This window comes from Oncorhynchus kisutch, linkage group LG5, assembly GCF_002021735.2.
Source record: "Oncorhynchus kisutch isolate 150728-3 linkage group LG5, Okis_V2, whole genome shotgun sequence".
Classification (NCBI taxonomy): domain Eukaryota; kingdom Metazoa; phylum Chordata; class Actinopteri; order Salmoniformes; family Salmonidae; genus Oncorhynchus; species Oncorhynchus kisutch.
The window spans coordinates 76,269,102-76,321,010 of record NC_034178.2 but is presented as its reverse complement, the minus strand read 5'-3'; the positions used below and the strand labels follow the sequence as shown (position 1 = coordinate 76,321,010).

Genomic DNA, 51,909 nt, shown 5'->3' with positions numbered 1-51,909 from the left:
GGTTCTTCAGTGCTGCAGACATTTTTTTTTTGTACCTTTCCCCAGATCTGTTCCGCAACACAATTCAGTCTAGGAGCACTACAGACAATTCCTTTGAACTCATGGCTTGGTTTTTGCTCTGACATGCACTGTCAACTGTGGGACCTTATATAGACAGGTGTGTGCCTTTCCAAATAATGTCCAATCAATTGAATTGACCACAGGTGGAGTCCAATCAAGTTGTAGAAACATCTCAAGGATGATCAATGGAAACAGGATGCACCTGAGCTCAATTTCGAGTCTCATAGGAAAGGGTCTGAATACTTATGTAAATAAGGTATTTCTGTTTTTAATCTTTGCAAACATTTCTAAAAACCTGTTTTTAGTTTGACATTATGGGGTATTGTGGATAGGTTGATGAAAATAAATATATATATATATTTTAGGATAAGGCTGTAACGTAACAAAATGTGGGAAAAAGTCAAGGGGTCTTGAATAGTTAATGAATTTTTTCCAGTTTCCCCTTTTCCCATTTTGTATCACAAAGTGTAATGTCTCTTTACTATAGTTCAGTTGGAGGCGGTAATGCAACATAATTATATGCCAACTGCCGTTAAACTCCACCGAAGAGGAATTGCATTAGAATTCTACGTCAGGCAGAAATGAGTGTTTTGGATCAGGCAAGTTTCCTCTCGTGACCTCTACAAGACAGCATGCTGAGTAAAATGATACTTCACTGGTTGTCTGTGCTGTTGGTCCTTTTGCAGGTAGGAATGTGAGACTAGATATCGACAGGAAAGTATAATTGCATGAACTTTTCAAAGCGCTGGTAGTGCGTTCAGATTTGTCACATGAAGCATTTACACAAGTTGAAAATAGATGCATGTTTGCAGAGCACGCTTCCTACCTGCAAAAAGACCAACCGCACAAAACAACCGATACATAAAAAATATATATTTTCTGGAACATTCTGGCTTCATAGCTTGTGAGTGGAAGTTTTTCCAAGCACATTGTATGGCATTAATCTTAGACTGTGAACCAGAGCTATCGCAGTCTGATTGTCAGGCAGATCAGGGCTCTGTGGTGACAAAGAAATGAAGGCGCACAATATATTTTTTGTTGTTGTTGGATGTATTAAAGCCGCAGTACGCAGTTGGGTGATTTCATTTTTCTCTAGAGGCACTGGTGCTACCAAATTTAATATTCTTAAGTTGCACAGCAAAATATTTAGGAGTGTATGCCCTCAGAAGGGTAGCGCTGTAGATCCCTGTAGACTGTGATGTCATAATAGCGCTGATCAGTTCCACCCAGTGGAGGTAAACAAGCTGTTTTCTGACTTGCAACTTTGTGTCCATTGATCAGACAAACACTAGACTCTCCTGCATGTCTGCAAGTACTCCAGAGCCAGTCAACACTGGAACAAGTGCTGAACTCATGTTTCTTTGCAGGTCTTTGTATCATATTTAAAAAATATATTTATATTTTTTAAAGTATTTAGCTTACTAGGCAAGTCAATAGTCTTATCAAATACATAGATATATCTCAGTAGTTCTGTATGAACAACAGACAGACCGGCAGTCTAGCTAGTTCTAGTTGAGTCAGCTACAGTCTAGCCAGCAGTCTGTGTCTACGCTGTTGCTCCATTGTTATTAGTCTGGTTTATGACACGTTTCTGGGGTGTTCCCTTCGCTCTACTCTCTGTGGTGTTTGTCCCTCCTGGACCACCATCTCCACACACAGACCCAGGCGGTGTGTTTGCTAAATAGCTACATTTTTCCATAACAACCGTGCCATTCACATGAAATTGACGCCAACCCTTTTGGTTTGAGTTTTGTTGTGGGGAGGTTTCAGTAGTAATGTTTGGGGCCAGAGTGAATGTGAATATGGGGGTAAAGTGCTGAACCCACAGTCTTAACTCCCCTTTCATGCAGGCCATGTGTATTGTACCCCCACCCCCACACAGAGCCTGTCGGTTGACACTGCAACACAGGACAGGAGCCTGGCCACACAGCTCTAACTAACCCTACATCTCTCTATGGGTTATTACTGGTTAACATGGCTCTCTTAGGGTTAACTCTAACTAAACGGATAGCAATGCACTGATGTCTGTTTCACTAACACTAACTTGGTGACACAGTTATCTGTGGGGCTAACGCTAACTTAGTGACACAGTTCTCTATGGTGCTAATGCTAACTTAGTGACACAGTTATCTGTGGGGCTAACTTAGTGACACAGTTATCTGTGGGGCTAACTTAGTGACACAGTTATCTGTGGGGCTAACTTAGTGACACAGTTATCTGTGGGGCTAACTTAGTGACACAGTTATCTGTGGGGCTAACTTAGTGACACAGTTATCTGTGGGGCTAACTTAGTGACACAGTTATCTGTGGGGCTAACTTAGTGACACAGTTATCTGTGGGGCTAACTTAGTGACACAGTTATCTGTGGGGCTAACTTAGTGACACAGTTATCTGTGGGGCTAACTTAGTGACACAGTTATCTGTGGGGCTAACTTAGTGACACAGTTATCTGTGGGGCTAACTTAGTGACACAGTTATCTGTGGGGCTAACTTAGTGACACAGTTATCTGTGGGGCTAACTTAGTGACACAGTTATCTGTGGGGCTAACTTAGTGACACAGTTATCTGTGGGGCTAACTTAGTGACACAGTTATCTGTGGGGCTAACGCTAACTTAGTGACACAGTTATCTGTGGGGCTAACGCTAACTTAGTGACACAGTTATCTGTGGGGCTAACGCTAACTTAGTGACACAGTTATCTGTGGGGCTAACGCTAACTTAGTGACACAGTTATCTGTGGGGCTAACGCTAACTTAGTGACACAGTTATCTGTGGGGCTAACTTAGTGACACAGTTCTCTATGGGGCTAACGCTAACTTAGTGACACAGTTCTCTATGGGGCTAACGCTAACTTAGTGACACAGTTCTCTATGGGGCTAACGCTAACTTAGTGACACAGTTCTCTATGGGGCTAACGCTAACTTAGTGACACAGTTATCTGTGGGGCTAACGTAGTGACACAGTTATCTGTGGGGCTAACGCTAACGTAGTGACACAGTTATCTGTGGGGTTAACGTAGTGACACAGTTCTCTATGGGGCTAACGCTAACTTAGTGACACAGTTCTCTATGGGGCTAACGCTAACTTAGTGACACAGTTCTCTATGGGGCTAACGCTAACTTAGTGACACAGTTATCTGTGGGGCTAACGTAGTGACACAGTTATCTGTGGGGCTAACGCTAACGTAGTGACACAGTTATCTGTGGGGTTAACGTAGTGACACAGTTCTCTATGGGGCTAACGCTAACTTAGTGACACAGTTCTCTATGGGGCTAACGCTAACTTAGTGACACAGTTCTCTATGGGGCTAACGCTAACTTAGTGACACAGTTCTCTATGGGGCTAACGCTAACTTAGTGACACAGTTCTCTATGGGGCTAACGCTAACTTAGTGACACAGTTCTCTATGGGGCTAACACTAGCTAAGATTGCTCTTTTAGGGCTAACGCTAACTAAACTGTTAAAACCAAAGTCAGTTTTATTTTTCTTGGTTTGGGATGTTATCTTTATACTCTCAATATTACAATTTATTCCTAGAGAAACAACGAAATTGAATGTTCTGAGTTCATGTCAAGGCTTAAATCACATCAGAAGACCATTTTATTTATTTTTTACTTAAAGGAGAGAAACTAACATGCATTTATGCATGTTTTGAGTGTAATTCCCTGTAATTGCGCATCTAGGAGGAGAGGAATGTGTCGGTCTAGAGATGTTTCTGCTGATGTTAAGACCTACTGCTGCAGCAAATGTCATGGCAAGAGTTTGCAAAACAATGACCACCCAATTAAAACAAATAATCATTCTATACTTCTGTCAGGTGAGGCTACTTAACTTTTAATTGAGAAGGTTTTCGGGGAAAATGATTAGCATCGCTAACTGGCTACATACGGAGAAAAAGACGAAACATGTGCCACAGACAGACGGGTAATATTGCTGGAATTTAATTGGAAGATATTATGACCTTTTTTTACTTTTTTTTTTAAGCCAATAGTGGCTAACCAGGGGTGGGATAATGTGGTTTTGTTTGGATAATAGCCGGGATCTTTGAGACGGCTATTGATGTAAAAATGCATGTACTTTCAAAATTGATTGGCGAGCCACTTATAGGTGGATGGCGGACTACTGGTAGTTGGACACCCCTGGTCTATGGGTTAATGCTAGCAGGTGAATTCCACGGCTCCCTATTACCTAATGCAAACTAGCCCCATAGCTCTCTATGGGCTAATGCTAGCACTACAGCTCCCTATTGGCAAATGACAACTAACCTCACAGCTCTCTATGGGTTAACGCTGTTACTAGCATGAACCGGCCAACCCCATTCACAGCCCAGACTGGCTTAGCCAGGTGCTTAAGGTTGCCAGAGAGCCAGTGTTGCTGAAAGTGGCAGGCCTATTATTGGCCTATTAATGGGGCTAGCAGATGCTACTGTGACGGCAGCATCTTTCCGCTTGTCTGTCTGTGTCTCCACCATTTTGTTCTGTGCATCCACGTTGAAACGATGGAACACAGACACAGGTGTAATCAGAAATAGAGTCATTAATACGGAAAGGGATCTGATTTTTTATTTCACCTTTATTTAACCAGGTAGGCTAGTTGAGAACAAGTTCTCATTTGCAACTGCGACCTGGCCAAGATAAAGCATAGCAGTGTGAACAGACAACACAGAGTTACACATGGAGTAAACAATTAACAAGTCAATAACACAGTAGAAAAAAAAGGGGAGTCTATATACATTGTGTGCAAAAGGCATGAGGAGGTAGGCGAATAATTACAATTTTGCAGATTAACACTGGAGTGATAAATGATCAGATGGACATGTACAGGTAGAGATATTGGTGTGCAAAAGAGCAGAAAAGTAAATAAATAAAAACAGTATGGGGATGAGGTAGGTGAAAATGGGTGGGCTATTTACCAATAGACTATGTACAGCTGCAGCGATCGGTTAGCTGCTCAGATAGCAGATGTTTGAAGTTGGTGAGGGAGATAAAAGTCTCCAACTTCAGCGATTTTTGCAATTCGTTCCAGTCACAGGCAGCAGAGTACTGGAACGAAAGGCGGCCAAATGAGGTGTTGGCTTTAGGGATGATCAGTGAGATACACCTGCTGGAGCGCATGCTACGGATGGGTGTTGCCATCGTGACCAGTGAACTGAAATAAGGCGGAGCTTTACCTAGCATGGACTTGTAGATGACCTGGAGCCAGTGGGTCTGGCGACGAATATGTAGCGAGGGTCTGGCGACGAATATGTAGCGAGGGCCAGCCGACTAGAGCATACAAGTCGCAGTGGTGGGTGGTATAAGGTGCTTTAGTGACAAAACGGATGGCACTGTGATAAACTGCATCCAGTTTGCTGAGTAGAGTGTTGGAAGCAATTTTGTAGATGACATCGCCAAAGTCGAGGATCGGTAGGATAGTCAGTTTTACTAGGGTAAGTTTGGCGGCGTGAGTGAAGGAGGCTTTGTTGCGGAATAGAAAGCCGACTCTTGATTTGATTTTCGATTGGAGATGTTTGATATGAGTCTGGAAGGAGAGTTTACAGTCTAGCCAGACACTTAGGTACTTATAGATGTCCACATATTCAAGGTCGGAACCATCCAGGGTGGTGATGCTGGTCAGGCGTGCGGGTGCAGGCAGCGAACGGTTGAAAAGCATGCATTTGGTTTTTACTAGCGTTTAAGAGCAGTTGGAGGCCACGGAAGGAGTGTTGTATGGCATTGAAGCTCGTTTGGAGGTTAGATAGCACAGTGTCCAAGGATGGGCCGGAAGTATATAGAATGGTGTCGTCCGCGTAGAGGCGGATCAGGGAATCGCCCGCAGCAAGAGCAACATCATTGATATATACAGAGAAAAGAGTCTGCCCGAGAATTTAACCCTGTGGCACCCCCATAGAGACTGCCAGAGGACCGGACAGCATGCCCTCCGATTTGACACACTGAACTCTGTCTGCAAAGTAATTGGTGAACCAGGCAAGGCAGTCATCCGAAAAACCGAGGCTACTGAGTCTGCCGATAACCGGAAATGGGTTTGATTTATGATATGCCACAGTGTGCGTGACTGTGTGTCACCTTAGACCTGCACACAGAGGAGGTGTTTTTGGAGGGGGAACTACAGGCCTGAAATTTTGTTATTATAAGTGGCGCCACGGAAATCAAATTAACATCATGCAAAAATCGGCATCTGTTTAAACTACAGATCTTGTTTTTTTTTGGCATGGGCTGTGTCTCAATCCACCACATCAGTCAGCCCTTCCATATCTGTGGTGAAAGATGGCAGAGGTTAGAGCGGTGTTTGTCAGACTGAGACGTCCTGAAAACCCGTCTTCTCACGAAAACGTCTGTAGTCTCCGACTGGTTTGGCCTACAAACTACCACTCTGTAGAAAGATGAGACTCTCAGGAACACGATGGTGTTTTCAGTTTTGTCTCGACGACCCCCACAATCATCACAGGACTCTGCTGAAGTCGGTACAGGCTCTTCTGCCAACTTCTGTCTGTAGCGTCCAAACAGTTTGTTCTACACACTAATGTGACAGCTCTGTGGAAAGGTGAGACTCCCACAGACACTTACATGTCGGTTGTTTTGCTCTATATACCAGTTAAGAAGTGCCCGATCTGCCAGGGCACCAGGGCCTTCTGCCAGGGCACCAGGGCCTTCTGCCAGGGCACCAGGGCCTTCTACCAGGGCACCAGGGCCTTCTGCCAGGGCACCAGGGCCTTCTGCCAGGTCACCAGGGCCTTCTGTCAGGGCTGCAAGGCCATTAACTAAATTGGCTAAGTAAATAGTTTTAAAAAAATGAAAAATAGTAGGTATTCTTTGAAGAAAAACAAAAGTGTATGTAAATGTCCATAAGTAATTATCATCTATGTCGATGTGTAGGTGATAGCCTATGGCTACAGCCTGTCATGTCCAGACCCATACTTGCATAAGGGAGGAGCCTGAATATGTAGCCAAACTTTAATGAGACTGATTCCATATGTGTTATTTCATAGTGTTGATGTCTTCACTATTATTCTACAATGTAAAACAATAAAGAAATCAGTAGGTGTGGCCAAGCCTTTGACTGGTTCTGTATATTGTATACATGTGGTTAGCATGTTCAATTAATATATTATACTTTCTAATAATGTAATGGATGTTTTTTTTTGTTTATTTCGTTAAGATGCTAAAAAAGTTTTATGTTAACAAATGAAGTTGATGTAATATTGACTGAAATACTTTACTTTAAAAGCATTGTAAATGATCTAGACTCATGTTGGCATATTAACACACACAAAAACACAAACATGTGTTTTAATTTTGGTTCAAGTTAAGTTTGGGACAGTTGAAATTGCGGTACCGGGAAGATGAGGATGTTGCTCTGCCCGTGGAAAGCTTTCGACATCTTGTCGAGTCCATCCCCCAACGATTTGAGGCTTTTCTGAGGGCATAAGGTGCACTCGGTGTATGTCTGTTATATGAGAGCTCCTGTTAGACCAATTTATTTATTACGAATGTGTCTGATTATATTGTTAATGTCAATGAAGTTGATCCAGAGCGTGACCTCTGACCTGTGTTGTTGTGTCCACCAGCGCGTCATGGTGACGGCCTCTATAACTCCTACATGAGAACTGACCACCTACTGAAGGAAGAAGCAGACACACACAGTCCCGCTGGCCTGCCCCCGATACCCAAACACACTGTGAGTACACACACACCGCCCCGCAGGCCTGCTCCCAAAGCACCACACACACACACACGCACAGACGCCTGCCCCCAATACACCAAATCGCTGTGTATATACACACACACACACACACAGTAGGGTTGGGAAGGATACTGGATATTTGGAAATGGCCATGGGATGGTTTTTCAATACCGTTGAAATTTACTAATTGAATATTTTTGAATACATTTTAATATTTGGAGCTACTCTTTAAGTAAATACCTGCAGTCAACCTGTGCAATACGTTAGGAGATAAAGCAGAGCGAGTTCTTCATTTCACCTGTCACATTCTTTATTTTAATGAATGAACGACATCAGCTGTATTCAGTCTGTTCCACACCTTTTAATCAACTGGTCCAGCTGTATTCAGTCTGTTCCACACCTTTTAATCAACTGGTCTAGCTTTATTCAGTCTGTTCCACACCTTTTAATCAACTGGTCCAGCTTTATTCAGTCTGTTCCACACCTTTTAATCAACTGGTCTAGCTTTATTCAGTCTGTTCCACACCTTTTAATCAACTGGTCCAGCTTTATTCAGTCTGTTCCACACCTTTTAATCAACTGGTCCAGCTTTATTCAGTCTGTTCCACACCTTTTAATCAACTGGTCCAGCTTTATTCAGTCTGTTCCACACCTTTTAATCAACTGGTCCAGCTTTATTCAGTCTGTTCCACACCTTTTAATCAACTGGTCCAGCTGTATTCAGTCTGTTCCACACCTTTTAATCAACTGGTCCAGCTGTATTCAGTCTGTTCCACACCTTTTAATCAACTGGTCCAGCTTTATTCAGTCTGTTCCACACCTTTTAATCAACTGGTCCAGCTGTATTCAGTCTGTTCCACACCTTTTAATCAACTGGTCCAACTTTCTGTCCGTCAAAGCACAGTAAATGGCCTATGCGCTACCGCTGGCTGGCTGCATATGAAGCATGCAAAATTCAAAGACATTGAAGGATCGTCCATGGTCTCTGTCTCTGTGTGATGACATGTGACTGTAACCACAGTGTATACACAAAACACACACCCAGGTACCGAGAGGCGGGTCAGACTGTCAAACCAGCAGTGTTTTCCTGTCATCGCTCACTTTGTGACTGCGCCTGACCTATCAATAGATCGATAGAAGATACATATCGTTCATTCTAGCAGGAGAGGGCTGTACCTATAGGTTATCCCTGATCATAATCCATGGTTATTTAGCAAGTAGGGCTGGCTAGCTATCACATCACTTTTCATGAGCCATGGGCTACTACAGAGCCTGCAGGGACTCTGTCAACCCTGGGAAAACATGCAAATATAACCTGATTCTATCTACGATACAAATAAACATCCGGATGAGACACACACACACACACACACACACACACACACACACACAACGGCTAGGAGGATGTCCCTACGGAGGAGGGCAGCTATACGGCGCCAGTGTGAGGAATCACTCCGAGCCTGTTGTGGCACTCTGTCTGTCAGTGAGAGGGCGGGTAGACGATGTGCGTGCATCAATCACCTCACGACTATGCCTTGTATCGTACTGCCTATTCACTCAACCTGCTGCCAGCCAGGCTAATGGTAACCCAGATGACAAGATGGCCACATAAACAAACTTTTAACTTCATAATTATCAGCTAGCTATATGGGAATTGTAATAATCTAGCTAACCAGCCATTTTAACAGGCAAAAACAACCGACATCTAATGTAATGCAAGGTAGATGACTAGTTGACAATTCTTTGTGGCTAGTTGGCTACAAATTATTTGTGGCTAGCCCTATTGACTTACTATGGGGTTGTGATCTATGCACACTACTGTGTGTATTGTAGGCAGGTACACAATTAACACAGAATGCATTTATTAGTGTATCAAGAGAAAATATTGTAGTCAGGCAGCATATGAGATGAGACTGGGCAGCCTATGAGATGAGACTGGGCAGCCTATGAGATGAGACTGGGCAGCCTATGAGATGAGACTGGGCAGCCTATGAGATGAGACTGGGCAGCCTATGAGATGGGACTGGGCAGCCTATGAGATGGGACTGGGCAGCCTATGAGATGGGACTGGGCAGCCTATGAGATGGGACTGGGCAGCCTATGAGATGGGACTGGGCAGCCTATGAGATGGGACTGGGCAGCCTATGAGATGGGACTGGGCAGCCTATGAGATGGGACTGGGCAGCCTATGAGATGGGACTGGGCAGCCTATGAGATGGGACTGGGCAGCCTATGAGATGGGACTGGGCAGCCTATGAGATGGGACTGGGCAGCCTATGAGATGGGACTGGGCAGCCTATGAGATGGGACTGGGCAGCCTATGAGATGGGACTGGGCAGCCTATGAGATGGGACTGGGCAGCCTATGAGATGGGACTGGGCAGCCTATGAGATGGGACTGGGCAGCCAGTTTGTTATAATTTAAGTAGGAAGATAATGGACCTACCATATATATTTGAGTAATTTAGTAACAATCACCAAAGTCAAAGCTAGAGAATCCAGGAGAGTAGAGAAAAATAACACTGTATTAGCCATGGCAAAATGCATTGAATTGTAGAAAATGTTCTTTAAATCTGCAATTTTTTCTCAAAATGTGTAGAATGGCAGGAAATTAGCTTCAAATGAGGAACCAAACCTGTGCACAGTTGATGCTTAAAGTTAGTGAGGGAGATATGAGTCTCCAGCTTCAGTGATTTTTGCAATTCGTTCCAGTCATTGGCAGCAGAGAACTGGAAGGAAAGGTGGCCAAAGGAGGAGTTGGCTTTGGGGGTGACCAGTGAAAAATGCCTGCTGGAGCGCGTGCTATGGGTGGGTGCAACAATCGTGACCAGTGAGCTGAGATAAGGCGGGCTTTACCTAGCAAAGACTAAAAGATTACCTGGAGCCAGTGGGTTTGGCAACGAATATGTAGCGAGGACCAGCCAACGAGAGCATACAGGTCGCAGTGGTGGGTAGTATATGGGGCTTTAGTGACAAAACGGATGACACTGTGATAGACTGCATCCAATTTGCTGAGTAGAGTGTTGGAGGCTATTTTGTAAATGACATTGCCGAATTCGAGGATCGGTAGGATAGTCAGTTTTACGAGGGTATGTTTGGCAGCATGAGTGAAGGATGCTTTGTTGCGAAATAGGAAGCCGATTCTAGATTTAATTTTGGATTGGAGATACTTAATGTGAGTCTGGAAGGAGAGTTTACAGTCTAACCAGACACTTAGGTATTTGTAGTTGTCCACATATTCTGAGTCAGAACCGTGCAGAGTAGTGATTCTAGATGGACGAGTGGGTGTGGGCAGCGATCGGTTAAAGAGCATGCATTTAGTTTTGCTTGCATTTAAGAGCAGTTGGAGGCCACGGAAGGAGTGTTGTATGGCATTGAAGCTCATCTGGGGGTTTGTCAACACAGTGTCCAAAGATGGGCCAGAAGTATATAGAATGGTGTCGTCTGCGTAGATGTGGGTCAGAGAATCACCAGCAGCAAGAGCAACATCTTTGATGTATACAGAGAAAAGAGTCTGCCTGAGAATTGAACCCTGTGGCACCCCCATAGAGACTGCCAGAGGTCCGAACAACAGGCCCTCTGATTTGACACACTGAACTCTGTCTGATATGTAGTTGGTAAACCAGGCGAGGCAGTCATTTGAGAAACCAAGACTGTTGAGTCTGTCGATAAGAATGTGGTGATTGACAGAGTCGAAAGCCTTGGCCAGGTTAATAATTACGGCTGCACAGTATTGTCTTTTATCGATGGCGGTTATGATATTGTTTAGGACCTTGAGCGTGGCTGAGATGCACTTATGACCAGCTCACAAACCAGATTACATAGCGGTGAAGGTACGTTGGGATTCAAAATAGTTGGTGATCTGTTTGTTAACTTGACTTTCGAAGACTTTAGAAAGGCAGGGTAGGATAGATATGGGTCTGTAGCAGTTTGGGTCTAGAGTGTCTTCCTCTTTTGAAGAGGGGGATGACCGTGGCAGCTTGCCAATCTTTAGGGATTTCAGACGATACGAAAGAGAGGTTGAACAGGCTAGTAATAGGGGTTGCAACAATTGCGGCAGAATTTCAGAACGAGAGTGTCTAGATTGTCTAGCCCGGCTGATTTGTACGGGTCCAGATTTTGTACCTCTTTCAGAACATCTGCTGGAGAAATGGGTTGGGCAAGTTGCTGTGCAGAGATGTTGACCGGGGTAGGGGGTTGCCAAGTGGAAAGAATGCGCTGTAAAAAATATATATAAAAAAAATGCTTATTGAAATTCATGATTATCGTAGATTTATCGGTGGTGACAGTGTTTCCTAGCCTCAGAGCAGTGGGCAGCTGGGAGGAGGTGCTCTTATTCTCCATGGACTTTAGTGTCCCAGAACTTTTTGGAGTTTGTTCTAATGTTTTCTGTTAGGAAAGCAAAGGCTAGCTTTTTAAAACTGCCTGTGTGTATTGGTTCCTAACTTCTCTGAAAAGATGCATATCGCGTGGGCTATTCCATGCTGATGCAGTACGCCACAGGATGTTTTTGTCCTGGTCAAGGGCAGTCAGTACTGGAGTGAACAAAGGGCTATATCTGTTCTTAGTTCTACATTTTTTTAATGGGGCATGATTATTTAAGATGGTGAAGAAACCACTTTTAAAGAATAACCAGGCATCCTGGAATGAGGTCAATATCCTTCAAGAATACCCGGGCCAGGTTGATTAGAATGGCCTGCTCGCTGAAGTGTTTTAGGGAGCGTTTGACAGTGATGAGGGGTGGTTGTTTGCCCTCGGACCCATTACGGACGCAGGCAATGAGGCAGTAAACGCTGAGATTGAAGACAGCAGAGGTGTGTTTAGAGGGCAGGTTGGTCAGGATGATTTCTATGAGGATTTAGGGTAGTACTTGGTGGGTTCCTTGATCATTTGTGTGAGATTGACAGCATCTATCTTAAATTGTGGGACGGCTGGGTGTTAAGCATGTCCCAGTTTAGGTCACCTAACAGTACAAACTCTGAAGATAAATGGGGGGGAATTTATTCACATATGGTGTCCAGGGCACAGCTGGGGCTGAGGGGGGTCTATAACAAGCGGCAACAGTGAGAGACTTATTTCTGGAGAGATGGATTTTTAAAAGTAGAAGCTTAAACTGTTATGACATAACTCTGCAGGCTATCTCTGCAGTAGATTGCAACTCCACCCCCTTTGGCAGTTCTATCTTGGCGGAAAATGTTGTAGTTGGGGATAGAAATTTCAGAATTTTTGGTGGCCTTCCTAAGACAGGATTCAGACACGGCTAGGACATCAGGGTTGGCAGAGTGAGCTAAAACAATGAATAAAACAAACGTAGGCTTTTGCAGTTACAGAAGTAAACAAATGATAGCGCCTGGGGAATAGGAGTGGAACTGGGGGCTACAGGGCCTGGGTTAACCTGTACATCACCAGAGGAGGAGTAGGATGAGGGTACGGCTAAAGGCTATAAGAACTGGTCGTCTAGTGCGTTGGGGACAGATAATAAAAGGAGCAGATTTCTGGGCATGGTAGAATAGATTCAAGGCATAATGTACAGACAGGGATATGGTAGGATGAGAGTACAGTGGAGGTAAACCTTGGCGTTGCGAGACGATGAGAGAGGTTTCGTCTCTGGAGGGACAAGTTAAGCCAGGTGAGGTCTCTGCATGTGTGTGGGGACGAAAGAGCTGTCTAAGGCATTTTGAGCAGGACTGAGGGCTCTACAGTGTAATAAAACAGTAAAAACTAGCCAAGACAGCAGTACACTAGACATATTGAGAGACATAAAGCAATCACAGGTGTTGATCAGGAGAGCTAAGACAACAACGGGTAAATGGCGATGAATGGGCAGAGCAGGTCAGTTAGGTACATACAGGACCTGAGTTCGAAGCTGGGGCCGACAGGTAAATGGTGATGAATGGGCAGAGCAGGTCAGTTAGGTACATACAGGACCTGAGTTCGAAGCTGGGGCCGACAGGTAAATGGTGATGAATGGGCAGAGCAGGTCAGTTAGGTACATACAGGACCTGAGTTCGAAGCTGGGGCCGACAGGTAAATGGTGATGAATGGGCAGAGCAGGTCAGTTAGGTACATACAGGACCTGAGTTCGAAGCTGGGGCCGACAGGTAAATGGTGATGAATGGGCAGAGCAGGTCAGTTAGGTACATACAGGACCTGAGTTCGAAGCTGGGGCCGACAGGTAAATGGTGATGAATGGGCAGAGCAGGTCAGTTAGGTACATACAGGACCTGAGTTCGAAGCTGGGGCCGACAGGTAAATGGTGATGAATGGGCAGAGCAGGTCAGTTAGGTACATACAGGACCTGAGTTCGAAGCTGGGGCCGACAGGTAAATGGTGATGAATGGGCAGAGCAGGTCAGTTAGGTACATACAGGACCTGAGTTCTAGGCTGGGGCCGACAGGTAAATAAAATGAGGTACCGTGTTATTGAAACAGTCCAGGGGGCATCAGCTGTGTAGCCGAGTGATCATAAGGTCAAAAGAGCAGCAATAGGTGAGTCAGGGTGCTGTTCGGTAGTCACTACTACGCTTGCTCCTTTGTCTCCCAATCTCTCCTTATCCTCTCTCCCCTTCGTCTCCCTCCTTATCCCCTCTCCTTCGTCTCTCTCTCTCTCTCCTTATCCCCTCCCCTCCGTCCCTCTCTCTCCTTATCCTCTCTCCTCTGTCTCTCTCTCCTTATCCCCTCTCCTCCGTCTCTCACTCCTTATACCCTCTCCTCCGTCTCTCACTCCTTATACCCTCTCCTCCGTCTCTCTCTCCTTATCCCCTCTCCTCCGTCTCTCACTCCTTATACCCTCTCCTACGTCTCTCTCTTTTTATCCTCTCTCCTCCGTCTCTCTCTCTCCTTACCCCCTCTACCTCCTTATCCCCTCTCTCCTTATCCCCTCCCCTCCGTCCCTCTCTCTCCTTATCCTCTCTCCTCTGTCTCTCTCTCCTTATCCCCTCTCCTCCGTCTCTCACTCCTTATACCCTCTCCTCCGTCTCTCACTCCTTATACCCTCTCCTCCGTCTCTCTCTCCTTATCCCCTCTCCTCCGTCTCTCACTCCTTATACCCTCTCCTACGTCTCTCTCTTTTTATCCTCTCTCCTCCGTCTCTCTCTCTCCTTATCCCCTCTACCTCCTTATCCCCTCTACCTCCTTATCCCCTCTACCTCCTTATCCTCTCCTCCCACTCGTGTCTCTCTCTCCCTTGAACTGTAAGGAGGGATGTGGAGGAGGGATGTGTTAATGTTGGAACCAGACCCAGTAGGTCCTTTTGAACGGTGCTCTCTGATTTCCTTACTGCCAGAGGGGCTGTTTACATCCAGACCCATTAGGGAGGTCCAGGGGACACCACAAGCAGGTAGGAAACAAGGTCTGATAGATTGTAAAGATTTACTAGGCTTCCAAATCTGACCTAACACATTCACCATTACCCCTCACCTCTCTTCTCTCCCGACAAGTTATAATCCACGAGCACAGAGAATAGGGTCCCGCTCTCCTAGTCTTCTGCTACAACATGTTATACTCTCCTCATACACTCTGTCTGTGTCCGTCTGTCTGTCTGTCTGTCTCTGTGTTTGTTCAGACAGCTGATGTAGGAGGAAGGTCTGCTCTGCTCCCACTGGAATGCCTGCTGCTGCACACCCACAGCTATTCAGGGCTCACGCCTGCCACACACACACACGCTTGCCACACACACACACACACACACAAGCCTGCCACACGCACACACATGCGCTTGCCCCACACACACACACACACACACACACACACACACACACACACACACACACAAGCCTGCCAAACACATACATGCCTGCTACACACACACGCGCCTGCCACACACATACATACACACGCCTGCCACACACACACACGCCTGCCACACACACACACACTCTCACTTCTCAGCTGGGGGGAAGGATTGCATAGTTCAGGAGTGTGTTTCCATCTCATAACAAATGTTCCCTCTAAGCTGCGCCCCTCCCCCTGTTCCTCTAAGCTGTGCCCTCCCCCTGTTCCTCTAAGCTGTGCCCTCCCCCTGTTCCTCTAAGCTGTGCCCCTCCCCTTGTTCCCTCTAAGCTGTGCCCCTCCCCTTGTTCCCTCTAAGCTGTGCCCTCCCCCTGTTCCTCTAAGCTGTGCCCCTCCCCTTGTTCCCTCTAAGCTGTGCCCCTCCCCCTGTTCCTCTAAGCTGTGCCCCTCCCTCTGTTCCTCCAAGCTGCGCCCCTCCCCCTGTTCCTCTAAGCTGTGCCCCTCCCCCTGTTCCTCTAAGCTGTGCCCTCCCCCTGTTCCTCTAAGCTGTGCCCCTCCCCCTTGTTCCCTCTAAGCTGTGCCCTCCCCCTGTTCCTCTAAGCTGCGCCCCTCCCCCTTGTTCCCTCTAAGCTGTGCCCCTCCCCCTGTTCCTCTAAGCTGTGCCCCTCCCCCTATTCCTCTAAGCTGTGCCCCTCCCCTTGTTCCTCTAAGCTGTGCCCTCCCCCTGTTCCTCTAAGCTGCGCCCCTCCCCCTGTTCCTCTAAGCTGTGCCCTCCCCTTGTTCCCTCTAAGCTGTGCCCTCCCCCTGTTCCTCTAAGCTGTGCCCCTCCCCCTGTTCCTCTAAGCTGTGCCCTCCCCCTGTTCCTCTAAGCTGTGCCCTCCCCCTGTTCCTCTAAGCTGTGCCCCTCCCCCTGTTCCTCTAAGCTGTGCCCCTCCCCCTGTTCCTCTAAGCTGTGCCCTCCCCCTGTTCCTCTAAGCTGTGCCCCTCCCCTTGTTCCCTCTAAGCTGTGCCCTCCCCCTGTTCCTCTAAGCTGTGCCCCTCCCCTTGTTCCCTCTAAGCTGTGCCCTCCCCCTATTCCTCTAAGCTGCGCCCCTCCCCCTGTGCCTCTAAGCTGCGCCCCTCCCCCTGTGCCTCTAAGCTGCGCCCCTCCCCCTGTTCCTCTAAGCTGCGCCCCCCCCCTGTGCCTCTAAGCTGCGCCCCTCCCCCTGTGCCTCTAAGCTGCGCCCCTCCCCCTGTTCCTCTAAGCTGCGCCCTTCCCACTGTTCCTCTAAGCTGCGCCCCTCCACCTTGTCCCTCTAAGCTGCGCCCCTCCCCCTGTTCCTCTAAGCTGTGCCCCTCCCCTTGTTCCCTCTAAGCTGTGCCCTCCCCCTGTTCCTCTAAGCTGTGCCCCTCCCCTTGTTCCCTCTAAGCTGTGCCCTCCCCCTGTTCCTCTAAGCTGCGCCCCTCCCCCTGTTCCTCTAAGCTGCGCCCCTCCCCCTGTTCCTCTAAGCTGCGCCCCTCCACCTTGTTCCTCTAAGCTGCACCCCTCCACCTTGTTCCTCTAAGCTGCGCCCCTCCCCCTGTTCCGCTAAGCTGCGCCCCTCCCCCTGTTCCTCTAAGCTGCGCCCCTCCCCCTGTGCCTCTAAGCTGCGCCCCTCCCCCTGTTCCTCTAAGCTGCGCCCCTCCACCTTGTCCCTCTAAGCTGCGCCCCTCCCCCTGTTCCTCTAAGCTGTGCCCCTCCCCTTGTTCCCTCTAAGCTGTGCCCTCCCCCTGTTCCTCTAAGCTGCGCCCCTCCCCTTGTTCCCTCTAAGCTGTGCCCTCCCCCTGTTCCTCTAAGCTGCGCCCCTCCCCCTGTTCCTCTAAGCTGCGCCCCTCCCCCTGTTCCTCTAAGCTGCGCCCCTCCACCTTGTTCCTCTAAGCTGCGCCCCTCCCCCTGTTCCTCTAAGCTGCGCCCCTCCCCCTGTTCCTCTAAGCTGCGCCCCTCCCCCTGTTCCTCTAAGCTGCGCCCCTCCCCCTGTTCCTCTAAGCTGCGCCCCTCCCCCTGTGCCTCTAACCCTCTGTCTGTGCCTTTGCAAAGATAAAGAAATTGCAGGAGTTCTTTTTTTTTAACGCAAACTGAACCATTCTATTGTCGACCGCCATATCTTACAAATGTTCTATAAATCGGTCCTGTGTGCTGACCTTTGGTCTGATATGCGTGTTCGGAAACATGCGAGAACAAGTCAAGCTTCAGGGCTTAAGACGGCAGGAAAGAAAATGGGTATAGAACAAGAACCAGCCGCCAACCTGTACACAGAACTCATCCTCGTAAAACTTGAAAGCGTTTTACAGGACAGTACTCATCCCCCTTCACTCAAAACTCATCCTCGTAAAACTTGAAAGCGTTTTACAGGACAGTACTCATCCCCCTTCACTCAAAACTCATCCTCGTAAAACTTGAAAGCGTTTTACATGACAGTACTCATCCCCCTATCACTCAAAACTCATCCTCGTAAAACTTGAAAGCGTTTTACAGGACAGTACTCATCCCCCTATCACTCAAAACTCATCCTCGTAAAACTTGAAAGCGTTTTACAGGACAGTACTCATCCCCCTTCACTCAACTCATCCTCGTAAAACTTGAAAGAGTTTTACAGGACAGTACTCATCACTGAGAACTGATTGACAGCAGCAGCCAGACAAGGGGACTTGTTCAATAGAAGATTAAACCAGATAGACATGGGGACTAGTTTATTCCAACAGCCATCAGGCTGTATAATAGATAGTCTGTTGGTCCCTCCAGTATACTGCACATTCACTTTTAATGTGTAGCTATAGGGCTTTGAGTGAATGTTTTTTTGTGTGTTGTTTCTGTGTGTTTCATGTGTTATGTACCGTCTTTTTCTTTAAGCACATTAATGAATGTCCCCCTGGTGGGATAATACAGTTGATCTGAATGTTGCGGAAGTGGAAGAATGAGGATTTGACGGTCTATCTTATGTGGTGGTCAAATGAGAGTCCAGGGTGACACCAAGGTTGTGTGCGTGGAGGGAGGGAGAAACAGTGGAGGTGTTGTCAATGGTGAGGTTCTCAGCTTTGGCGAGGGTGGATTTGGTGCCTATGAGGAGTTCTGTTTTATCACTGTTGAGCTTTCATTTATTTCACCTTTATTTAACCAGGTAGGCCAGTTGAGAACAAGTTCTCATTCTCAGCTTGAGGAAGTTCTGTTTTATCCCTGTTGAGCTTGAGGAAGTTTGAACCAGGCTCGGGAGTTACATCTCTTGGTAGACTTCTGGGACAGATTGAAATGTAACTAGGTTTTTATAGTCCCTGCATGTGTCTTGTCTAACTGTCTCTACCCTCCCAGTCTGATAACAGCTGACACATGGAGAGTTTGTGTTTGTCCTCGTTGATCTGCAGAAGCAGCAGCTACTCTTCCTGGGGTCCACAAGAAACACAAAACATGACAAGTAAACAAAACAGTGATAGGCAAGAACAGACCGATTTTAAAATACAAGAATATATTAACAATACAACAGAATAATGTTAGTGTGTTTGTGTCCCCTCACTGTTTCTTTCCATGAGATGTTATTTCATCTGTTTGTAAAGGTCATTAAGCTGTTTGCTTGAGTAATTGGAGATGGGAGTTCCATGCGATCATGGCTCTGTGTAATACTGTGCATTGGCTTAATCAAATCAAATCAAATGTATTTATATAGCCCTTCGTACATCAGCTGATATCCCAAAGTGCTGTACAGAAACTCAGCCCAAAACCCCAAACAGTAAGCAATGCAGGTGTAGAAGCACGGTGGCTAGGAAAAACTCCCTAGAAAGGCCAATACCTAGGAAGAAACCTAGAGAGGAACCAGGCTATGTGGGGTGGCCAGTCATCTTCTGGCTGTGCCGGGTGGAGATTATAACAGAACATGGCCAAGATGTTCAAATGTTCATAAATGACCAGCATGGTCGAATAATAATAAGGCAGAACAGTTGAAACTGGAGCAGCAGCACAGTCAGGTGGAAGTTGAAACTGGAGCAGCAGCATGGCCAGGTGGACTGGGGACAGCAAGGAGTCATCATGTCAGGTAGTCCTGGGGCATGGTCCTAGGGCTCAGGTCCTCCGAGAGAGAGAAAGAAAGAGAGAAGGAGAGAATTAGAGAACGCACACTTAGATTCACACAGGACACCGAATAGGACAGGAGAAGTACTCCAGATATAACAAACTGACCCCAGCCCCCCGACACATAAACTACTGCAGCATAAATACTGGAGGCTGAGACAGGAGGGGTCAGGAGACACTGTGGCCCCATCCGAGGACACCCCCGGACAGGGCCAAACAGGAAGGATATAACCCCACCCACTTTGCCAAAGCACAGCCCCCACACCACTAGAGGGATATCTTCAACCACCAACTTACCATCCTGAGACAAGGCTGAGTATAGCCCACAAAGATCTCCGCCACGGCACAACCCAAGGGGGGGGCGCCAACCCAGACAGGATGACCACAACAGTGAATCAACCCACTCAGGTGACGCACCCCCTCCAGGGACGGCATGAGAGAGCCCCAGCAAGCCAGTGACTCAGCCCCCGTAATAGGGTTAGAGGCAGAGAATCCCAGTGGAAAGAGGGGAACCGGCCAGGCAGAGACAGCAAGGGCGGTTCGTTGCTTCCGTTCACCTTCCCACTCCTGGGCCAGACTACACTCAATCATATGACCCACTGAAGAGATGAGTCTTCAGTAAAGACTTAAAGGTTGAGACCGAGTTTGCGTCTCTGACATGGGTAGGCAGACCGTTCCATAAAAATGGAGCTCTATAGGAGAAAGCCCTGCCTCCAGCTGTTTGCTTAGAAATTCTAGGGACAATTAGGAGGCCTGCGTCTTGTGACCGTAGCGTACGTGTAGGTATGTACGGCAGGACCAAATCAGAGAGAGAGGTAGGAGCAAGCCCATGTAATGCTTTGTAGGTTAGCAGTAAAACCTTGAAATCAGCCCTTGCTTTGACAGGAAGCCAGTGTAGAGAGGCTAGCACTGGAGTAATATGATCAAATTTTTTGGTTCTAGTCAGGATTCTAGCAGCCGTATTTAGCACTAACTGAAGTTTATTTAGTGCTTTATCCGGGTAGCCGGAAAATAGAGCATTGCAGTAGTCTAACCTAGAAGTGACAAAAGCATGGATTTATTTTTCAGCATCATTTTTGGACAGAAAGTTTCTGATTTTTGCAATGTTACGTAGATGGGAAAAAAGCTGTCCTCGAAATGGTCTTGATATGTTCTTCAAAAGAGAGATCAGGGTCCAGAGTAACGCCGAGGTCCTTCACAGTTTTATTTGAGACGACTGTACAACCATTAACATTAATTGTCAGATTTAACAGAAGATCTCTTTGTTTCTTGGGACCTAGAACAAGCATCTCTGTTTTGTCCGAGTTTAATAGTAGAAAGTTTGCAGCCATCCACTTCCTTATGTCTGAAACACATGCTTCTAGCGAGGGCAATTTTGGGGCTTCACCATGTTTCATTGAAATGTACAGCTGTGTGTCAAAGTTTACATTATGTTTTCGAATAACATCCCCAAGAGGTAAAATATATAGTGAAAACAATAGTGGTCCTAAAACGGAACCTTGAGGAACACCGAAATTTACAGTTGATTTGTCAGAGGACAAACCATTCACAGAGACAAACTGATATCTTTCCGACAGATAAGATCTAAACCAGGCCAGAACATGTCCGTGTAGACCAATTTGGGTTTCCAATCTCTCCAAAAGAATGTGGTGATCGACGGTATCAAAAGCAGCACTAAGGTCTAGGAGCACGAGGACAGATGCAGAGCCTCGGTCCGATGCCATTAAAATGTCATTTACCACCTTCACAAGTGCCGTCTCAGTGCTATGATGGGGTCTAAAACCAGACTGAAGCATTTCGTATACGTTGTTTGTCTTCAGGAAGGCAGTGAGTTGCTGCGCAACAGCCTTCTCTAAAATTTTTGAGAGGAATGGAAGATTCGATATAGGCCGATAGTTTTTTATATTTTCTGGGTCAAGGTTTGGCTTTTTCAAGAGAGGCTTTATTACTGCCACTTTTAGTGAGTTTGGTACACATCCAGTGGATAGAGAGCCGTTTATTATGTTCAACATAGGAGGGCCAAGCACAGGAAGCAGCTCTTTCAGTAGTTTAGTTGGAATAGGGTCCAGTATGCAGCTTGAAGGTTTAGAGGCCATGATTATTTTCATCATTGTGTCAAGAGATATAGTACTAAAACACTTGAGCGTCTCTCTTGATCCTAGGTCCTGGCAGAGTTGTGCAGACTCAGGACAACTGAGGTTTGGAGGAATACGCAGGTTTAAAGAGGAGTCCGTAATTTGCTTTCTAATAATCATAATCTTTTCCTCAAAGAAGTTCATGAATTTATCACTGCTAAAGTGAAAGTCATCCTCTCTTGGGGAATGCTGCTTTTTAGTTAGCTTTGCGACAGTATTAAAAAGGAATTTCGGATTGTTCTTATTTTCCTCAATTAAGTTGGAAAAATAGGATGATCGAGCAGCAGTAAGGGCTCTACGGTACTGCACGGTACCGTCCTTCCAAGCTAGTCGGAAGACTTCCAGTTTGGTGTGGCGCCATTTCCGTTCCAATTTTCTGGAAGCTTGCTTCAGAGCTCGGGTATTTTCTGTGTACCAGGGAGCTAGTTTCTTATGAGACATTTTTTTAGTTTTTAGGGGTGCAACTGCATCTAGGGTATTGCGCAAGGTTAAATTGAGATCCTCAGTTAGGTGGTTAACTGATTTTTGTCCTCTGGCGTCCTTGGGTAGGCAGAGGGAGTCTGGAAGGGCATCAAGGAATCTTTGTGTTGTCTGTGAATTTATAGCACGACTTTTGATGTTCCTTGGTTGGGGTCTAAGCAGATTATTTGTTGCAATTGCAAACGTAATAAAATGGTGGTCCGATAGTCCAGGATTATGAGGAAAAACATTAAGATCCACCACATTTATTCCATGGGACAAAACTAGGTCCAGCGTATGACTGTGACAGTGAGTGGGTCCAGAGACATGTTGGACAAAACCCACTGAGTCGATGATGGCTCCGAAAGCCTTTTGGAGTGGGTCTGTGGACTTTTCCATGTGAATATTAAAGTCACCAAAGATTAGAATATTATCTGCTATGACTACAAGGTCCGATAGGAATTCAGGGAACTCAGTGAGAAACGCTGTATATGGCCCAGGAGGCCTGTAAACAGTAGCTATAAAAAGTGATTGAGTTGGCTGCATAGATTTCATGACTAGAAGCTCAAAAGACGAAAATGTATTTTTTTTTTTGTAAATTGAAATTTGCTATCGTAAATGTTAGCAACACCTCCGCCTTTGCGGGATGCACGGGGGACATGGTCACTAGTGTAGCCAGGAGGTGAGGCCTCATTTAAAACAGTAAATTCATCAGGCTTAAGCCATGTTTCAGTCAGGCCAATCACATCAAGATTATGATCAGTGATTAGTTCATTGACTATAATTGCCTTTGAAGTAAGGGATCTAACATTAAGTAGCCCTATTTTGAGATGTGAGGTATCATGATCTCTTTCAGTAATGACAGGAATGGAGGTGGTCTTTATCCTAGTGAGATTGCTAAGGCGAACACCGCCATGTTTAGTTTTGCCCAACCTAGGTCGAGGCACAGACACGGTCTCAATGGTGATAGCTGAGCTGACTACACTGACTGTGCTAGTGGCAGACTCCACTATGCTGGCAGGCTGGCTAACAGCCTGCTGCCTGGCCTGCACCCTATTTCATTGTGGAGCTAGAGGAGTTAGAGCCCTGTCTATGTTGGTAGATAAGATGAGAGCACCCCTCCAGCTAGGATGGAGTCCGTCACTCCTCAGCAGGTCAGGCTTGGTCCTGTTTGTGGGTGAGTCCCAGAAAGAGGGCCAATTATCTACAAATTCTAACTTTTGGGAGGGGCAGAAAACAGTTTTCAACCAGCGATTGAGTTGTGAGACTCTGCTGTAGAGCTCATCACTCCCCCTAACTGGGAGGGGGCCAGAGACAATTACTCGATGCCGACACATCTTTCTAGCTGATATGCACGCAGAAGCTATGTTGCGCTTGGTGATTTCTGACTGTTTCATCCTAACAACGTTGGTGCCGACGTGGATAACAATATCTCTATACTCTCTACACTCGCCAGTTTTAGCTTTAGCCAGCACCATCTTCAGATTAGCCTTAACGTCGGTAGCCCTGCCCCCGGGTAAACAGTGTATGATCGCTGGATGATTCGCTTTAAGTCTAATACTGCGGGTAATGGAGTCGCCAATGACTAGAGTTTTCAATTTGTCAGAGCTAATGGTGGGAAGCTTCGGCGTCTCAGACCCCGTAACGGGAGGAGTAGAGACCAGAGAAGAATCGGCCTCTGACTCCGACCCGCTGCTTAATGGGGAAAACCGGTTGAAAGTTTCTGTCGGCTGAATGAGCGACACCGGTTGAGCGTTCCTACAGCATTTCCTTCCAGAAACCGTGAGAAAGTTGTCCGGCTGCGGGGACTGTGCCAGGGGATTTACACTACTATCTGTACTTACTGGTGCCACAGACGCTGTTTCATCCTTTCCTACACTGAAATTACCCTTGCCTAACGATTGCGTCTGAAGCTGGGCTTGCAGCACAGCTATCCTCGCCGTAAGGCGAGTACAGCGGCTGCAATTAGAAGGCATCATGTTAATGTTACTACTTAGCTTCGGCTGTTGGAGGTCCTGACGAATCGTGTCCAGATAAAGCGTCCGGAGTGAAAAAGTTGAGGAAAAAATAAATAAATATATGAACGGTAATTAAAAAGTGAAAACCGTAAAGTTGTCAGGTAGCAAAACAGGTTGGCAACAAAACGCACAGCAACTCGAAAACAAGCCTGCAAGTTGTGACCGGAAATGACGTCAGACGTACAAGACAGTTCACCTCTGTTCACTTAATGTACTTTGAGACTGTGAATAGACCCCTGGTGGCATGTCTTGTGGGTTATATATGGGTGTCTGAAGAGACCCCTGGTGGCATGTCTTGTGGGTTATATATGGGTGTCTGAAGAGACCCCTGGTGGCATATCTTGTGGGTTATATATGGGTGTCTGAAGAGACCCCTGGTGGCATGTCTTGTGAGGTATGTATGGGTGTCTGAAGAGACCCCTGGTGGCATGTCTTGTGGGTTATATATGGGTGTCTGAAGAGACCCCTGGTGGCATGTCTTGTGGGGTATGTATGGGTGTCTGAAGAGACCCCTGGTGGCATGTCTTGTGTGGTATGTATGGGTGTCTGAAGAGACCCCTGGTGGCATGTCTTGTGGGGTATGTATGGGTGTCTGAAGAGACCCCTGGTGGCATGTCTTGTGGGGTATGTATGGGTGTCTGAAGAGACCCCTGGTGGCATGTCTTGTGGGGTATGTATGGGTGTCTGAGCTGTGTGTTATTTGATTAACAGGAAGAAAAATGTACATTACAAATAAAACAAAAATAACCACAAGGTGCAACCTCAATACCACCGTTACAACCAATAAACCACTACAACTTTTGAGCCAGCTACAGCTCTGTTTTGAGCCAGCTACGGCTCTGTTTTGAGCCAGCTACAGCTCTGTTTTGAGCCAGCTACAGCTCTGTTTTGAGCCAGCTACAGCTCTGTTTTGAGCCAGCTACAGCTCTGTTTTGAGCCAGCTACAGCTCTGATGAGTCTTTCTTTGCTGCACTTGACCCTAATTACTGGACAACATTGTCTGGTAGGAATTAGTTCCTGTTCCACTGGTTCTCCCCCTTCCCCCCTCTCTCTTTCTCTGTCACTTTCTCTCTAACTCTCTCTCTTCTCCCTCCCCCAGGTGAATAAGCCAGGTGTGATGCGGGACCAGATCGCTGTTAGTGGGGGTCAGCTGAAGGTCAAGTACCCGTACGAAGACTCCACCTACAACCGCAAGGTCAATGCTATTACCACGACAACACACAACGGCAACAGCACCACCGGACAGACCACCGGTAAACCCTCCCCGGTGACTGGGCTGTCTAAAGAGCGCACCGCCGGACAGACCACCGGTAAACCCGCCCCGGTGTCTGGACTGTCTAAAGAACGCAGCTCAGACAGTACGGGCTCCAGTAAAGGGTCGTCAGAGAGTACCGGACCCTGGGGAGGGAAACTGGTGGGACCCCTGACTCCTGAACAGGCCCTCAGACAGTACCGCTCTCAACTTACTATCCTGGAACAGACTGAGATACACTCCTACCCAGAGGTACACACACACACACACACACACTCACAGACACACATTCACACCAGAGCTCTACAGTGTGACCATTGTACTCTGAAAGTATTCAGACCCCTTCCCTTTTCCCACATTTTGTTACATTACAGCTTTATTCTAAACTGGATTAAATCAAATCTATATACAATACCCGTTAATGGCAAAGCGAAAACAGGTTTTTAGAAATGTTTGCAAATGTATAAAATTTATAAAATGTCAAACTTATTTAAATGAGTATTCAGAGCCTTTGGTATGAGACTCGAAGTTGAGCTCAGGCATTCTTTAATGGAAGACGTTTGGAACCATCAAGACTCTTCCTGGAGCTGGCCGCCTGGAAAAACTGAGAAATAGGCGGAAAAGGGACTCGGTCAGGAAGGTGACCAAGAACTTGATGGTCACTCTGATAGAGTTCCAGAGTTCCTCTGTAGAGATGGGAGAACCTTCCAGAAGGACAACCATTTCTGGAGCACTCCACCAATCAGGCATTTATGGTAGAGTGGCCAGGTGGAAGCCACTCCTCAGTAAAAGGCACATGACAGCCCATTGAGTTTGCCAAAAGGCACCTAAAGACTCTCAGACCATGAGAAACAAGATTCTCTGGTCTGATGAAACCAAGATTGAACTATTAGGCCTGAATGTCAAGCGCCCCTACTCTGAAGCATGGCGGTGGTAGCATCATGCTGTGGGGATGTTCTTCAGAGGCAGGGACTGGGAGACAAGTCAGGATCGAGGTAAAGATGAACGGAGCAAAGTACAGAGAGATCCTTGATGAAAACCTGCTCAGGACCTCAGACTGGGGCGAAGGTTCACCTTCCAACAGGACAACGACCCAAAGCGCACAGCCAAGACAACGCAGGAGTGGCTTCGGGACAAGTCTTGAATGTCCTTGAGGGGCCCAGCCAGAGCCCGGACCTGAACCCGATCTAACATCTCTGGAGAGACCTTTTAACCAGCTGTGCGGTGACACTCCCCATTAGAGGGCGACCGATTATGATTTTTCAGCGCAGATACCGATTATTGGAGGACCAAAAAAGCCGATACCGATTAATCGGCCGATTTATTTATTTTTGCTTATTTATTTGTAATAATGACAATTACAACAATACTGAATGAACACTTATTTTAACTTAATATAATACATCAATAAAATCAATTTAGCCTCAAATAAATAATGAAACATTTTCAATTTGGTTTAAATAATGCAAAAACAAAGTGTTGGAGAAGAAAGTAAAAGTGCAATATCTGCCATGTAAGAATCCTAACGTTTAAGTTCCTTGCTCAGAACATGAGAACAAATGAAAGCTGGTGGGTCCTTTTAACGAGTCTTCAATATTCCCAGGTAAGAAATTTAGGTTGTAGTTATTATAGGAATTATAGGACTATTTCTCTCTATACCATTTGTTTTTCAGTAACCTTTGACTATTGGTTATTCTTATAGACACTTTAGTATTGCCAGTGTAACAGTATAGCTTCTGTCCATCTCCTCGCTCCTCCCTGGGCTTGAACCAGGAACACAACGACAACAGCCACCCTCGAAGCAGCGTTACACATGCAGAGCAAGGGGAACAACCACTCCAAGTCTCAGAGCGAGTGACGTTTGAAACGCTATTAGCGCGCACCCCGCTAACTAGCTAGCCATTTCACATCGGTTACACCAGCCTCATCTCAGGAGTTGATAGGCTTGAAGTCATAAACAGAAGAGCTGCTGGCAAAATGCACGAAAGTGCTGTTTGAATGAATGCTTACGAGCCTGCTTCTGCCAACCACCGCTCAGTCAGATACGTGTATGCTTGTATGCTCAGTCAGATTATATGCAACGCAGGCCACGCTAGATAAACTAGTAATATCATCAAACACACGAAAGTGCTGTTTGAATGAATGTTTACGCGCCTGTTTCTGCCTACCACCGCTCAGTCAGATACTTAGATACTTGTATGCTCAGTCAGATTATATGCAACGCAGGACACACTAGATAATATCTAGTAATACTTGCCTAGTTAAATAAAGGTAAAATAAAATAAAAACCATGTGTAGTTAACTAGTGATTATGATTGATTGTTTTTTATAAGATAAGTTTAATGCTAGCTAGCAACTTACCTTGGCTTACTGCATTCGCATAACAGGCAGTCTCCTCGTGGAGTGCAACGAGAGGCAGGTGGTTATAGCGTTGGACTAGTTAACTGTAAGGTTGCAATATTTGATCCTCCGAGCTGACAAGGTGAAAATCTGTCGTTCTGCCCCTGAACAAGGCAGTTAACCCACTGTTCCTAGGCCGTATTTGAAAATGACAATGTGTTCTTAACTGACTTGCCTAAGATTTCCCTTCACTGGAACTAAGGGGCCTAGCCCAAACCATGAAAAACAGCCCCAGACCATTATGCCTCTTCCACCAAACTTTACAGTTCAAAACAATTTTGGGGGGTCACATACACGTTTAGTAGATGTTATTACGGGTGTAGTGAAATACTTTGATTTCTAGCTCCAACAGTTCAGTAATATCTAGCAATTTCACAACAATACACACATCTAAAGGAATGGAATTAAGAATATATCAAGATTTGGATGAGCAATGTCAGAGTGACAGACTAAGATACTGTAGAATAGTATAGAATACAGTATATACATATGAGATGAGTAATGCAAGATATGTAAACATTATTAAAGAGACCAGTGTTACATTATTAAAGTGGGCCAGTGATTTCAAGTCTATTTATATGGGGCAGCAGCCTCTAATATGCTAGTGATGGCTATTTTACAGTCTGAAGGCCTTGAGATAGAAGCTCATTTTCAGTCTCTCGATCCCAGCTTTGATGCACCTGTGCTGACCTCGCCTTCTGGATGATAGTGGGGTGAACAGGCAGTGGCTCAGGTGGTTGTTGTCCTTGATGATCTTTTTAGCCTTCCTGTGACATCGGGTGGTGTCGGTGTCCTGGAGGGCAGGTAGTTTGCCCCCGGTGATGCGTTGTGCGGACCTCACTACCCTCTGGAGAGCCTTACGATTGTGGGCAGAGAAGTTGCCGTACCAGACGGTGATACAGCCCGACAGGATGCTCTCATATGCATACGTATATACTGTACTCTATATCATCGACTGCATCCTTATGTAATACATGTATCACTAGCCACTTTAACTATGCCACTTTGTTTACATACTCATCTCATATGTATATACTGTACTCGATATCATCTACTGTATCTTGCCTATGCTGCTCTGTACCATCACTCATTCATATATCCTTATGTACATATTCTTTATCCCCTTACACTGTGTATAAGACAGTAGTTTTGGAATTGTTATTTAGATTACTTGTTCGTTATTACTGCATTGTCGGAACTAGAAGCATAAGCATTTCGCTACACTCGCATTAACATCTGCTAACCATGTGTATGTGACAAATAAAATTTGATTTGATTTGAAACACTCACACACACTGAGACACAGACAAACACACACACACTGAGACACAGACAAACACACACACACTGAGACAAACACACTGAGACACAGACAAACACACACACACTGAGACACAGACAAACACACACACAAACATGTATTTTGTTACATTAAAACAATTCTGTGATTAATTTGTTAATAGTATTATGGTTCCAACAGGTGTATTTCCTGGGTCCCAACGCTAAGAAGCGTCCTGCAGTCGCTGGGGGCAACAACAATGGGGGTTTTGATGACGAGCAGGGCGGGTACATCCATGTACCCCACGATCACCTGGCCTTCAGATACGAGTTCCTCAAAGTCATCGGCAAGGGCAGCTTCGGACAGGTAACGCTTTAACCTCTGACCCCTGGACCCAGTTAATTTCCCCCTCATCTTTTCTCTTCATGTTTCCTTAACTTAATTAGTTGCACAAAACCTTTTAAGGCATATTTCCCCCTTAAATGAAGTGAAACGTTTTTATATTTTTGATTATTTAACCTTTATTTAACTAGGCAAGTCAGTTAAGATCAAATTGTTATTTACAATGATTTCCTACCAAGAGGCAATAGGCCCATGAGGTCTCTTAATGGCTTCATTCAGTATGGATATCAATGTAAACTGCATTTGTGGAGGTGAATGTTGCTTTCATCAGCTCTGGTTACAAAAGGAAAATATCAACCAGCTAGCTACTTAGCTATTCAATGAAAAGTGCACAATCAATGCTGGGTAGTTCGCTATAGCTACTTTGTGAGCTAGCTGGCTAGTTAGCTATAGCTACTCTGTGAGCTAGCTGGCTAGTTAGCTATAGCTACTCTGTGAGCTAGCTGGCTAGAGTTAGCTGGCTAGTTAGCTACTCTGTGAGCTAGCTGGCTAGTTAGCTACTCTGTGAGCTAGCTTCATGTACTAGAAAGGAATAAAAACAAGTTGAGGAAAAGCAACTACAAGAAACGTGTTTTATCTTCTGAATCAATTTGTTTCTCCTGTCTTGAATATAGAAGTTATGTTTTGCGATCTCCCAAAATAAAGGCAATCTCTTTGGGGAGACTTTGTCAATGAACCAGGTCGTCTCCATGGTAACCAGAGACTCTTTCTGCAGTACTTGCCTTCAAACTACCGTAAAACCCTTAAATTGTGCCCTTACCTAGGGAAATGTTAGTAACACCCTTAACTTCTTGCGTCGAGCCATCCGGGATCGTGAATACACCCTCAAGCTCATTACCATAACTATTCATGAAAATCGCAAATGAAATTAATATGCTAGCTCTCAAGCTTAGCCTTTTGTTAACAACACTGTCATCTTAGATTTTCAAAATATGCTTCTCAACCATAGCAAAACAAGCGCACCTAGCATAGCATTTAGCGTTAGCATTAGCAGGCAACATTTTCACAAAAAACAGAAAATCATTCAAATAAAATCATTACCTTTGAAGAACTTCAGATGTTTTCAATGAGGAGACTCTCAGTTAGATAGCAAATGCTCAGTTTTTCCTGAAAGATTATTTGTTTAGGAGAAATCACTCCGTTTGGTGCGTCACGTTTAGCTACGAAAAAAACCTGTATCCAGGAGTGTAATTATCCCCGCAGCTCATTAGCATAACACAACGTTAACTATTCATGAAAATCGCAAATGAAATGAAATTAATATGCTAGCTCTCAAGCTTAGCCTTTTGTTAACAAAACTGTCATCTCAGATTTTCAAAATATGCTCCTCAACCATTGCAAAATAAGCATTTGTGTAACAGCTGGCGCGGCTAGCGTAGCATTTAGCGTTAGCATCAGCAGACAACATTTTCACAAAAACCAGAAAATCATTCAAATAAAATCATTACCTTTGAAGAACTTCAGATGTTTTCAATGAGGAGACTCTCAGTTAGATAGCAAATGCTCAGTTTTTCCTGAAAGATGATTTGTTTAGGAGAAATTGCTCCGTTTGGTGCGTCATGTTTGGCTACCAAAAAAAAAACAAATTCAGTCTTCAAAACGCCTAACTTTTTTCCAAATTAGTCCATAATATCGACTGAAACATGGTAAACGTTGTTTAGAATCAATCCTCAAGGTGTTTTTCACATATCTCTTCATGATATATCGTTCGTTGAAAGCCTTCTCTCTCCTCTCAATCACTGGATGACTGCGTGCAGCTTGTAGATTACGCACCAATTTAGACAAAGGACACTGGGCGGACCCCTGGAAAATGTAGTCTCTTATGGCCAATCTTCCAATGATATGCCTACAAATACGTCACAATGCTGCAGACACCTTGGAGAAACGATAGGAAGGGCAGGCTCATTCCCGGCGCATTCACAGCCATATAAGGAGACAATAGAAAACAGAGCTTCGAAAATTCTGCCCATTTCCTGGTTGAAGTATCATCTTGGTTTCGCCTGTAGCATGAGTTCTGTGGCACTCACAGACAATATCTTTGCAGATTTGGAAACCTTAGAGTGTTTTCTTTCCAAAGCTGCCAATTATATGCATAGTCGAGCATCTTTTCGTGACAAAATATTGCGCTTAGAACGGGCACGTTTTTTTATCCATAAATTAAAAGAGCGCCCCCTATATCCAAGAAGTTAAACAATTAAACAAGGGGAAATGATTCCTGAAGACCTAGACAACCAGGTGAGGGGAGTTCCTTACTGAGACCTGGACAACCAGGTGAGGGGAGTTCCTTACTGAGACCTAGACAACCAGGTGAGGGGAGTTCCTTACTGAGACCTAGACAACCAGGTGAGGGGAGATCCTTACTGAGACCTAGACAACCAGGTGAGGGGAGTTCCTTACTGAGACCTGGACAACCAGGTGAGGGGAGTTCCTTACTGAGACCTGGACAACCAGGTGAGGGGAGTTCCTTACTGAGACCTAGACAACCAGGTGAGGAGAGTTCCTTACTGAGACCTAGACAACCAGGTGAGGGGAGTTCCTTACTGAGACCTAGACAACCAGGTGAGGGGAGTTCCTTACTGAGACCTAGACAACCAGGTGAGGGGAGATCCTTACTGAGACCTAGACAACCAGGTGAGGGGAGATCCTTACTGAGACCTAGACAACCAGGTGAGGAGAGTTCCTTACTGAGACCTAGACAACCAGGTGAGGAGAGTTCCTTACTGAGACCTAGACAACCAGGTGAGGGGAGTTCCTTACTGAGACCTAGACAACCAGGTGAGGGGAGTTCCTTACTGAGACCTAGACAACCAGGTGAGGGGAGTTCCTTACTGAGACCTAGACAACCAGGTGAGGAGAGTTCCTTACTGAGACCTAGACAACCAGGTGAGGGGAGTTCCTTACTGAGACAACCAGGTGAGGGGAGTTCCTTACTAAGACCTAGAAAACCAGGTGAAGGGGAGTTCCTTACTGAGACCTAGACAACCAGGTGAGGGGAGTTCCTTACTGAGACCTAGAAAACCAGGTGAAGGGGAGTTCCTTACTGAGACCTAGACAACCAGGTGAGGGGAGTTCCTTACTAATCAGTGATCTCCTTGGTATCAAACTACAAGTGAAACACTTAAGAGGTTTTATGCAACCTGACCCTTAACCCATGAACCCTAACCCTAGTCCCCTCAAGGTGCTACAAGAGCCTATTGGTTGGTTTTTGATTGATTACCTGATAGATGTATTGATGGGATAACTGACGTATTGACAAATATATATTGATCTGATGACCAGGTGGCGAAGGTGTACGACCACAAGCTGCAGCAGCACCTGGCTCTGAAGATGGTCCGTAACGAGAAGCGTTTCCACCGCCAAGCCCAGGAAGAAATACGTATCCTCGAGCACCTCCGTAAGCAGGACCGCTCCGGAACCATGAACGCCGTCCACATGCTAGAACACTTCACCTTCAGAAACCACATCTGCATGACCTTTGAACTGCTCAGCATGAACCTGTATGAGCTGATCAAGAGGAATAAGTTCCAGGGCTTCAGTCTGCCGCTGGTCAGGAAGTTTGCCCACAGCATCCTGCAGTGTCTGGAGGCTTTGAACCGACACCGGATCATCCACTGTGACCTGAAGCCGGAGAATATACTGCTGAAACAGCAGGGACGGAGTGGAATCAAGGTGAGGATGGGATGACTATACACACACACACTACACACTACACACACACACACTACACACACACTACACACACACACTACACAGCAGGGGCGGAGTGGAATCAAGGTGAGGATGGGACGACTATACACACACACACTACACACACACACTACACACACACACTACACACACACACACTACACACACACACTACACACACACACACTACACAGACACTACACACACACACTACACACTACACACACACACACTACACACACACACTACACACACACTACACAGACACTACACACACACACTACACACACACACACTACACACACACACTACACACACACTACACAGCAGGGGCGGAGTGGAATCAAGGTGAGGATGGGACGACTATACACACTACATAAACAGGAAACACTACACACACTACACACAGACACAGAAAGAAACACACACAGGATTTGCTCCTTGCCTTGCTATTTCTGTGTCTGACTCGGTCTCTCTGTCCAGGTGATAGACTTTGGTTCGTCATGTTTCCATCACCAGCGTGTCTACACGTACATCCAGTCCCGCTTCTACCGTGCCCCTGAGGTCATCCTGGGGTCACGCTACGGTCTCCCCATTGACATGTGGTCATTTGGCTGTATCCTGGCTGAGCTGCTGACAGGGTATCCCATGTTCCCAGGCGAGGACGAGGGGGACCAGCTGGCCTGTGTCATGGAGCTACTGGGCATGCCCCCTACCAAGCTGCTGGAGCAAGCCAAGAGGGCTAAGAACTTCATCTCCTCCAAGGGCCACCCGCGCTACTGCGGGGCTAACACCTTGCCCAGTGGGGCCACGGTGTTCACGGGCTCCCGCTCGCGCAGGGGGAAGCTCCGGGGTCCCCCTGCCAGTAAAGAGTGGAGCGCGGCCCTGAAGGGATGTGAAGATCTCACCTTTACAGACTTTATTAAGAGGTGTCTAGACTGGGACCCTTCCAGCAGACTGACCCCTAGTCAGGCCCTCAGACACCCCTGGCTCTACCGACGCCTGCCTAAGCCCCTGGCCCCCGCCGCTGGAGAGAAGAAGGGAGCGGCAGAACACCACTCTACCTCCTTCCCATCCATCCTGCCGGCTAAAGGAGGGAGCGGCACAGCGGCAAATCACAAACTGAGAGCCAACATGATGGGAGACTCAGCAGGGTCCATACCCCTCCGCACCGTGCTGCCCAAACTGGTCTCATAGACAGGTGGAGAGAGGGACAGAACCAGGAGGTTTTAAATTAGTTGGGTTGTTCTTTTCTCTTTTGGTTTTCTGTGTTTTTAATTATTTTGGAACGTGTGGACACTCCAGGTGTTGATTTAGAATTGTATCTGATGAACGGCCGTTGGACAGACTATATAAAGGTGTTTACAGCAGGATAACTGACTCAGTGATTTACTACATAGACACCTTAGAGCAGCTCTGGCCCTGCTGCTCTCCTACCTCTTCATTCATTACAGGTCTAGACCAGTCCCTGATGAGGGGAATCACCCACCTGGTGTCCCAGGTCTAAACCAGTCCCTGATTAGAGGGGAATCACCCACCTGGTGTCCCAGGTCTAGACCCTGATTAGAGGGGAATCACCCACCTGGTGTCCCAGGTCTAGACCCTGATTAGAGGGGAATCACCCACCTGGTGTCCCAGGTCTAGACCCTGATTAGAGGGGAATCACCCACCTGGTGTCCCAGGTCTAGACCCTGATTAGAGGGGAATCACCCACCTGGTGTCCCAGGTCTAAATTAGGCCCTGATTAGAGGGGAATCACCCACCTGGTGTCCCAGGTCTAAACTAGTCCCTGATTAGAGGAGAATCACCCACCTGGTGTCCCTGGTCTAAACCAGTCCCTGATGAGAGGGGAATCACCCACCTGGTGTCCCAGGTCTAGACCCTGATGAGAGGAGAATCACCCACCTGGTGTCCCAGGTCTAAATTAGGCCCTGATGAGAGGGGAATCACCCACCTGGTGTCCCAGGTCTAGACCCTGATGAGAGGAGAATCACCCACCTGGTGTCCCAGGTCTAGACCCTGATTAGAGGAGAATCACCCACCTGGTGTCCCTGGTCTAAACCAGTCCCTGATGAGAGGGGAATCACCCACCTGGTGTCCCAGGTCTAGACCCTGATGAGAGGAGAATCACCCACCTGGTGTCCCTGGTCTAAACCAGTCCCTGATGAGAGGAGAATCACCCACCTGGTGTCCCAGGTCTAGACCCTGATGAGAGGAGAATCACCCACCTGGTGTCCCTGGTCTAAACCAGTCCCTGATGAGAGGAGAATCACCCACCTGGTGTCCCAGGTCTAGACCCTGATGAGAGGAGAACAGTGGCGCTGGCTTGGAGCTCCAGGGTCCTAGAGGTCATAGCTGGTCTACATGTTATTCTATGGGTTTAATCAGCCAGGGTCAGCTGTTTTCATCTCCAGTGTGTTTTGCTGTACAGCAGGTTTCTCAAACTCGGTCCCGGGGCCCCTCTTGGGTACACAGTGGTTGTTGTCCTAGCACGACACAGCTGACTGAAATAATCAAAGCTTGACGATGAGTTGGTTATTTGAATCGGCTATGTAGTGCTAGGACAACAACTAAAACATGTGTATACACACACATATGTCTGCCCTTGTTTGTGTGGTGTAGTGTCTATATATATATATATATATATATATATATAAGGGCTAAAGGAGATCTGTTGGATCATGTAGCAACAACCAGCTTATAAAAACCATTGAATCATGTTGATGAGAGGTCCTTCTGAGGAAACACGGACCTCTCTGCTCCTACATGTTAATGAGACACGAACCTCTCTGCTCCTATATGTTAATGAGACAGGAACCTCTGCTCCTACATGTTGATGAGACAGGAACCTCTCTGCTCCTACATGTTAATGAGACACGAACCTCTCTGCTCCTATATGTTAATGAGACAGGAACCTCTGCTGCTACATGTTGATGAGACAGGAACCTCTCTGCTCCTACATGTTGATGAGACAGGAACCTCTCTGCTCCTACATGTTGATGAGACAGGAACCTCTCTGCTCCTACATGTTGATGAGACAGGAACCTCTCTGCTCCTACATGTTGATGAGACAGGAACCTCTCTGCTCCTACATGTTGATGAGACAGGAACCTCTCTGCTCCTACATGTTGATGAGATAGGAACCTCTCTGCACCTACATGTTGATGAGACAGGAACCTCTCTGCACCTACATGTTGATGAGACAGGAACCTCTCTGCTCCTACATGTTGATGAGATAGGAACCTCTCTGCACCTACATGTTGATGAGACAGGAACCTCTCTGCTCCTACATGTTGATGAGATAGGAACCTCTCTGCACCTACATGTTGATGAGATAGGAACCTCTCTGCACCTACATGTTGATGAGACAGGAACCTCTCTGCACCTACATGTTGATGAGACAGGAACCTCTCTGCACCTACATGTTGATGAGACAGGAACCTCTCTGCTCCTACATGTTGATGAGATAGGAACCTCTCTGCACCTACATGTTGATGAGACAGGAACCTCTCTGCTCCTACATGTTGATGAGATAGGAACCTCTCTGCACCTACATGTTGATGAGACAGGAACCTCTCTGCTCCTACATGTTGATGAGATAGGAACCTCTCTGCACCTACACTCCTGCACAGAAAAATATCTTTCATCACAGACCACCTCGTTAGATCATTGAGCTGAGCCAGAGACTGGGCTATCTCTCTGCTAAATCACAATGTTTATTAAATCATTGTGTCCAGAGTTGTTTATCTCTCGTTATCGCTCCCTGTTGGTATGTGGTGGGGGGAGGAGAGGGAGAGTGCGGCTCTTTAACACTAATGTGGGTATATCTCTGTCGTTTACAGTAGCCTGGGGAGGGATGTTACATGTAGGAAGCAGCCTGGGGAGGGAGGGATGGATATTACACTGAAAGGCGAGAGGAAAGAAGTAGCACATGCCACACCTCCCTGTCACTCAGTGGTCCCTATGGAGCCTGCCGTGGTTGCCATGGTGTTGTCGGGGAGGGGCAGTAGGAGAAGGAGACAGAAGAGTGACATCATACTCTCTGTCAGCTCCAGGGCTTTATCATTGACGTGAAAGCGTTCAGAACGTTGCAGATAGAAATAGATTAACTACAGCTGGAACGATTCCCTGTTCTACATAACAGACCTGACCATGTTTGTTCTACACAATACATTTCTACATCCTGAGATGGGTGGAGGCTGATTTAAAAGATGTTCTCGCTCTCAAGGGGCTTTATTGGCATGGGAAACATGTTTACAAGTGAGAAATATTAAACAAAAGGTGAAACATCAACAACAAAACGATTAGAATTTAACAGTAAACATTGCACTCAAAAAGGTTTTTACAAAAATATCAACATTTCAAATGTTTTTCTTTTTCTTTTCAAATTCTTTGTGTTTCTGTTTGAAATATGTATCTGTAATGTGGTTATACATTTAGCATGAGGTCAGGAAGTGCAGCTCAGTCTCTCACTCTCAGGGCTCTGGCAGACAAAGATCACGGACACTGCTGATACTCTTAGACACACACATTGTGTTAATGGTGCTGTCACTACACACACACACACACACACAGACGACATGTATGCATCAGGTGCATGTTGTATGGACCAGGTCGCAGAGGTTATAGTTCAGGGTTCAACCTCCTTTACTCAACAACACTGTCAGGGTTTGTTTTTATTTGGACTTTTCCTGTATGTCTTCCTTTCTTCTTTATTTTTTTATAGAAATGTTTTTTTTTATAGTTTTTTGTTACTCAAGACGAGAGGTTTTTAAAAGCATAAATGAAGGTGACGATGTGTTTATAGCGTTAGCGGTGGTGATGTGTGTTGTAGGCTGTTTCAGCATGATGGAATCACATGAAACTGTTTCAACACTGAGATGAAGACCTACTGTTAACCGGTGAGCTGTAATAAAATATTAACTGAACGGGCATGTTCCTCATATTTCTGTCCTGTTGTGTCGGTGTACACTGCTACACACCACATTTCCTCTCCCCAGCAGTGGGTGCGTGTGTATGTGTGTGGGTGTGGTATGGTATGGTGGGTTGGGTGGGCAACTGACCCTCACAGCCCCTCCTTATAACGCAGCTGCTCTGCCCATGTAGGCACGTACTCAGCTGTGTGCACCATGAGATCCTGCTGAGTCTCTATATGGTCAGCAGGATAAAACTTATTACAGAGTTCAGAGCACGGACATGTCTTAACTACCGAGCCCCTTGTAGGACGTTAGTCTTAACTACCGAGCCCCTTGTAGGACGTTAGTCTTAACTGCCGAGCCCCTTGTAGAACCTTAGTCTTAACTGCCGAGCCCCTTGTAGGACGTTAGTTAGTCTTAACTACCGAGCCCCTTGTAGAACCTTAGTCTTAACTGCCGAGCCCCTTGTAGAACGTTAGTCTTAACTGCCGAGCCCCTTGTAGGACGTTAGTTAGTCTTAACTACCGAGCCCCTTGTAGAACCTTAGTCTTAACTGCCGAGCCCCTTGTAGAACGTTAGTCTTAACAACCGAGCCCCTTGTAGAACGTTAGTCTTCACTACCGAGCCCCTTGTAGAACGTTAGTCTTAACTACCGAGCCCCTTGTAGAACGTTAGTTAGTCTTAACTACCGAGCCCCTTGTAGAACGTTAGTCTTAACTACCGAGCCCCTTGTAGAACGTTAGTCTTAACTACCGAGCCCCTTGTAGAACCTTAGTCATAACTGCCGAGCCCCTTGTAGGACGTTAGTTAGTCTTAACTACCGAGCCCCTTGTAGGACGTTAGTTAGTCTTAACTACCGAGCCCCTTGTAGAACCTTAGTCTTAACTGCCGAGCCCCTTGTAGAACGTTAGTCTTAACTACCGAGCCCCTTGTAGAACGTTAGTCTTAACTGCCGAGCCCCTTGTAGGACCTTAGTCTTAACTACCGAGCCCCTTGTAGGACGTTAGTCTTAACTGCCGAGCCCCTTGTAGGACGTTAGTCTTAACTACCGAGCCCCTTGTAGGACGTTAGTCTTAACTGCCGAGCCCCTTGTAGGACCTTAGTCTTAACTACCGAGCCCCTTGTAGGACGTTAGTCTAAACTACCGAGCCCCTTGTAGGACGTTAGTCTAAACTACCAAGCGCCTTGTAGAACGTTACGGTGGTCAGAGGTAGGGCTGTTATGATTACTGTATTACTGCAACACCAGCGGTCACGAGTCATGAAGGCAGTCAAATTCCACGTGACTATTTAGTCACAGTAATTAGTCTTCTCCAAGCTCTGATGCTGCTTATGGTCATTAGTAGCCTACCAAACTTGTTAACTGCCTGGTACTCGGCACTCTATTGTCCCTCTAATCACTCTGACATCAATGCAAATAGAATAGAAAATCGAATCAAACACTTCAAGAGCCCGTGAGCTCATGTTGCGCAACATTTCTATAGGTTATGCAATTGTGTGAGAAAACAGAGTGATGCCCTCCACTAAAAAGAGGAGTATCCCATCAGCTTTCTATAGGCTAGGCCTACTAAATTTCTCAACCTTCTTAATATGAAGCACATTGCTTCTCTTTACAACAGGAGTATAGCCTACCTGGCTGGCATGAAAAGCATCCTCCAGTCGATATTTAAGTGCATAGATGGCATGTATTTTCCCCCTGTTTCGATACAGCTGTATGATAATGGTCTATTCTAACACACATTATTTAGTATATGTAAAGACTAGATTAAATCAAGAATAGTCTGTAGGTGACAATATTAGCTTGTGAACAATATTCCCTCTAAACTGAGCGTGTGCGGACACGCGTGCAGTAGCCCCAAGACTACAGCTCAGCTCCCAAATATCAGCCCACAGAAGGAAGCAGGAGACTGAACTTAACTCCACTTTCTAGAGCAATGGTCACCAACTGGTCGATCACGATCCACTGGTCCATCTCCAAATCAAATGTATTTATATAGCCCTTCTTACATCAGCTGATATCTCAAAGAGCTGTACGGAAACCCAGCCTTTAAACCCCAAACAGCAAGCAAAGTACGGTGGCTAGGAAAAACTCCCTAGAAAGGCCAAAACCTAGGAAGAAACCTAGAGAGGAACCAGGCTATGAGGGGTGGCCAGTCCTCCTCTGGCTGTGCCGGGTGGAGATTATAACAGAACATGGCCAAGATGTTCAAATGTTCATAAATGACCAGCATGGCCAAATAATAATAATCACAGTAGTTGTCGAGGGTGCAGCAAGTCAGCACCTCAGGAGCAAATGTCAGTTGGCTTTCCATAGCCGATCATTAAGAGTATCTCTTCCGCTCCTGCTGTCTCTAGAGAGTTGAAAACAGCAGGTCTGGGACAGGTAGCACGTCCGGTGAACAGGTCAGGGTTCCATAGCCGCAGGCAGAACAGTTGAAACTGGAGCAGCAGCGGGGCCAGGTGGACTGGGGACAGCAAGGAGTCATCATGCCAGGTAGTCCTGAGGCATGGTCCTAGGGCGGTTTGTTTCTCCAGAGCCTTTCCGTTCACCTTCACACTCCTGGGCCAGACTACACTCAATCATATGACCCACTGAAGAGATGAGTCTTCAGTAAAGACTTAAAGGTTGAGACCGAGTCTGTGTTTCTCACATGGGTAGGCAGACCATTCCATAAAAACGGAGCTCTATAGGAGAAAGCCCTGCCTCCAGCTGTTTGCTTAGAAATTCTAGGGACAATTAGGAGGCCTGCGTCTTGTGACCGTAGTGTACGTGTAGGTATGTAGGGCAGGACCAAATCAGAGAGAGAGGTAGGAACAAGCCCATGTAATGCTTTGTAGGTTAGCAGTAAAACTGTGAAATCAGCCCTTGCCTTAACAGGAAGCCACTGTAGGGAGGCTAGCAAATTTTTTTGGTTCTAGTCAGGATTCTAGCAGCCGTATTTAGCACTAACTGAAGTTAATTTAGTGCTTTATCCGGGTAGCTGGAAAGTAAAGCATTGCAGTAGTCTAACCTAGAAATAACAAAAGCATGGATTCATTTTTCTGCATCATTTTTGGACAGAAAGTTTCAGATTTTTGCAATGTTACGTAGATGGAAAAAAGCTGTCTTTGAAACAGTCTTGATATGTTCGTCAAAAGCGAGATCAGGGTCCAGAGTAACGCCGAGGTCCTTCACAGTTTTATTTGAGACGACTGTACAACCATCAAGATGAATTGTCAGATTCAACAGAAGATCTCTTTCTTTCTTAAAACAAGCATCTCTGTTTTGTCTGAGTTTAAAAGTAGAAAGTTTGCAGACATCCACTTCCTTATGTCTGAAACACAGGCTTCTAGCGAGGGCAATTTTGGGGCTTCACCATGTTTCATTGAAATGTACAGCTGTGTGTCATCCGCATAGCAGTGAAAGTTAACCAGATGTTTTCGAATGACATCCCCAAGAGGTAAAATATATAGTGAAAACAATAGTGTTCCTGAAACGGAACCTTGAGGAACACCGAAATGTACAGTTGATTTGTCAGAGGACAAACCATTCACAGAGACAAACTGATATCTTTCCGACAGATAAGATCTAAACCAGGCCAGAACTTGTCCGTGTCGACCAATTTGGGTTTCCAATCTCTCCAAAAGAATGTGGTGATCGATGGAATCAAAAGCAGCACTAAGGTCTAGGAGCACGAGGACAGATGCAGAGCCTCGGTCTGACGCCATTAAAAGGTCATTTACCACCTTCACAAGTGCAGTCTCAGTGCTATGATGGGGTCTAAAACTAGACTGAAGCATTTTGTATACATTGTTTGTCACCAGGAAGGCAGAGAGTTGCTGCGCAACAGCTTTTACAAAAAATGTTGAGAGGAACGGAAGATTCAATATAGGCCGATTTAGTTTAAAAAAATATTTTCTGGGTTAAGGTTTGGCTTTTTCAAGAGAGGCTTTATTACTGCCACTTTTAGTGAGTTTGGTACACATCCGGTGGATAGAGAGACGTTTATTTTACCTTTATTTAACTAGGCAAGTCAGTTAAGAACAAATTCTTATTTTCAATGACTGTTCAGGGGCAGAACGACAGATTTGTACCATGTCAGCTCAGGGGTTAGCAACCCACTATAGTGCACCGCTCTAACCACTAGGCTACCCTGCCGCCCAGGGTAGCCTGCTCAACATAGGAGGGCTAAGCACAGGAAGCAGCTCTTTCAGTAGTTTAGTTGGAATAGGGTCCAGTATGCAGCTTGAAGGTTTAGAGGCCATGATTATTTTCATCATTGTGTCAAGAGATATAGTACTAAAACACTTGAGTGTCTCTCTTGATCCTAGGTCCTGGCAGAGTTGTGCAGACTCAGGACAACTGAGCTTTGTAGGAATACCCAGATTTAAAGAGGAGTCCGTAATTTGCTTTCTCATGATCTTTTCCTCAAAGAAGTTCATGAATATATTACTGCTGAAGTGAAAGCCATCCTCTCTTGGGTTATGCTGCTTTTTAGTTAGCTTTGCGACGGTATCAAAAAGACATTTCGGATTGTTCTTATTTTTCTCAATTAAGTTGGAAAAATAGGATGACCGAGCAGCAGTGAGGGCTCTTCGATACTGCACGGTACTGTCTTTCAAAGCTAGTCAGAAGACTTCCAGTTTGGTGGAGCAGCAGTGAGGGCTCTTCGATACTGCACGGTACTGTCTTTCCAAGCTAGTTGGAAGACTTCCAGTTTGGTGTGGCGCCATTTCCGTTCCAATTTTCTGGTAGCTTGCTTCAGAGCTCGGGTATTTTCTGTATACCAGGTAGCTAGTTTCTTATGATCTCCAGGCATTCCTAGTCGATCGCCAAACATTTCTGTAAAAAAAACAACGATAAAGCCTTGTCTTGCTATTTTTTTATTGTTGTTGTTGGCAGTAGGTGATTCAGCCATCCTGCATTTCAGGTGGGCAACTGTTGCCATTTTGAACCATTTCATGTGACTGAAGTTACAAATTCTGCCTTCCTGGCAGGCCCAGAGTGCAAATCAAGTGTACTATAGGCCTACCGCTGGCCAATCGGATGGCTCAGATGACCATGTCTGCAGTAATGTAGCAGGCATAAAAGAAAGTTACAGCAAACTTGATACTGTGAGATTTCAAAACATTTAAAACCATGACTAGAGAGACTGTCAACGAATACAGCAAAGAGCTGTTGTTTTTATGAGTGACTTCATGTTTAAGTTCTTACTCAGCACTTTATGGCTTATAAAAGTGTTGAACGTTCTTCCTATTTCCACCAGCAGTTGAATGAGGAGGAGTGTATCATCAGGCTTGTGTTATTATTTATATCGAGGAATATTTAACTTGTTCATAAGAGAATCAACTACAATTTGTGGCATGGCAGGTAGCCTAGTGGTTAGAGCGTTGGACTAGTAACAGAGAGGTTGCAAGATCGACTCCCTGAGTTGACAAGGTAAAAATCTGTCTTTCTGCCCCTGAACAGCAGTTAACCCACTGTTCCTAGGTTGTCATTGTAAATAAGAATTTGTTCTTAACTGATTTGCCTAGTTAAATAAAGGTTAAAAAAAATTTATGAGGCAGAAATAATGCGGTGCGACTCGAGTTTTCGCAATCAGCTGGAAGACGGTGTACCTTTTTGGTCAGTGTCAGTGGAGGAAAGGGAGAGCTGTTGAGAGATGGAGCCTCAGTCTGCTGCTCTCTCCCTCTGCTGAGATGGACCCTCAGTCTGCTGCTCTCTGCTGAGGCGGACCCACAGTCTGCTGCTCTCTCCCTCTGCTGAGACGGACCCTCAGTCTGCTGCTCTCTCCCTCTGCTGAGACTGACCCTCAGTCTGCTGCTCTCTCCCTCTGCTGAGATGGACCCTCAGTCTGCTGCTCTCTGCTGAGGCGGACCCTCAGTCTGCTGCTCTCTCCCTCTGCTGAGACTGAGCCTCAGTCTGCTGCTCTCTCCCTCTGCTGAGACGGACCCTCAGTCTGCTGCTCTCTCCCTCTGCTGAGACCGACCCTCAGTCTGCTGCTCTCTCCCTCTGCTGAGACTGACCCTCAGTCTGCTGCTCTCACCCTCTGCTGAGACTGACCCCTCAGTCTGCTGCTCTCTCCCTCCGCTGAGACTGACCCTCAGTCTGCTGCTCTCTCCTTCTGCTGAGACGGACCCTCAGTCTGCTGCTCTCTCCCTCTTCTGAGACGGACCATTTGATGCAGGCACCATCAGCCCAGTAAAATAAAAAGCTAATGATTTACATGTATGCTCAATCAGATGTGCTTCACATAAATAAAACAATGGGTCTATTATATTTGTTATCATATAGCCTACCTCAAATGACATTGATCTTCAATCAGAAAAGGTTCTAGAGTTCCCACTGTTCTAGAGTTTTCCCTGTTAACACTATCAACGTATCCCTTTACTGTGGCAATTTTGATCGAATCAATGTGATATTCATCGCTTTCAATGCAACAAACTATGCAAGAGATTTTGTTGTAGCCAGAATTCATTGGAATAGGATTCTATTGCATTGACAGGCACTACTCAGCCCATACTTTACACAGACCAGTGTGGCATAAACCATCAGAGCTGCAGTAGGCCTATATGCAAATAGACCATTGCCATATATGGATCTGTGCCATTTATTTTGAACTGGACTGTGTTTACAGCATGAGCGGTCATGAGTAGATGCACTTGTTTTGAGATCAAGGCGAGAGGTGAATGTATTGACATGCACATTTTGTTAATATACTTTGCTAGATAGTGAGTTATTAGCCTAGTTATTGATAATTTATAGTCAACAATGGGGGAGTGGTTTCTTCCTACAAGAGCACAAAATGTGTACATATCTAGACATCTTTGAAAAGTGAGTCAGGTAAAGAGCTTTTGTTATGTCTTAAAGGAGCAGTGCTGTATTTTGAGAAAGGCATTAATAAGCTATGTAGCCAATAGGCCGAGGGTAGCATAATTTGACTGATTCTCTGTAATAATAATGCATTTTATGTTGTAATGTGTTTTTTTTACATCAAACAACACAACAACATTTTCAGTCACTTCCTTGTCTGAAGGACACGTGGACAAACAGCCCAGCATGTTTTTTTTCTTCAAAAGTTTAATGTTATTTGATTGCATTTTGGAACATTCACTCTTACAGTCTACTGCCATATACAGTTGAAGTCGGAAGTCTACATACACCTTGGCCAAATACATTTAAACTCAATTCCTGACATTTAATCCAAGTAAAATTTCCCTGTCCTAGGTCGGTTAGGATCACCACTTTATATTAAGAATGTGAAATGTCAGAATAATAGTAGAGAGAATTATTAATTTCAGCTTTTATTTCTTTCATCCTATTCCCAGGGGGTCAGAAGTTTACATACACTCAATTAGTATTTGGTAGCACTGCCTTTAAATTGTCAAACGTTTCGGGTAGCCTTCCACAAGCTTCCCACAATAAGTTGGGTGAATTGTGGCCCATTCCTCTAAACAGAGCTGGTGAAACTGAGTCAGGTTTGGAGGCCTCCTTGCTCGCACATGCTTTTTCAGTTCTGCCCACAAATTTTCTATAGGGTTGAGGTCAGGGCTTTGTGATGGCCACGCCAATACCTTGACTTTGTTGTCCACAACTTTGGAAGTTTGCTTGGGGTCATTGTCCATTTGCGACCAAGCTTTAACTTCCTGACTGATGTCTTGAGATGTTGCTTCAATATATCCACATAATTGTCCCTCCTCATGATGCCATCTATTTTGTGAAGTGCACCAGTCCCTCCTGCAGCAAAGCACTCCCACAACATGATGCTGCCACCCCCGTGCCTCACGGTTGGGATGGTGTTCTTCGGCTTGCAAGCCTCCCCCTTTTTCATCCAAACGTAACGATGGTCATTATGGCCAAACAGTTCTATTTTTGTTTCATCAGACCAGAGGACATTTCTCCAAAAAGTACGATCTTTGTCCCCGTGTGCAGTTGCAAACCGTAGTCTGGATTTTTTATGGCGGTTTTGGAGCAGTGGCTTCTTCCTTGCTGAGAGACCTTTCAGGTCAAAATAGGACTCGTTTTACTGTGGATACAGATAATTTCGTACATGTTCCCTCCAGGTCCTTTGCTGTTGTTCTGGGATTGATTTGCACTTTTCGCACCAATGTACGTTCATCTCTAAGAGACAGAACGCGTCTCCTTCCTGAGCGGTATGACGGCTGCGTGGTCCCATGGTGTTTATACTTGCATACTATTGTTTGTACAGAACGTGGTACCTTCAGGCGTTTGGAAATTGCTCCCAAGGATGAACCAGACTTGTGGAGGTCTACACTTTTTTCTGAGGTGAGGTCTTGGCTGATTTCTTTTGATTTTCTCATGATGTCAAGCAAAGAGGCACTGAGTTTGAAGGTAGGCCTTGAGATACATCCACAGGTACACCTCCAATTGACTCAAATGATGTCAATTAGCCTATCAGAAGCTTGTAGAGCCATGACATAATTTTCTAGAATTTTCCAAGCCGTTTAAAGGCACATTCAACTTAGTGGATGTAAACTTCTGACCCACTGGAATTGTGATACAATGAATTATAAGTGAAATAATCTGTCTGTTAATATTTGTTGGAAAAATTATTTGTGTCATGCAGAAAGTAGATGTCCAAACCGACTTGCCAAAACTGTAGTTTGTTGACAAGAAATTTGTGGAGGCCTTGAAAAACAAGTTTTCATGACTCCAACCGAAGTTTATGTAAACTTCTGACTGCAACTGTAGTAATAGCCTAATAGTTTATCAACATTTACAGATAAATGTTATGATCTGTTGCGTCAGCCTCATTGCTTAATTAAAAACGTTTTTTTATGCCTGGACCATTACAGTAGTGAGTCACTATGTAACCTGGACCATTACAGTAGTGAGTCACTGAGTCACTAGTCACTAGTGAGTCACTATGTAACCTGGGCCATTACAGTAGTGAGTCACTATGTAACCTGGACCATTACAGTAGTGAGTCACTATGTAACCTGGACCATTACAGTAGTGAGTCACTGAGTCACTAGTCACTAGTGAGTCACTATGTAACCTGGACCATTACAGTAGTGAGTCACTATGTAACCTGGACCATTACAGTAGTGAGTCACTATGTAACCTGGACCATTACAGTAGTGAGTCACTATGTAACCTGGACCATTACAGTAGTGAGACACTATGTAACCTGGACCATTACAGTAGTGAGTCACTATGTAACCTGGACCATTACAGTAGTGAGTCACTATGTAACCTGGACCATTACAGTAGTGAGTCACTATGTAACCTGGACCATTACAGTAGTGAGTAACTGAGTCACTAGTCACTAACTATGTAACCTGGACCACTACAGTAGTGAGTCACTATGTAACCTGGACCATTACAGTAGTGAGTCACTAGTGAGTCACTATGTAACCTGGACCATTTCAGTAGTGAGTCACTATGTAACCTGGACCATTTCAGTAGTGAGTCACTATGTAACCTGGACCATTACAGTAGTGAGTCACTATGCAACCTGGACCATTACAGTAGTGAGTCACTATGCAACCTGGACCATTACAGTAGTGAGTCACTATGCAACCTGGACCATTACAGTAGTGAGTCACTATGCAACCTGGACCATTACAGTAGTGAGTCACTATGTAACCTGGACCATTACAGTAGTGAGACACTATGTAACCTGGACCATTACAGTAGTGAGTCACTATGTAACCTGGACCATTACAGTAGTGAGTCACTATGTAACCTGGACCATTATAATAGTGAGTTCTTGTGCAGTTTGTTGTTTGCTCTTTGCATGCACATATATCACTATGTGCATGCAACTATGTCATCTGCATACATTTGTTGCACACATATCACTATATTGTCTACATACATTTGAACTTCAGACCCAGTACAGACAGAAGGCAGATCATTAATGTACAGGCTGAACAGGAGGGGCCCCATTATTGAACCTTGGGGCACGCCCACAGCGTAGCTAAGAGTGGGCGACAGCTCATTGCTCACTCTGACACGCTGAGTTCTGCCTTCAAGGCATGATTATATCCATCTCAAGGCATAGGGGGAAAAGTTGAACTTGGATAATTTTGTGATGAGAATCTCATGGTTAACAGTATCAAAAGCCTTCCTTAGGTCCAGAAACACAGCCCCAACAACGCCCCCTCTGTCCATCCTGGACTTCACATTTTCCAGAAGAAAGCAGTTGGCCGTTTCTGTGGAGTGTTTCACTCTGAAGCCAAACTGCATGAAGTGTAATGTGAAGGGGCTGTTGTTGATGTCTGTGGATGCGTCTCAATCCCCCACATCCGTCTACGTCGCACTTCCGCATCTGCTGTAAGAAGTGACAGAGCTAGAGCTGTGTTTGTCAGACCATGAGGACATCCTGAAAATCTGTCTTCTCACAAAATCATCTGTAGCGTCCGAACGATTTGGCCTTAAAAACAACAACTTGAGCCCTCTAAAAAATGAGACTCTCACAAACACACACACGTCAGTTTTACACAAGACTCTTCTGAAGATCCCCCGGTGTCACGTGTGCTCCCTCTCCGGCCAGGCTGCTCGTCTATGGTGCACACCTGTCACCAGCGCTATGCGCATAACGACACTCACCTAGACTCCATCACCTCCTTGATTACCTGCCCTTTGTAGGTCTCTCCCTTTGGTTTCTTCCCCAGTCGCTGTTTCTTGTTTTGTTTATTTATGTAAATGTATTCCCTGAACTTGCTTCCCGACTCGTACATCGTTATACCCGGTACCAGTTGAAAAAAATGATTGGAAGCAGATATGGAGATAGTTTAGTTCCTAAGATAAGCTCTCTCTATCTCTCATGGAGATAGTTTAGTTCCTAAGATAAGCTCTCTCTATCTCTCATGGAGATAGTTTAGTTCCTAAGATAAGCTCTCTCTATCTCTCATGGAGATAGTTTAGTTCCTAAGATAAGCTCTCTCTATCTCTCATGGAGATAGTTTAGTTCCTAAGATAAGCTCTCTCTATCTCTCATGGAGATAGTTTAGTTCCTAAGATAAGCTCTCTCTATCTCTCATGGAGATAGTTTAGTTCCTAAGATAAGCTCTCTCTATCTCTCATGGAGATAGTTTAGTTCCTAAGATAAGCTCTCTCTATCTCTCATGGAGATAGTTTAGTTCCTAAGATAAGCTCTCTCTATCTCTCATGGAGATAGTTTAATGCCTAAAAAAAGGGGTTAAATACAACAATATTAATTGTTTCCTGATCTCTCTTCTATCTCTCAGATATTGGACAGACACTTCAGAACAAACTTCCTTTTGTTTTTTGAGGGTCTATCTGTTGTTCAATGTAGTACATCTGTTATTCAATGTGTTTCTATGGGCTAATAGCAGTAAGGACTTTCTGTTATTCAATGTGTTTCTATGGGCTAATAGTAGTAAGGACTATCTGTTATTCAATGTGTTTCTATTGGCTAATAGTAGTAAGGACTATCTGTTATTCAATGTGTTTCTATTGGCTAATAGTAGTAAGGACTATCTGTTATTCAATGTGTTTCTATTGGCTAATAGCAGTAAGGACTATCTGTTATTCAATGTGTTTCTATGGGCTAATAGCAGTAAGGACTATCTGTTATTCAATGTGTTTCTATGGGCTAATAGCAGTAATGACTATCTGTTATTCAATGTGTTTCTATGGGCTAATAGCAGTAAGGACTATCTGTTATTCAATGTGTTTCTATGGGCTAATAGCAGTAAGGACTATCTGTTATTCAATGTGTTTCTATGGGCTAAGAGCAGTAAGGAATATCTGTTATTCAATGTGTTTCTATGGGCTAATAGCAGTAAGGACTATCTGTTATTCAATGTGTTTCTATGGGCTAATAGCAGTAAGGACTATCTGTTATTCAATGTGTTTCTATGGGCTAATAGCAGTAAGGACTATCTGTTATTCAATGTGTTTCTATGGGCTAATAGCAGTAAGGACTATCTGTTATTCAATGTGTTTCTATGGGCTAATAGCAGTAAGGACTATCTGTTATTCAATGTGTTTCTATGGGCTAATAGCAGTAAGGACTATCTGTTATTCAATGTGTTTCTATGGGCTAATAGTAGTAAGGACGATCTGTTATTCAATGTGTTTCTATGGGCTAATAGTAGTAAGGACTATCTGTTATTCAATGTGTTTCTATGGGCTAATAGCAGTAAGGACTATCTGTTATTCAATGTGTTTCTATGGGCTAATAGCAGTATCCTATCTGTTATTCAATGTGTTTCTATGGGCTAATAGCAGTAAGGCCTATCTGTTATTCAATGTGTTTCTATGGGCTAATAGCAGTAAGGACTATCTGTTATTCAATGTGTTTCTATGGGCTAATAGCAGTAAGGACTATCTGTTATTCAATGTGTTTCTATTGGCTAATAGCAGTAAGGACTATCTGTTATTCAATGTGTTTCTATGGGCTAATAGCAGTAAGGACTATCTGTTATTCAATGTGTTTCTATGGGCTAATAGCAGTAAGGACTATCTGTTATTCAATGTGTTTCTATGGGCTAATAGTAGTAAGGACGATCTGTTATTCAATGTGTTTCTATGGGCTAATAGTAGTAAGGACTATCTGTTATTCAATGTGTTTCTATGGGCTAATAGCAGTAAGGACTATCTGTTATTCAATGTGTTTCTATGGGCTAATAGCAGTATCCTATCTGTTATTCAATGTGTTTCTATGGGCTAATAGCAGTAAGGCCTATCTGTTATTCAATGTGTTTCTATGGGCTAATAGCAGTAAGGACTATCTGTTATTCAATGTGTTTCTATGGGCTAATAGCAGTAAGGACTATCTGTTATTCAATGTGTTTCTATTGGCTAATAGCAGTAAGGACTATCTGTTATTCAATGTGTTTCTATGGGCTAATAGCAGTAAGGACTATCTGTTATTCAATGTGTTTCTATGGGCTAATAGCAGTAAGGACTATCTGTTATTCAATGTGTTTCTATGGGCTAATAGCAGTAAGGACTATCTGTTATTCAATGTGTTTCTATGGGCTAAGAGCAGTAAGGACTATCTGTTATTCAATGTGTTTCTGTGGGCTAATAGTAATAAGGACTATCTGTTATTCAATGTGTTTCTATGGGCTAATAGTAGTAAGGACTATCTGTTATTCAATGTGTTTCTATGGGCTAATAGTAGTAAGGACTATCTGTTATTCAATGTGTTTCTATGGGCTAATAGTAGTAAGGACTATCTGTTATTCAATGTGTTTCTATGGGCTAATAGTAGTAAGGACTATCTGTTATTCAATGTGTTTCTATGGGCTAATAGCAGTAAGGACTATCTGTTATTCAATGTGTTTCTATGGGCTAATAGCAGTAAGGACTATCTGTTATTCAATGTGTTTCTATGGGCTAATAGCAGTAAGGACTATCTGTTGTTCTATGTGTTTATACATTTTTTGATATTCAATTCAAAATCAAGTATCAAAATTATCTTTGGTGTGACCTTAAAACTTTTCTATAGACAGGGTTTGGACTGTTAGACAGGGCTTGGACTGTTAGACAGGGCTTGGACTGTTAGACAGGGCTTGGACTGTTAGACAGGGCTTGGACTGTTAGACAGGGCTTGGACTGTTAGACAGGGCTTGGACTGTTAGACAGGGCTTGGACTGTTAGACAGGGCTTGGACTGTTAGACAGGGCTTGGACTGTTAGACAGGGCTTGGACTGTTAGACAGGGCTTGGACTGTTAGACTGTTAGACGGGGCTTAGACTGTAAGAGCCAGGTGGGTCCAGTCTCAGTACCTCCACTCCATAGAGATGTCTCAGTACCCTGACTAAGAGCCAGGTGTGTCCAGTCTCAGCAGCTCCACTCATATCATGGTAATATCAGTTGTAGACAGATCAACT

At 45.2% G+C, this 51,909-nt stretch overlaps 1 protein-coding gene across 1 annotated transcript; it reads left to right on the top strand.

The window, feature by feature from the left end:
* The first annotated feature begins 7,600 nt into the window (after positions 1–7,600).
* dyrk3 (dual specificity tyrosine phosphorylation regulated kinase 3) lies at positions 7,601–38,114 on the top strand. Its single transcript, XM_031825865.1, has 5 exons — positions 7,601–7,737; positions 25,262–25,666; positions 29,295–29,459; positions 32,775–33,164; positions 33,666–38,114. The coding sequence occupies exons 1-5, from the start codon at positions 7,660–7,662 to the stop codon at positions 34,377–34,379; spliced, it is 1,752 nt and encodes a 583-aa protein (XP_031681725.1). The 5' UTR covers positions 7,601–7,659; the 3' UTR covers positions 34,380–38,114.
* Positions 38,115–51,909: the final 13,795 nt, after the last annotated feature.

Coding starts and splice junctions, on each gene's coding strand:
- dyrk3 (XM_031825865.1), top strand. CDS start 7,660: ATGAGAACTGACCACCTACTGAAGGAAGAAGCAGACACACACAGTCCC. Junction 25,667..29,294: donor AGATACACTCCTACCCAGAG/GTACACACACAC, acceptor TGGTTCCAACAG/GTGTATTTCCTGGGTCCCAA. Junction 29,460..32,774: donor GCAAGGGCAGCTTCGGACAG/GTAACGCTTTAA, acceptor TCTGATGACCAG/GTGGCGAAGGTGTACGACCA.